Raw genomic sequence first — 72,089 nt, 5'->3', positions numbered from 1 at the left:
TATCACTTTAGTGTAAACATTCTCAGATGTTAGGGAGAATATCTAAGTAATTTGTGATCTACATACACTTCCTTAGAATATGTTTAGTTCTACTCTGGAGAGGGATGGGTAGGATGGGGAGGAGAAAGCCATATTTATCACTTACCACTCCAACTTACCTCATCATTACAAAACATTAATGCCAAGGTGAGCTACTATTACTGAATTATGCTGGAGGCATGCTCTCTGACATCTTGATGTAGGAAAAAGTTGAGAGTCAGCTTTAGTGGAATGATCTTACCATAAACAGATACCTTATTGGTGGCCAGTCATTTCAGTTAATGAGAGTAGCGCCCTACTTCCTTCTCAACCTAATCCAGTTATGTGTTTCTGGACACAGGAACTGTTCCATGGACAGCTCCCATGAATCCAGCCAATCATTTAAAAAGTTCATTCAAGATCAGAAGAACTGGATACAATAAAAAATTGGGGTAATTCCATGCCCTCCATTAGCACATTGGACCAGCAGGGTAGTGTCATGTCTGAATATAAAGGATAGGACATATATATCAATCATTTCATCTGGGCTGACTTCCTTTGAGAACATTATGTCTGTTCTTATTCTACATAGTAAAGATAGATAACTCAGTATTTAAAAATAGGATTCCAGAAGACCATTTCCTTGGGGACACTTAAATTAGAGATAATAATGAGAACCTGGGGAGGTGACAAGAAGTGGTGATACCCTGAGTTCCCCCACATCCTGCAAAAAAGATGCATCCATTGGTTTCCAGTGAATGGGCTTAGGAGAAAGAACAGCTTTGAAACAGGGAGAATCAAGAAGTTTGCTTGTAGCCATGCTGGGAAGATGGTAGGATGATGCAAATAAGTTTCAAGGACAGATAGAATCTACAATTAAGGTTTGGACAGCTTGGGAAGTATATTAGTTATCTATCGCCACCTAACAAATTAGCCCAGAATGTAATGGCTGAAAACAAGTTTATGTAAGTTAGGAATTAGGGAGCAGTTTAATTGGGTGGTTCTGACTCATGAGACTCATGAATTCCAGGAGGCAGGATTATTGGGGCTGTCTTAGATATGCCCATGGCCAGCCTAGAAGAGTGTAGAAAAAGCTGAGCTTCAATAAGCATCAAAACTGCCTTTATCAACTGGATAAAGAAATGGGTTGAAACAAGTATCAGACAAGTAGAGGCCCAGAGTCTTAGGGAACTTTCTGAAAGGAGGGAAGCATATGCAGAATAAGTGCAAGGTGGTTTAAAGCTCAGATGCAGACTATGTGAGAGAAGTTAGAAAACTGTCTTTCTCATCCAGAAGCCTAGAGTCTAAGGTGTGAACCAGGAGGACCAGGTTGGTTGCAGACTGCTATAAACACTTCCGCCAGAACATGAACTGGGAATGTCCATGCAGGTGACCCTGGATGCTCACTGCAGGAGGGAGTGCATCTCTTACTAGGCAGGGAAGCAGGTTTTGAGAGGGAGTGAACTAAATCTGGTGTCAGCACCAACCCAAATCAGCCAGTTGAGAGATCAAAAGGAAATATGGCTTTAAAACAGAATATATCATCTAAAAGGTTTGAGATTTAATTTTATAAAGCCCTTTAATGGCATCTATTCTACAGCACCTACGTTGGAGGGGGTATATGAGAGTAGAAGGAGGAGGAGTGGAGTATCCTGATGGCTTCACCAGCCATGTCGATATTTGGTTACAGTTCAGATCAAGTCAGACTTAGAAAAACATCCTTATATATTCCTGTATCATTTTGCTTTCCTATCTATCCATTGGTTGATCAATCCATGTATTCATCAATCCATGCATTCATCCAATGTTTATTGATCATTTGCTTTGTGCCTTGATTCTCTAAAGAAACAATAAAAACTGTTGGATTTTCAATTTATAAAATCGTGTGTTTTCCAAAAGTCATTAGCACAATATTCTGTTTCTGGAGTATATTATCACACTAATCAAGGAAAAGGGAACTAATATTTACTGAGGCTCAAAATCACACAATTAATAATTGGGCTGGGTGTGGTGGCTCACGCCTGTAGTCCCAGCACTTTGGAAAGCTGAGGTTGGTGAATCACTTGAGGTCTGGAGTTCGAGACCAGCCTGGCCAACATGGTGAAACCCCATCTCTACTAAAAATATAAAAATTAGCCAGGAGTGGTGGTGCACACTTGTAATCCCAGCTACTTGGGAGGCTGAGGAGGGAGGATCACTTGAACCCTGGGGGTGGAGTTTGCAGTGAGCTGAGATCACACCACTGCACTCCAGCCTGCACTCCAGAACATGACTCTGTCTTAAAACAAAACAAAAAACATACAAGCAAACAACAACAACAACAAAAATGATAAAACTGCAACTGAATTCAGGTTGGCCAGTCCTTTTGATTTACCTTTAAATAATTTATCTTTTCTTAATTCAGTAGCTTTCTCTCCTGACCTGCACTGGTTATTGCTTGTTTTGAGAATACTATCATTGTTCCCAAGCAGACCTAAAATAATCCAAGAAAATTACATTAAAATATCACCATATCTTTTTAAAAAGTTAGACATAAGCACCCTTTTATGAACATTTATATTTGGTCTCACAGTATAATCATAAGAATTCCTATTAGAAGCCAGGCAAGGTGGCTCATGTCCATAATCCCAGGAACTTTGGAGGCTAAAGCAGGAGGATCACTTGAGGCCAGGAGTTTGAGACCAGCCTGGGCATCATAGCGAGACCTCGTCTCTACAGAAAATTAAAAGAAAAAAAAGGACTCCTATTAGATTATGGGCACTTCAGCACAGTTTTTTGTGTGTGTACAAACAACAAACATTTTAAAACAACAGAAAATTGATTATCAGATGTAATTTTCAATACATAATACATACTATCATAGCATAAGCATAGAAGAAGTACAAGTAAGATTATCTACATGGTTATGAGCTGAATTTTGAATTCATATATCCAAAATATATAAATTTTGTCTCCCCAAAATTCATATGTTGAAGTCCTAACTCCCAGTACCTCAGAATGTGACTTTATTTGGAAACAGGGTTTTTAGAGGCAGTTAAAACGGTCATTAGGGTGGGCCCTGATCCAATGTGACTGCTGTCCTCATGAGAAGAGGAAACTAGCACACAGACACACACAAAAGAAGGACCCTGTGAAGACATGAGAAGAAGGTGGAGACAAGGACAGAGGCCTCAGGAGAAACCAGCCCTGCCGAAATACTGATCTCAGAATTCTGGAGTCCAAAACTGTGAGAAAATGAATTTCTGTGGTTTAAAAACCACCCAGTCTACAGTGCTTTGTTACAGTGGCCCCAGCAAACTAATTTTACAGATGAAGGGATTTGAGGTCAGATAAATAAAATGACTTGCACAGGCAGGTGGCACTACCACGATCACATGTAGGCTCCTCTGACCACGAAGTCATCTCCCACCCCGGCCCCGCACCCCTACCAGATGTTCCAGGGAAATAATAAATATTAACCAGCGCTTTCCTCTAAAGAAATCTCCACAGCCTTCCAAGGTTTGCACAGCAGTTGCCTCCCTGGTCATTTCTGGCCTCTGAACTCCCATTGTTGGCTTAGAATTTATCGCCTTGGGAGCAGCACTGTGGCTCACGCCTGTAATCCCAGCACTTTGGGAGGTCGAGGTGGGTGGACTTGAGGTCAGGAGTTTGAGGCCAGCCTGGCCAACATGGTGAAACCCCATCTCTACTAAAAATACAAAAATTAGCCCGGCATGGTAGCAGGTGCCTGTAATCCCAGCCACTCAGGAGGCTGAAGCAGGAGAATCACTTGAACCTGGGAGGCGAAGGTTGCAATGAGCTGAGATGGTGCCACTGCACTCCAGCCTGGGCAACACAGACTCCATCGCAAAAAAAATAAAAAATAGAATTCGTCGCCTTGTCTTTTGAAACAGTGACTAAAGAGCTTCACTCATGATTTAGAGGACTCAAGAGAATATTTTTCTTTCTAAAGCAGAAACAAGATATTTTAATACTTTTTAAAAGGAAATAGATGACTACAGTTTCATTATTAGTCAAAGCCAAGCCCTTGTCCCTTTTGTTCTAGTAAGCTTGGAACACACGTGCGCCTTATCAGGTAAAACTAACTCCAAGCAGGTCTGTTTACCGACACAACCAGATCCAGTGGGTGTGCTGGACAAAGAAAACCGGACTGTTTGGTTCAGAGCTGTGTCCTGAGGACACAACCCCATGACTACCCAGACTTTTGTTTTGTTTTGTTTTGTTTTGAGACGGAGTTTCGCTCTGGTTGCCCAAGCTGGAGGGCAGTGGCGGGATCTCGGCTCACTGCAACCTCCGCCACCCGGGTTCGAGAGATTCTCCTCCCTCAGCCTCCTAAGTAGCTGGGATTACAGGCATGCACTAATTTTGTATTTTGTATTTTTAGTAAAGATGGGGCTTCACCATGTTGGCCAGGCTGGCCTCGAACTCCTGACCTCAGGTGTTCCACCTGCCTCAGCCTCCCAAAGTGCTGGGATTACAGGCGTGAGCCACCACACCCGGCCTTTGTTTTCCACTGTAGTTGCGACTTCTTTCACTGAAATCCAACCCAGCACCAGAAACTAACGAAACAATTATTTGGCAAATAGGCAGAGCCTGGTGCCCTTACAATAGGGTGGCTACAGTGCCATGTCAGATTTTTTACTGGCCACACTGTAAACAAAGGAAACAAGAATTATTTCAAGTTCAGATGGGGTAAATGGCTAACTGCGGTAAGGTGCTAGGTACCTGTATAGATAAGCTCTTATTCCTATAGGCAGAGTTTTTGGCAGATAGCTTTTCTATTTCTTCCTTCCCAGTGTCTGATATTCGGCTTTACTTAATACTTTCTAGCTCTTAAAATGTCTGTTCTTTTCCTTTAACAAGGGAGTCCTAGAGCTCAGTCCTTAGGCCTCTTCTTTCCTTGGTCTTCACCCCCTCCTAGGCCCTCTCATCCTTCGTCCATATGCTGATGAAACTCTGAACTTACAACTCTCACCAGCACCTCCCTTGGAACTCCAGAGTTGTACGTTCAATTGCCGGCCCAATATTTCCTCTTGGACATCTCCTAGGCAGCTCAAACTTCGTACGTACAAACTGAATTCCTAATCTTTCTCCCCAAACCTGCCATTTGCTGGAATCTTCCTTTTCTGTCAATGATAAGTTCGGTTTGTCAGGCCGTCCATGGAGTTATCCTGACCTCCTTTTTTTTTTTTTTTTTTTGAGATGGAGTCTCGCTCTGTCAGCAGGCCAGAGTGCAGTGGCGTGATCTCAGCTCACTGCAACCTCTGCCTCCCAGGTTCAAGCGATTCTCCTGCCTCAGCCTCCCCAGTAGCTGAGACTACAGGCCCGTGCCACCACACCTGGCTAATTTTTCTATTTTTAGTAGAGACGGGGTTTCACCATGTTGGCCAGGATGGTCTCGATCTCCTGACTTCGTGATCTGCCCGCCTCAGCCTCCCAAAGTGCAGGGATTACAGGCATGAGCCACCATGCCCGGCCCTTGGCCTTCTCTTATACGTGTAAACTCAAGACCCAATGCTCCAGGTAGATCATGCTGCGTCTACCTTCAAGGCATGTTCAAAACCCAACCTCTTTGCACCACCGCCTCTGCTACTCCTGGTCCCAGCCCCTCTCCCCATTCCCGTTTCCCTAGTTATCTCTTTCTATCTGGCAGCCTGAGTTAGATGATGCTACTACTCAGCTCTATTTGATACCACTCCGATGAGTGGAAGAACACCAGTGTTCTTGGTCCTCATGCCAGTTTCGATAAAATGACACGGACACTTGAGTGGTTTTAAGGAGTGGAGGGTTTAATAGGCAAGAAAGAAGGAAAACAGAAGGAAGAAGTACAGAGACAGAGGGAGGGGGCTACAAAGCCGGGACAGGGGACCCCAAGTGGGGTGGAAACCAGCCAGGTATATATAGAGGCTGGAGGAAGCAGTGTCTGATTTGTATAGGGCTCATGGTTGGTTTGTCCTGGCATGTCATTCACGTAGCCCCTGAAGAAACTGGCCCTCCTCCCCCAGTCTTTTAATATGCAAATACAGGGCACCATGATGTTCTACACATGTGAGGATATGTGGGGGTGGCCATGTTGCCAGGCACATGTGGGCCAAGGGCAAGGAGGCTGTGAGAATCACCATGTTTGGGTGGACCCAGTTTCTAATGGCCTGCATTTGCATATCAAAGGTTGCCGTCCGGCTCTAAGAGCTGGGACTTTATGAGTGGGGCCTTTACAAGAAAGGTCTTTGGAGCTGCTTTAAAAGAAATGAAAACTTTTCCTCTCTTTCTGCCTGAAATAATTTCTTAACAACTCCTACCACATACTCCAATGGCTCCCAGGCTTCTGCAGAATTTACACCCTCTTGACCTTGACCTACATGCATTTTTGCCTTTTTTCCTTTCTTCTATGGCCTCACCTCCTGCCTTGTTAGGTTCACTAGGCTCCTTGCTGCTTCTCCAACACGCAGACAGTCAATTGCTGTTTTTGCCCTTGATGTTCCATTTGCCTGGAATGCTCTTTCTTAGACATCCATGGGACTTGCTCTCTTACATCTTTCAAAGTCTTTGCTCAAATATGGCCTGCATGAGGCCTTCCATGAGCACCTTCCTGCCTGTTTTTTTTTTTGTCTCTGTGACAGTCATCCTGGAACATGTTACATCATTTATTTATTTTGAATGTTGCACTGAAACATCAGCTTCATGGAGTGTCTGTGTGCTCATTGATGTATCCCCAACTACTCTCGGCCTCACATGTAGTGGGTGCTTAATAAATATTTGCGGAATGAGCAAATTAATGCAATTCCTGCTACACAATCTATCTTATTTAGATGGAAAAGTCCTACTGTCTGAGAAGAAAGGGTAAACCCATAGTGGCTTGAAAAAGTTCTTGTGTTCCCCACCAGGTTTATTAAGGTATAACTGATAAATAAAAAATCCTATCTATTTATAACATACAATGCAATGGTTTGATATATGTTTACAAATGACATGATTACCACAATAATTATTGTCAAGCTAATTAACGTATTCATCACCTCACATACTTATCTTTCTTTTTGGTTAGAATTTTTTTTTGTAGAGATGGAGTCTTGCTATGTTGCCTTGGCTAGTCCCCAACTCATGGGCTCAAGTGATCCTCCCACCTCAGCCTCCCAAAGTGCTGGAATTACAGGCCTGAGTCACCAGGCCCAGCAAGGTGAGAACATTTAAGAGCTACTCTTTTAGCCATTTTCAAGTATACAATACATGATGATTAACTATAGTCACCAAGCTGTATGATAGATCTCTAGAACTTATTCCTCCTGCCTAATTGAAATTTTGTACCCTGAAAACGTTCTATCCAGTAAGTGTTGCTTTTGAAGTTCTGGCCTAAAGTAAGGTGAAGGTTTTCCTTATGCTAAATAGGTGTGGCATGGGTGCTCTTTCATTATGCAGGTCTCCACACTTGTAGGTAGTAAAGACACCCGTTGATACACAGAAGGCCTTCAATACAAATTGATCTGCTTCATTTTCTTTCCCAGAACAGAACAAAGTCACTTATTTGTCCTTGACTTCTTTCTTGCCTGGCAGTCTTTCTCTGACATTTATTTATTTTATTTTATTTTTCTGTCAAGACTACAGTAATAGGAACAAAAGGAAAAGAAAATTGGTATTTTTTATTCAACAAAATCCTTCCTGTTATTCATACTCATCTTCTGAGTTATTTCAGATTAATTAATTTGAAGGTGTCTTCTTGGAATATGTGCAGGAATTCACTCTGCACCCTGGAGTCCCAAAGGGCAGAGTTTCAAAATTTACAGGAACTTGAGCCCAAGAACATTTGGGCTTCCTCTATATTCCTAGGAAGGAATAGCCCAGAGGAACTTTTTACTCAGCGGTTCCCAAAGCTCATTCCCTGCTGTCCTTTAGAGGTACAGAGGTCTGGGATTCAGTTCCAGAACACAGATGGCTGTGTGGATGCTGCAATCCTGGGGGCTGTGGCCACAGCACCCTCCCCCTGGGCTTCTGCAGCCTCTCAAAGGGACTAGTGATGAGCAACCCTGAGCATCTCCCTTGAGCCTCTGTGGCCCACAGAGCCCATTAGAGCAGCAACAAGGGACGCCATCCAAAGGCTGTGAGAGTGCCAAAGAACAGAGCACTTCCCCAGGGGCTGAGCACTGTGGGCAGAACGATGGCAGCATCTTCAGATCTAGACAGGCCTTTCCATGGTCTTTGCCTAATGAAATCCTAAGGATGCTGCCGTCCATGACTATAGACAGCCACAACTATAAAATATTTTTAATGCTTTCAATTTTAAGACTTTCAAATTTTGACCAGTTAGAAAGCCATCTGAATTAACAAAATTTTAGAATTAGAGAAAACAAATTTTAAACATAAAGTAGTTGATTGTTTAACAAGTCCTGGAGTTAATAAAGGGACTCAATCAATGTTCACAGAATTACTTTAGTGAGTAGATAAAAAAATGATTTCAAATCAGCAGGCACATGCATAAAAACGATGTTTCAATGGGGTATGATAAATGTTCTACTTCTTAACTACTTAAGGTCCCCTTTACAATCTTCTTACTATCTTAATAAATATAAATAATAGCTAATAGGAGGAGTTTTAAAAACTTTTAAAAACTTCCAAATTATCATGGGTTTCTTCTCTCTTTTTTTCTCCTTCCTCCTTATGTTTTATTATTTATGCACACTGTTATTTTTCTCCCCTCTCCTAATCTACACTGGAAAACCTTGGAGTGTTTCCTTTGTCTTTCACTACTGGTCCGTACGTACTCATGTGTACTGTGTACCTCAGACTGAATTAGTGATCATGGGTGCTACACTGTTGTTCTGTCCAGTGACCATGCTGCTAAAGGCTATCAGTACAAACTTATTAAAACAACATCATTGCTCTGTTGTCTTGTGTAAGTCTAATGGTTTGATGGAAAGGTTATAGGGTGTGGTAAAAATCTCTGCTCTAAGGCCAGGCACAGTGGCTCAAGCCCATAATCCCAGCACTTTGGGAGGCTGAGGCAAGTGGATCATGAGGTCAGGAGTTTGAGACAGCCTGATCAACATGGTGAAACCCCATCTGTACTAAAAATACAAAAATTAGCCAGGCGTGGTGGCATGTGCCTGTAATCGCAGCTACTTAGGAGGCTGAGGCAGGAGAATTGCCTGAACTTGGGAGCCAGAGTTTGCAGTGAGCTGAGATCGTGCCACTGCAATCCAGCCTGGCCAAGAGAGTGAGACTCCATCTCAAAAAAAAAAAAAAAACAAACAAAACAAAACAAAACAAAACAAAACTCTGCTCTAGAGATTGAGTCCTGATTCTGTTAGGAAACTCAATTTCTCTGAGCTGCCATCTTCTAATCTATAAAATTGGGGAAATAATAGCACATGTTTAGATTTTGTGAGGATTAAATATGGCAATGCATGTACAATCAATGTGGTTATAATTTGTTGTAGATTTGTGATCACCTGGAAGATGAGGGTGAGGAGGGTCTTTTTGAACCCAAGATTGTGCTAGTCTTCTCACCTGGGTCAGAGTAGGGTTGATTGCGTCCCCATCCAGAAGTCTGTGCTAAGGCATCTTCTGACTTTCTATTGCACTTTGCACATCCCCTTGCCCTCATCATACACTGTCTTGCATTACAGATATTTTACAGGTATCTTCTTTTTTACTAGAATTGTCAACTCCTTGACACTCTAAGCATGTCTGTGTTGATCACTATTGTTCACACTAAGTTCATGAGTCAGATGGGTCCATTAAATAATGTGGCTAACGACTACACCTCTGCTCTTCTAAAATCAAATACCTTTAATGATTTCAATGGTAGAATAAGTATCTACCTTTCAATACATTCTTCTGGGATGCATATGATAGAGAAAACAGTCCTCTTGATACAGTAGACACTCATTTCTTCTCTCTCTCTCTCTCGCTCTCTTTTTTTTTCTGGGACAGTGTTTCACTCTGTTGCCAAGGCTGAAGTACAGTGGCACGATCTCAGCTCACTGCAACCTCTCTGTCTCCTGGGTTGAGGTAATCCTCCCACCTCAGCCTCCTGAGTAGCTGGGACCACAGGCACATGACCCCATGCCCAGCTAATTTTTGTATTTTTTTGTAGAGACGACGTTTTACCATGTTGCCCAGGCTCGTTTCTTCTCAGACTGACAAGCAGATTTATATGGCATTTGGAAGTCCACACATTCATTCTGAGTCTTATATTGTTATTGCAAACCCAGCGATGAATTTTGACAACTACTAGAATATATGAAAATACCTTTCTTCTTCCCATTGTAGGACTGGGGGAGTGCTCATGTGCTCAGCTTGGAGGAGCTAGAAAAGGGAGAAGGCTGAAGTTTCTGGAGGGAAGTAGGACAGTCTCATGATTCTAGAATTGCTGGCCAGGGTGATTATGGTGGTTGAGAAATGATTACGTGGCTAGTTCTTATCTTCAGGGTGACTGAAAAATTAGGGGAGATCAGAGTTTTGCAATAGCTAAGAGGGGTTTCTAATGAGTTCTTATCATCTTTGAGAATTTGGGCAGCTGGGGAACATTTGGAAAGTTTCTGTGATGTGTGTTTGGGGAGGGAAGTTGGAAACATATCAGTTTCTCTGAAGGTCTGGGAAGGAGGCTTTTCTGTCCAAAGGGAGGGTCAGACAGCTGGGAAGACCAATTGGGATTGCCATAGCAGCTCCAGGTCCCAGGGAATGGAGATGGCCTTTCTCATCAAGGAGGAATGGCAGGGTTGCAACAGCTGAGAAGACCCAGAGAAGGGGATTTAACAGAGGAAAATAAACCAAGACTAATGCGGGAAAGGTGCCACCAGTGTAGGTCAGCCTGCCTAGAACAGCATCTGTTTTCCACGTTAGCAGCGAGTCTAGCCTTTTTCCTCTAGGCAAATTTACCTGCCATCCCTCTAAGGGCCCTCCCTGGTGCTTTCATTTTTCTTCCAGAACTGATGCATATAAATTGCCATTTATCTCTTGTGATAATTCTGCAGAACCAGTTCAGTTAGTTAAAAATATTAAAACACTTATAAATAGCCCTGGTGGAAGATGATACCCCCATTAAAAATAAATATTAGAGATGTAAATGATGTGCAGTACTTCATGTTCCTGGAAAAGCTTTGTATAAATAGGATTTTGGTACTCAAATCACATTTAAATTTTATTAGAGTGTTACTTAATTCAAAAAGTGTACAATATGTGATTAGCACTGTGCTAAGCTAAAGCAAACAATTCTTTGGAATGCAAATAACCATGAGTTCTATTTAATATGATTTATATGTTTGAATTTGTTTAATCTTTAAAATTTAAAAATATAACATGATTCACAAAAGTGAATGAAACAAATATATGGCCAATAATTACTATACAGTGCACACCTATAAAATCACCACTCAGATCAAGAAATTGCCTGAACATCAGAAGCTTCCCATGACCCCTTTCCTTCCCGAATGTAACAATTGCCCCCAATTACTCTGACATCTAGCACTGATGAGTTTTGTCAATTTCTTGTCTTTTCTTTTTTTTTTTTTTGGAGACTGAGTCTCACTCTGTCTCCCAGACTGGAGTGCAGTGGCGCTATCTTGCCTCACTGCAAACTCTGCCTCCTGGGTTCAAGCAATTCTTCTGCCTTAGTCTCCGAAGTAGCTGGGGCTACAGGTATGTGCCACCACGCTGGGCTAATTTTTATATTTTCAGTAGAGTCGGGTTTTCACCATATTGGCCAGGCTGTGCTCGAACTCCTGACCTCATGATCCACCTGCCTGGGCCTCTCAAAGTGCTGGGATTACAGGCGTGAGCCACCGTGCCTGGCCAAGTTTTGTCCATTTCTAAACTTTATATAAATCAAATAAGATAGTTTATACTCCTCTGTGTCTGGCTTCTTTCACTTCTCATTTAGTTGATGAGATTCATTCTTGTATGTTCACTCATTTTCTTGACTGAATAGTCGTATATCATGAATTTCCAAACTAACTCATCCATTTTACTGTTTTAGGCATTTGTATGGTTTTTAGTTTTGAGCTCTTATAAAATTGCCGTTATACGAATTTGTTCACCCACAGAAATCCATGTGTTCACTCATAGAAATGCATGGGTACATATACAGACAGGAATGCACATGTTCATGTATAGAAATGCAGGGTATGCACACACAGAAATAAGTGTCACAGGTGGCATAGTTACAAGATGCAAGAAGACTGCATCCCTGAGTCTCCACTTGAAAGGGAGCTGCCTTGGAGAGCTACTAAATCTGCTGTGAATTTTGCATGACCAAAAAATTAACTCCTATGTTTCTAGACATTGAAATTTTGAGTTCACTTATTATTGCAGCATAGTATAGCCTAATCTGACTAGTATAAAACAACATAAACAGTTTCAGAAATAATTTTTACAATCAAAATTAAGGATTGATTTTTACATCTTAAACTTTCACGATACCAGTGGGAGAGCTTAATTTATCCATTCTAGTTATCAACAAGGTGATGGCAGGTGATAAAAGGACTTCTGGAGGCAGGGAAACTAGTATCAGCACATCCAACCAACCATGTGGTCTGAGCCCTTACCATGACACTAGTTGATGTTTGTGATTCCTGAAAGGAGCCACTGGTGGCCCATTTGGTGGTTTGGTGACATTTATATGATTTCCCCATCTTCTCTAGTGAAACATGTCAAGACATTTTCCTTGTCGTTTTTTTTTTCCTAGGATGACATCCCCAGCGGTAAACAAGAAACTATTGGTCAGGGCCCAGTCAGGAAATCAAATCCACTCCAAGGTACAGGGTTAAGGAAGCAGAGCTTTCACAAGTTCGGGAATTGCTGGGGAAGTTCAGAGGGAAACAGTGCCTAACCTTGTCCAGCTGAAACCCTTGTGCAGGACACTGGTGGGAACTTGGAGAAAAGCCAATAGTAAGTGATGCAGATGTGGCCCTTGGAGGCTGTGGAAGGGAAGCTTGAGGCATGAGGTGTAGGGACTGCAGCCTCTTTGGGACCCAGGGGCTGGGTGAGGGCTGAAGGCTGCTCTGGGTCAGCAGAGCCAGCAGTGAGATGATATCACTGCAAAGCGGAGGCTAGTGAGGATGTGCTGGGCACCACTGTGTCCATCCACTGGCATGTTTGACCATATGACCCTCCTCCACTTCCCTTCAGTCTTCTCAATTCTGAGAATCATGTCTCTGGACAACTTTAGCCCAGAACCATACAAAGAAGGGAATTCTGGGAGCAGACAACCATGCTGGCAATAGACAACCCAGCTTAGAATCTCCAGTTTTAGAGAAGTATTCTTCTGATGTCCTCTTATAGGGTATTAAAAAACTAGGGCACTGCTGAAGGAAAGAAATCAGATTAATGTGTCCAAGGCAAAGGGTTACCGTTTAAAGAGTGAATGAACACATACAGTTATATGACCTGCTAAAATGAAAGATCCAAAAAAACCGTGCTGTTCTGATTTGGTACTCAGTAAATGGTGAAATGTTATCAATAGCAGGAAAAACAGCTTTATATTTAATATCATGATGACAATGACACCTGGCAAGGAATATGTTGAGCAGATAAAAATTTATTTATTTCTTAAATATATCAAAAGATACAAAAGTGACGTGTACACAGTGGAAAGTCTATTAGGACCTTTTTTTTAATACCATTTTAGTAAAAAACTACAAATTCACTATTAATTATTTGCTAGTGGAACAGTTAAAATAACTTGATGGAAAAAATCCTAGAAAATGTATTAGTACTGTGCTAGGGGAAGAGTTTTGTGAACCGGGGATCCTCCCTTTTAAGGGATTATGAGCAAGGGTAGGTGCTGTATAATCAGTAGATGATTTCACTAGATAAGGGCTGTGATAGGGACAAGCACAAATATATCCATATAAGGGGTCAGGGAACATTTCTGGACTTGGATGAAACACCCATTTGTTTGGTGTGGAGGTCTGCTTTCCTACGTTGCCTGTAGAAGATTCTTATGAATAGGGCAAGCGTTAGTTCCGAGCATTTTAGATAAGGCTGTAGGGGGCTGATTAAGTTGAGCCCAGAAAGATGGGCCCAAATGAGTGGGTGTGGGACAGTTCAACATAAAAAGGGGTAAAGCAAGAGAGGGAGGCTATGGAACACAAAAATGGCCAGACGGCCAGATGGAGAAGCAAAGCCAAGTTTTGTCAGGCCTGAAGCTTATCACATTTTGAGGACTTCATTAAGAAAAAGAACACAAAATTAAGTACAGAAAATTAGGCACAAAAATAAACATTCCTGGAGGAGGTGACACCTAAGCAGAGAAAGAGCAAGTTCATGGAAGAAGGAGGAAGGGGTTACAGACCTGTAGTTCGAGGAGAAGACACCTTCTCTGACATGTTGTTGGGGACCCAGGGGTGGGTTGCTGGAAGTCCTGGAGGAGGTGTTGGGGGTAGGTAGGGGGGATGAATGCTCACAGCTGGGCTGGAGGGCCTCAGAGAGACAAGATCTTAAGAACGGAAATCCTGCACCCAGTTTTCAGAATTTTCTAGGCCCACTGCACAATGAAGGCATTGTACTGTCTTGGTGAAAAACAAATGGGAATACATGAGGTGTAATGCATTTTTGTCTTAAAACTGAGCAAAGACATGGTTTTCTATTAATAGCTGCAAGAAGTGGTCAAATTTCCTTCATTCATTCTAAAAATATTTTATAAAAGCATAAAAATACAACTGTCCATGTTTTGAGAGTCCATGTTTTACATTCTTTTCCTTTTCTTTCTTTTTTTTTTTTTTGCAGAACCATCAAGTTCAAAATATGTTTTACTTTCACTTACACATTTACCACTGCTTAAGTATTTATTAATCACCTCCTACTTGCCCCACGTGCTTCTAAGTGTGGGCGATAGGAATGAGCAACATTAAGTTTCTGATTTCATGGAGCTTGTAAGAGGAGACAGACAATAAGCAAATAAACAAACAAATATATCATACAACTTGAATGCACACACCTTGGAGGGCTTCTTGTAGCATTAGTTCTGAGCATTTTAGATAAGGCTGTAGGGGGCTGATTAAGTCGAGCCCAGAAACATGGACCCAAATGAGTGGGTGTGGGACAGTTCAACATAAAAAGGGGTAAAGTAAAGGCATTCTGTAAAGGGGTAAAGTGGTAGGCATTCTGTCATCTCTCTGCTTTTGGACTTGGATGAAATACCGAACTATTTGGCGTGGGGCCTGATTTCCTATGTTGCCTACAGAAGAGTCTCATGAATAGGGCAAACATTAGTTCCCAGCATTTTAGATAAGGATGCAGGGAGCTGACTAAGTTGTGTCCAGAAAAACGGGCCCAAATGAGTGGGTGTGGGATGATATTCAGCATGAGAGGGGGAAAAGCAAGAGGGGGAGGCACAGGACACAAAAACTGACAGCTGGCCAGATGGAGGGGCAAAGCCAAGTTTTGTAGGGCCTGAGGCTTATCACATTTGTGAGACTTCATTAAGAAAAAAAAATACAAAATTAAGAATAGAAAATTAGATACAAAAACAAATGTTTAAAGTGAGAAATGCATCACAATAAGTTACAAATTTTAAAAGGCTAACAAACACCATAAACTTAAACAAAATACATAAGACATGACATTTTAATAAACTGCTTGACACACTTCTATGACACTATTTACATTTTTCAGTTGCATACCCTTTGATCACTTCTTCAGTTTTGTAAGATATTTTCTACAGGAACAATAGGAAGTTACTTCACACACAGGTGAACTTGCTTTTTGTTGTACTACTACAGCCTCATGTCCTTACAAACAAGGGAATTCAGATTATTCATTTCATGTGATTTTTCTCCAAAAATGTATGATGCATTTATAAGTGTATCTGCTGCATTTAGAGTACAGGTACATTTCTGACAAGAAAGAACTTCTGTTTTGATCAGGTATAGTAGAGAGAGCCAAACCTTCTCTAACAATGTTGTGTTTTTTTCTGTTTGTTTCTTTTTGAGACAGTGTCTCACTCTTGCCCAGGCTAGAGTACACTGGCTGATCAAGGGCTCACTGGAGCCTCGACTTCCCAGGCTCAAGTGATCCTCCTACCTCAGCCTCTGGAGTATCTGGATTACAGGTGTGAGCCACCACACCCGGCTAATTTTTTTTGTTTTTGGTAGAGACAGGGTTTTGCCATGTTGGCCAGGCTGGTCTCGAACTTGTGGCCTCAACCGGTCTGACTGCTTCAGCCCCCCATAGTGCTGGGATTACAGGCGTGAGCCATTGCACCAACCGATATTAGGTGCTTTATGATGGAAAGAATTGCCAGACTAGCTCCCAGCTCTGGCCATCTCAAGCTCTGCTACTCTTTTGCTACTGGAACCCTTCTAGTGTTGGGGAAAGACAGTTAAGGACACCAATGTGACTCTCACAGAGGGTCATAGGTATGTCAGTGGTAGCCATTCCTATACCTGGATGGCTAGCAACAACACATCTACATAGGAGAACTGTAAACCACATAAATATATCCTGTCATCACAGCCAGGGCGAGGGAGAGGCAAGCCAGGTACCTGAAGCTCAAAACTTAACATTGGCACTTGCCTGACCCTGAGAGTAAGGGCCCTCTAAATTTGTTGTTTTTTGATATTGCCTCTGAATGCTCAATTTGTCATAAATTTTGCATCCTTGACATCCCCCTTATCTCACCTTCATCCTGATTCTGTATCCCATTACACCCAAACAACCTGTTTGGGTCTCCCCAACTTCACTTTCTTTGGCTGATCCCCAAAATCTTCATGGCCTCTTCAAAGTCACTCAATATGAGGATAAGTTAGAGTTAAAAAAGACAGTGAACACAACTGGTGGTGATTAAAATACTTTTTTTTTCAAAATTTACAGAAACATATTACCACGTGTGCACATTGCACACATCTTCCAATGTGAAAGTGTCCTTTGCAAGTCAGGGGTCTTGGATTCAAGCTTCTAACTTCTTGATAAATCCATCTCTGCATTCTGACCATGGCCATACGTTCAAGATTACATTTATCATGCTGACTTATTTTTGCCTCCAGGATTTTGGTTAGAAGCTCAGGCTCTGGGGCTAGACTATTTGGGTTTGGATCCTGGCACTGCCACTTACTAGCTCGTGGAATCCCAAAACGTTACTTAATATCTCTGTGCCTCAGGTGTTCTCATCTGTAAGTAATGTTAAGATTAAAAGAATTAGTTCTTGAAGAGTGCTTACAACAGTATCTGACACATTATGAAAGCTCAGTATTTGCTATTGTTATTTTTACTACCACTAGTATCAATATGTGTATTAATAATATGTGGCCCTTCTCACACCACACTGTACACCCCCAGGACTGTTGGTATTCTGACTTGGCTCAGAAGAGGCGTCCTTTTTCTGAATGGACTGTTGACCACATGTAGAAGGAAGGCAGAGAGAGAAATGAATCAAAGGGAAACGGAATATTTTTTCAGACATATTAATGTCTCCGAATTACCTTTAAGTAAATGAAGGAATTGGTGCTATAAAAAATTTCTGGAGCATATATGTATAAAGGTTCACGGCATGCTGAAAGACAAAGTCAAAGGAGCATTCACAATGGAGCTGGCATCCTTTTGCTTTAAAATGAGAAAAATCACACGATCAGCTGCAGTTAGACTTAAGGAAAAAAGCTGTCTGTTAATTCAATCTCATTCGCAGGACAGGCCTCCAGGACACTTCATTTTTCACCCTGGGTGGAGCCGTGGCCAGCCGGGGGCTCCACGGAGGAATGGGAGGCGGCTCAAGCTTCCCGGCTCGCGTGGGCGCCAGAAAGCGGAACCTCCCGGGCCAGTGGCGCGGTGGTCACCCTCTCGGGAGCTGGGGAGGAGGCTGCCGAGGCTGGCCCGGCTCCTTCGGGCGCCGCTCCCCGGACCGGGTGTACGGGGTCCCCCGGAACGTGTGTTCCAGGTCCTCCCGCGCCAGTGTTCGCAGTCCCCGCCTGCCTGGTCGCGGCGCCGCCTCGGGCGCTGGTGCAGGCGCGCGGCGCGCAGGCGGGGGGCGCTGTGGCCTTGGCGCGGGGACTGAGCCGCTCGGCCAGACCCGCCTCTTTTCCCTCCCCGCCCGCCCGCCCCCCACGCGTAGTGTCGCCGGGAAGCCGGGCGGAGACAGAGCGCTTGGGATCCACGGCGCTCGGACCGCTGTCCTCCAATCGCGCAGGGCAGAGCGGCTGGCGCCGCCAGAGCGCGGAGCCACGACCCTCCCCGGCCGCCTTTGTCTACTAGCCGTGCGGCCCGGAACCGCCACTCTCCGGGGCCGGGGACGCGCCCGCAGCTGTCGGTGACAGCTCCTCCCTACCGCAACCCTCCGGGGCGGAGGGGCGGTCGGGCCGGGCCCTGCTAGCCCGCGACCGCAAGCCCGCGCTCGCGGATCGATGCCCCCGCAGCAGGGGGACCCCGCGTTCCCCGACCGCTGCGAGGCGCCTCCGGTGCCGCCGCGTCGGGAGCGCGGTGGACGCGGGGGACGCGGGCCTGGGGAGCCTGGGGGCCGGGGGCGCGCGGGGGGTGCAGAGGGGCGCGGCGTCAAGTGCGTGCTGGTCGGCGACGGCGCGGTGGGCAAGACGAGCCTGGTGGTGAGCTACACCACCAACGGCTACCCCACCGAGTACATCCCCACTGCCTTCGACAACTTCTCCGGTGAGCGGGCCGGGGGGCCGGGGCCGGGGGCGCGTGGCCGCGGGTCCGTCCAGGGGAAGGAGGGTGGCACGAGGGTCGCGGGGTTCCCAAAGGGGCTGCAGGGCCCCGGGCGCGGCTCCAGCTGGGAAGCCGGACAAATGAGGAGTGCAGGACGTTTCTTGAGTCTCAGGGACTGGGCAAGCACGGAGCTAACACGAAAGGACCACGGCGGAATGGGCTTGGAAAGAGGAGGGCGGAGCGGCAGTCAGAGCCGTTGCCAAAAAAAAAAAAATCTCACAATTCACAATTTAAGCAACAGATAAGCAGGAGTGAAACAGGTTGAGTTCAGGGTGCCCGGTCAGTTTGCTGCGTAGAGCAAAGTTTCCTGAGGGCGACGTCGCTGGCGCCGCTGCAGAGTTTCAATCGGAAGGTGACGCGCAGGTGCCTTTACCTGAGCGTCGCTCCTTTCCTTTTAGGCGGCTCAGCTCACAAGGGGCGTTTCCACTTTAAAGAGCCGCGGAGACGCCGGTAAAACACTTGATTTAGTGAAAAAGCGGCCCTCGTGAAGGCTTAGGTTTGGATGAAACCTGGAGAGTAAACACCATTTCTTTCTTCTGAGCCCCGCCACCTTCCCTGCCCACATGGGCTCGGATTCTGATTGTTGGTATTTTTTCAGGATCCCTTTAAGCTACTTAAAGCTCCTATGTACCGGGTGCGATGTCATTTCTCTTGGTAGATACAAAGAGAAAGGAATTCTCTATCTTGATATTCAGGTCTTTTTGAAATTTAAGAAAATGTTAAACTTCACAGAAGCTAGTATGAAACACTTAACTGTCTTGCTTCTTAAAAAAAAAGTTGCTTCTCTGACCTTCCTTTCATCCCAAAGGTACCCTAGAGAAATGGGTGCTGTACTGGTGGGTTCCCACTGCAGGGTGTTGTTTCTTCCCCTCCCCCCACCCCACCCTTGCAGCTGACTAGTATAAATATTTAGAAACAATTAGAAAGTTGTGTAGAAAGAGACGAAACTGACTACTTAATTAAAATAGAAACCTCCACAACATGTCCTGCAGGCCTCTTCACACTCCCGGAGTCCCCGGATCCCAGTGGAAAAGTGGGCATGGCTTTCTTTTTTCTTTTTTAATCCTCCTTTTGACCTGACATAGAGATAAGGAGTGCCCTCATTTTTTAAACAGGACAATGCGGGCAGCCTGTGTTTGCACATGTTCTCAAAACACACTAGAATTTTATGATAAACCCTGAAATTGGGGAACCTTTCTGAAGGGAAAACAGAATTATTTGTGAGGTTTTCCACTGATTTAAAACTGCAGGGTTGCTTCCCATTTACCCCCAGTGTTGTTTTTAGGTCCTTTGAAACAAGTGTGACGGGAAAATAAATCTTCCAGGACTGGGAGAAAAGCATAGGCCTTTCTAGGGGCACCATCAAAGGGTTCAGGGATTTGCTGCCTGGTTCACGGCAATGGAGTGACTTGCCAGCCCTGGGTTTGTATACAAAAATGCCTCCATAGGGCCTCCTTGTTTTCGGCTAGTCTTTAATTCATTAGAGGACCTAGAATAGGAGCAGAGGGGTTTGGAGTGAGAATGATAGTGAAAGCTAAAACTATTAGTATTCCGAAAGGGGTTAAAAGACACCTCCTGATTGTCATTTTGGTTTTGTTTTTAAGCGGTGGTGTCTGTGGATGGACGGCCGGTGAGACTCCAACTCTGTGACACTGCCGGACAGGTCAGTATCATGTTACAGCTCAGTGCTGGGAAAGGAAACAGCCTTTTAAAGATTTCCAAATAATCTTTGATTCCCTCAGTCAGTAACTGGGTCATTCTAAAGCCTCATGAAGTAGACCCACCCGTGCTGTTGGCCCTTCTCTGAGGGTGGGTAGGGGCCAGGTGTTGGCGGGCAGGAAGCAGAGGAAGATACCTCCAAACTAATAAAGCAGGGTTTGGCCCAGCTCTGCGTAGCCAGGCAAGGGAGGAAGCAGTGTCAAGAACAGCTCTTGTGGGAGTTTCTATTACTTACTCCCTGATTTTTATGAAAAAATTTCAGTGATGCTTTGTCGTCATTTCCCAAACTAAGTTAGTGATATCTTATAATCGTTCTGTTAAAGGCCAGTGAGTCAGATATTAAAGAAATTTGCTCAAGAAAAAGATGGAATTTACATCAGTAAGGGTTAATATTTCCCTTCCTGAGCTATGGTTTGACTCGCTAGGACCAGCCCCATCCCTTGAAGCACAGATACATTTGTCAGAGCAGTCCTAAGCTGGAGGGATGAACTAACTGGGCTTATTCTATCCAAATTGTGAACGCTGGTTCTTGTCTCGAGGGCCGGGCACTTGGAGGAAATAGCCAGGGAGTGTAGGGTTTCCTCTTTGTGTTCCCCAGAAGAAACCCCCTTGGTGGGTACTCGAGTCATTGAGGTCAGGCTGTGCCTTGTGAACACCCGGGGTACTTGATTTTGGCAAAGTGATAGTTAATGAACTTGTCTCTCTAGTATGTTCTAGAGTTCAGCAAAGTTCCAGGGGTACTTTGTAGGCAGGTGAAAGTGCCCCCTTCACTTTCTGAGGTGCCATCGCATGACTATCTATGTTTATGAAGGCATTGGCTTTCCACTGCCCCCCAGAGCCTCATCTACGCCAGAGCTTCCAAGTTGCTCACCTATTCTGGGACAGCAGATTCAGAGCTAAGGAGAGATCTTATTTTTTAAACCTGAAGATGACATAAGACCGGGGAGCCTTGATCGCCAAGGAACACTGGGCTGGTGCAGGCCACAGCTTGGGAGCACTTCAGCTTGGAAAAACCAAGCACTGTCCATATTGTATTGTCTGTAGAAAACAAAAATCAGGCTGGGTGTGGTGGCTCATGCTCTTTGGGAGGCTGAGGTGGGAGGATTGCATGAGGCCAGGAATTTGAGACCAGCCTGGGTAGCATAGCAAGACATCATCTCTACAAAATAAAAAAATTAGCCTGGTGTGGTGGCACTGCCTGTAATCCCAGCCACCAGCCACTCAGGAGGCTGAGGTGAGAGGATCGTTTGAACCCAGGTGTTTGAGGCTGTAGTGAGCTATGATGGTGCCACTGCAAGCCAGCCTGGGCGACAGAGCAAGATCCCGTCTCTTGGGGGTAAAAAAAAGAAAAATCAATACAGTCACTTCTAGCACTGAATCTTTCTGAATGCCATGGTGGTATTTATAATTCAAGCTTCATTTCCTTGTATGAAGTGAGAATGCTTTGCCTACCAGGGGGTCAGGTTTTCTGAGTTTTAAAACATGGGTGGCTGGGCGCGGTGGCTCACGCCTGTAATCCCAGCACTTTGGGAGGCTGAGACGGGTGGATCACGAGGTCAGGAGTTCAAGACCAGCCTGGCCAAGATGGTGAAACCCCGTCTCTACTAAAAATACAAAAATTAGCTGGGTGTGGTGGCAGGCGCCTGTAATCCCAGCTACTCAGGAGTCTGAGGCAGAGAGTTGCTTGAACCCCGGAGGCGGAGGTTGCAGTGAGCCGTGATCGCGTCACTGCCATGCAGCCTGGGTGACAGAGAGAGATTCCGTCTCAAAAAAAATAAAACATGGGCAGAGGAACATTTCAGTAAACATAGCCATCTGACCTGCTGAAGTCAGACCCTGAGGATAAGACAGAAGTCAGGAAAATACAGGAAGTCCAAAGGCACAGTTAGCAGGGAGCCTTATGGGGTGGAGCAGAAGCTCAGTGCACCTACCTGCCCCAGGATGTCACTCAAATATCACTGTCCACTGGGCTCCCCGTAAGTGTTGGCTCTTCAAGCAGGATGCAGCTTCTTGAGCTGGGGTTTTATGCCCAGTGCCCAGCATAGTGCCTGGTACATAGCAGGGCTTAATCTCGTGGTTTTAGAATGGATGAACCAGAGGAGGACCAGGTGGTGGGGGTACAAAAATAAGTTATGGGCCTGCCCCTTAATAGACTTACAGTGTGGAGGGAAGACAAATGGAAGCTTGTGAAGGAGCAAGCAAAGGGAAGAAAAGAGGCTCAGGCTTAGAGGTGCAGGCTGGTTGGGCCTGGCAGGAAAACCTCTGAGCAGAGTTTTGAAAGACAAATAGGAATTTTACCAGAAAAACTTTGCAAAAATGACTCTGAATCATCAAGGAAGAGTTAAATTGTTCCTGTTTAACAATCAGGGAAGCACAAGCATCACTTTAGAAGTATTTTTGCACAAAAAAGTTTATAATTAGAGAAAAACGAAGGTTTTAGTGCTACATTTGTAAGTTTCAGTGCTACATTTGTAAGTTTCAGTTTATTTGGAAATTATTCTTCTGGCCTCTCAGCAATATTTTCAATGAGATTTACTGTATTTCTTAACCTTTGTGTACTGGTTAGAAGAGTATACCCAATTAAATAATGAATAAGACCACTATCTAAAAATTTGTAGAAAACCAACTTCAAAAACTATGAAAAATACACTGCTGGTAAGATAAGTCAGTTGTTTTTGTTTTTGTTTTCCTGATCCCCCATTTATGAATTAGTCTTTGTTTAGACTACTAGCCAAGCTGGTCAAAGTGGTAGTTCTTTTCTACTCTCCCTAGTCCTGATCTGATAAAATACATTTTAGGGGACTTGCTGTGATACCTGCCAAGTTTCCTTATGGAGGAAGGAACACATACCTCTTCTAGGCAGTTGACATAAGAGCCTTGAGGGTTAAGTGACTCCACTGACTTCCACTTAAGATGGCTGGAAAATCAATGTGAGCACAGATAGGCTGGAACTTGGGGATGTGGAGCTGGAGTGTGGGTTTCCCACAGAAGTTGATGGGAGCAGAGTATGGATGGCTCTACATGCTGAAGAAATCACTTCTTGTACTTTTGGCTTTTCTTGTTAGGGAGGGTAGGTGGGTCTATAAGATGTCAAAAGGAGTTTTTAACACTGGTCTTACATCACTCAAGGGCAGATTGATCAGAGACAGACTGGAGACTTGAAGAAACATACCTTTGGCATAAGAGAAAAAAGTATTGCTGAAATAGGAGTAGTTCACTGGAGAATTGCCAGTAGAAGCTGAAAATTCTTCAGCCTTTTGACCCATAAAGTACTTGGAAAAATCTTACACTGAAAAAAAAAATCAAGTTGCAGCTAGACCAGAGGGATGTAGAATCCAGTCTCGTCTCTCTGCCCCGCCCACCCTGATCAGACTCCTGTGCAGTGTCTGTACCACAGACCTGGCAAGCACATGCAAATTGCTTGGCCTCAGAACACCTTTTCTTAAGGGTGCATTCCAGTTGTCCTCATTGCACGTGTGTATTGCATTATTTCTAAGGTTTCAGGTCAGGCACTGAGCAGGAGGGTCTAATTTCTGTTTTATTTCTCAAGCCCCTTAGCCAGAATCTCAAGAGATCTGGGGAGATAGCTTTCCAAAGCCCACTCAGAAGGCCCAGCCCTTGTGCTTGCCTTTATTTTTCTCAGTAATGCAACCCCAGATACCAGGGCATGGCCAGGGGTGCAGCTACCTGAGGGGGCTGCCTTAATACTGGTCTCAGTTTTATGCTTCTTTCTTTGAGGCCCTCTAAGAACAGAGGGAGCATTCCATTAAAAGATCTTCATGACTGAGCCATAGTCTACCTGGCTGTGTTTCTGTGTTTATTTATTCATCACAAAGTTGGCATGAAGAAACTTAGGTCATTATTTTTCTTTTTAAAAATTTTTTTTAGAGAGAGAGGACTTGCTATGTCACCCAGGCTGGTCTCAAACTCCAGGGCTCAAGTGATCCCCCTGCCTCAGCTTCCCAAGTAACTGTGACTATAGGCACGTGCCACCACATTTGGCTAAGTCATACTTTTTCGACTTTCGCTTACAGAAGCCTCACAAGTGACATTCTGAAATACCATATTGATTGCTGAGCTTTTTAGCTGGTTGACTTTAATGTGATTAGTTGGTTGGTTGTCGTCCCGTAATTGAAACATGGAGCCTCAAATGAATAAAGTACATTCAAATAAGTTACAGGTTTCTTTTATACCAAGAGAAAAAAGCCACAGATGGAGTATAATGTAGATGTAAATAGTACTTGGTAAATAATCGGAGTGTGTCAATTGAGTAATGAAAAACATGAATGGCATTGAACTTTTTCTTGTCACTGGGAAATTATTTACACCTAAGGATGGTTGGCATCAACAGATATACATTTTAAATAGGAAAGAGTAAATATTTTTCTACAAAAGAGTTGAGCAAAAGTTTTCAGTTAGCCGAATATGGTGCTACAGGGAACTATAGGATGTTTTCTATAAAGAAATGGTAATTTGGAGACCAACATCTGTCTGTTCACAACCAAATCCCCTCGCCTACCACTGTGCCTTGAGTGTAGGTGATGTTCAGTGTGTCTGTTAAATGGATGACCATGGGACAGCATTGGCAGCACAACCGTTGGTTTATTTGTAATCAACTCTAACTTATCCTATCCACTTCTCTATACTTTAAGGGTAGGGTGGGCGTGCCTACTCTCCAGTTCTTATCTGTCCAAAGCACTGTACATGGAGGCCATGGGTATTGGCAAGGATAAAGGAAGTAGGAGAAAATGAAGGAAGGAGGGAGGAAGAGAAGATACAGCCAGAATGAGGCTGTATTAACCAGTGTCTGTAAGTGGCATTGAGGAGCACAAGTTTTCTGAGTCACTGATGACAATGGACTGACAAAGGTCCTTAACTCCATTTCTGTTCTGGCCTTGAGTCTGATTAGCATTACTCTGCGTTGCTGTGCATAGTGTGGGCAGAGCGTGTGCACAGTGCAGATGGGATGAAATCGGCATCACTCAGAGCTGTTGTGGGGAAAGGCAGGGCTGGATTGGTAAAGCGAGGAGCTGTGTTCGTAGACTGGGGTTGAGTGGGAGTCTTGAGGATCAATATGGGTGTGGTCTGAATTTTAGAAGAGTAGCTAAGTACCAAGAGTTGAGAGTAAGTTTGGGTTACACTCAGCTGAAGGCTTAAGTCCATTTTATTTCTAGAACCCACCTACTTTGAGCACTTTTTCTATGTTAAGCTGTAAGTAGGTCTTGAGTGTCGATGAACACGTTGAACATGTTTGGCAGTGTTCCGACCATAGCTGGCCCTGAAAGCAGATGGCTGCCACACCTTCGCTGGTGCACTGGCCCCGTTTGGGTAAACAGTAGGATCGTTTCAAGGATGCTGGCTCTTCCTTCTAGAACCAGTGGGTCTTCTATCACCTGCCAGATCCTTTCATGAAAAATGTGAAAGTGATCCTTTTACTGATGAGAATTCATGAAAACATAACTTTTGGGTACTTTGCTTGGTTGCAGGATGAATTTGACAAGCTGAGGCCTCTCTGCTACACTAACACAGACATCTTCCTGCTCTGCTTCAGTGTCGTGAGCCCCTCATCCTTCCAGAACGTCAGTGAGAAATGGGTGCCAGAGATTCGATGCCACTGTCCCAAAGCCCCAATCATCCTAGTTGGAACGCAGTCGGATCTCAGAGAAGACGTCAAAGTCCTCATTGAGTTGGACAAATGCAAAGAAAAGCCAGTGCCTGAAGAGGCGGCTAAGCTGTGCGCCGAGGAAATCAAAGCCGCCTCCTACATCGAGTGTTCAGCCTTGACTCAAAAAAACCTCAAAGAGGTCTTTGATGCAGCCATCGTCGCTGGCATTCAATACTCGGACACTCAACAACAGCCAAAGAAGTCTAAAAGCAGGACTCCAGATAAAATGAAAAATCTCTCCAAGTCCTGGTGGAAGAAGTACTGCTGTTTCGTATGATGCTGGCAAGACACCCAGAAAGGCTATTTTCAGATGAAATCGATATTAGAAGCTATATTAGCTGAAACAACTCCTTTTACTGCATAGAACCTATATCGAGAGTGTGTGTATATGTATTATAGGAGGGGCTCTCAATTTTATGTATTTTTCTTGCCTTTAATTTTCTTGTTGTTTGTTTGAGCTTAGGGATGAGATACTTATGCAAGATATTTTTGAAGTAAATTAAACATTTTTCACATCTCTGGAAATTTAGAGTTCTAGACCTCTGGTTAATTTATATCTAATATGAAGAAGACACCTCTAATCTGGATGTCAAGAATGAAGTTCTGCTACATTATAATGTACAGAAGAGCAAAAGGGAGGAATGCTATGGTTAACCCTCTCTTGATTAAGGGCTACTTAATGCACAGTGCATTATGTACACAGGTCAACCATGGTAACAACAGTTCTTAGCTTTGAAACTCCATGCAAACCATGACTTTTTTTTTAAGGAGCAAAAATCTGAGAAAAAAATGAGAGATCTCTGCCTACAAAACCTCAAACCCGTCACTTTTGTCAATTGCTAATACCCAGTTGCTTATGATTTAAAAACAACCAACAAAAACATCCCACTGACTGTATGGCACTCTGTAGTCAAAAAAGGGAACTTGCTTATTGGGACTTTTCTTTCTTAGACCAGTTGTGTTGACACATATGAGCATAGACAAAGTGCTACGCGGAGGAAAGCAAGTGTTGGTCAGTAGTTCTCATGTTTTAGGGAGTGGTTCCTGTGGAGATCAGAAAGTGACGTTTGCCTTCGGTACTGTAATACGTGCACAAAGCTGCCTCAATCCTAGGTAATGAGGGCAACAGGGAGCACCTATCTGGATTGTTTTTAAACTTCCATACCCAAGCTGTCTCTTCGGCAGGGAGGTGAATACTCTTGAAAGGCCAACAGCAAGTGTTTGTGGGACACAACACAGATCATTTTTTCTTAAGTCGGCCAAGATGTACTTCTCTGTGTGCACACCCATGCACACTCATGCACACAGATACATAGGTCTGTATGGCTGTATTTGCTGTTGATTCAGACTTTCACACAGTAATGGAGAAAAGCATGGCCACAAAAACAGATGCTAGGAAGCTTGGCTTCCTCTTCTTGTTGACCCTTTTTTGAACCAACATCTTTTTTATTATATTCAGAGTATGTTTTTAAGTGTATCTTAATATATACATTTTTGAAGACATCTTAAATCTAAACAAAAAATAAAATGAACATCTCTTGAAACCTGTTAAAACAACCAGTTAAAGCCACAGATGGCTTTCAGGGCAGTAGCAGCAGAGGCCAGTGGACTCTGAGGACTCCTGAGGGGCGGGGCGTGTAGCCAGCCAGGTGCATGCCGGGACCATGGCCCCCATGCTTGGCTGCTTCCTGTGACAGTGAAATACATCCTTCAAGGTGGCAGCTGTTAGGGCTGAATCTTCTGGAGAAAAAAGTGCCATCTCAGGAGAATAGTTTTTACTCTGGTAGGAATGCTTCCGAGACACCACAAGGCAGCCTAAACACTCAGTTGCAGTGTCGGGCTTGCGGTGGGTGACCCAGAGCCACCAAAGTCACATTCACAACTAACGAGGGAAATCTGTAAAGCCAGTTAGATAGAAGAGTTTTATTTTTCTGTGGGTTTTGTGTTGTCTTTTTTATATTAAAAAGAAATCCAGTTTGTGTTTTTCTATAGAAAAAGTAAAAGATCAGGTTATACTTTAGGTTAGGGGTTCTATTTATTCCTGTTAGTAAATAAAATTAACAAATTTCTTTGTTTAACAAAAGATTAATCTTTAAACCACTAAAATACATAGACTGTTAACTATTGATTATTCAACACATTGGAATTGATGTCGGTCATAGTTTCCTGAAGCATTTAGTTACAACCTGAAGGAATAAAATGATTTGTGGAAATGCTTAAAATAGACCTAATTGAATACAGTCTCATCTTGCCGCGCCTGGCTTACCTATCTGTGGAAAGCTAGGCTTCCCAGGCTGGGCTCTGCCTGTCTGGTGTCTGGAGGTGTGGGAGGGAAGATGAGTTATTTAACTGGTAAGCGATTTGAAACACTATTTTTATATTAAAGTAAATGGCATGGAGTATAGTGCAAATTCATTTTTAAGATAGAACACAAAACTTGAAAGAAGTTTTATGCATGTGACAGTGTATGGGGCTGCAGTTGGTCTCCCTGGAGGGGACTTCCACACCTCCTGCCTTTAGGCCATGGGTGGAAAGTGCTTAGTGAAGTACACCTGTGTGGCCCAGTTCTGAAAGCTTTATACAGTTGAATTTTAACTGGGGTTGATAACACCTTGGACTGTTAGTGTTAAAAATCTAGTGGGTTGACCTTTAAATGCAACAGTTTTTAAAATATATTGCTGCATTTCATAGAATAGTAAAGGTACGATTATACTTGAGATTTTCCTCCATTTTTATTTCTTCGTGAACATAGAGTTTGGGGCCAAAAATGTTTTTAAAATATGTGTTTGAGTTAAATTTAAAGTTGGTTCACTTCAAAGCTAAAAAATTGTTAAACTTGCAGCTTGGTATTGCAGAGAAGATTTTATAAGAATTTTGCTTTAGAGAATGCCACTTTGGCTGAACTACAAGTGTAGGCCACCATTATAATTTAAAAATACAGCATACTTCAAAACTGTTTGTTATCTCTTGTTACCATGTATGTATAAATGGACCTTTTATAACCTTGTTCTTTGCTTGACAGACTCAAGAGAAACTACCCAGGTATTACACAAGCCAAAATGGGAGCAAGGCCTTCTCTCCAGACTATCGTAACCTGGTGCCTTACCAAGTTGTGCTTTTCTGTTTTCAAGTGTAAATGATGTTGAGCAGAATGTTGTACTTGAAAATGCTATAAATGAGATGGTATGAAATAAATTCTGACCTATGGATATAATGGCTCTTGCCTTTTCTATCAAAGAATTTTGTTGGAGGTGTTTAGCCACGTCTTGAAGCAGCACTAGTTGGGAAGCATCGTGGCTTACCCTGAGAGGTGTTTTGGGAATACATCTCCAACCAATTTGAAGTGCTTATTCATTCAGCATGGGGTTTTCTGAATTCTGGAGCTACAGTCTGACAATAAGCACCCGCTGACTACATGTTCCTCACAGATTATGTGCTAATGTCCCAGTGTGTTGGAGGGAGCACTATTCTTGGAGCCAAAAGTCCGGGCTCAGAGAAGCACTAGTGTGAGATGAAGCTGAGACAGCCAGCGATCTGAGTCTCAGTTTCCTCATCTGGAAACAGTACTGCCTTTCTCATCAGGCTATCTGAGTCCTGAACATGCAGAGGAGACATTCAAGATCTGTAAATCACCATGAAAGAGGTTAGAGTCCAAGGCACTGTGAGCCCTTACCAGCTGTAGAGCTGAGGACCAGGGTTCCCAGGTCCTGAGGGTGCCGAGAGGTGCTGCTGTGTTCTGTGTGATTTCTTCAGGTTCTTGAAGTCAGTCAGTCTTCCCATCATGCCGTGAGGATGCAGCCCTTTTACTGAGGGCTCCAGGAAATGGGACCCTGGGGAGACGACTATTCTGAGGGGCTGGAAGTCTTCTTGCTTTCACCCTCCAGCCTCAAGGTCATCCCGTGAAGGATGGAGCCATCCACTTTGCTCCACATGGCACTGCATAGGCCATGATATAACTTTTATGAGTACCCACCAGATGTTCAGCCACAATGAATGGGAAGACTGCATGGCATGCAACTGAAACTACTGTACCACCTAATTCCACACATGTCTGGGGAGTGCCAAAAGCACCCCAGGCGCTGGTTTCCTGGCCTCCGTAGGGCAGCTGACCCCAGCCCAGAGGGACTCAGAGGTTTCTCCACACCCAGTCCCAGTCTGTCTCCCATGTCCTGGCCTGGCCTTCCTGGGACACATGGAAAGAGCATCCAGCCACTGTAGGGGAGGTGACCATGTGCTTCACCGAGGCATTTATGGATTCAAAGAGTGAAGGAATGAGAAGCATCTGGGAGAAAAGTGTTCTAAAACGAAAGAAGGTTCAAAGGCCCCAAGGCAGAAGGGCAGCTAGTGTGTCCCAGAGGCCAGTCTGAACAAGATAAAAGGAGTGCAGAAAGAGATAGGGAGATGATGTCAGGATGGTGATAACGGGAGGTGATAGTGGCAACCAGGGACATGGGGAGGAGTCAGGCTGCTTGGGCTTGAATTCTGGCTCTGCCACTTACTGGTTCTGATTCCTTAAGCTACTTAACCTTTTAACCCTTCTGAGTCTAAACAACTTTCTAACCTCTCAAGTGGATAAGCATGGCACCTACCCAATCAGCTGATGCTTTCATCCTCTGATCAAATGAGGTTATGGATGTAAAGTGCTAGTACACAGTAAGCACTCAATAAATGCTCACTCTGCATGGTCTTCCTAGTAGACCCCTTTCAATGATTCCTTTAATTTCCTTCACAGCAGGACCCTCAGTCCATCAGCTCAGGTCCCTGTGGGCAGCCCACTGAAATGACAATTGACTCCTAAGGGTTTCCATCTTCATTTCTATTAAATTTTATGAGGCTTACAGTTTTAATGGATAACACCACATTCATTTTTTTCATTTCCACTGATTTTTATAAAATCAGAGCAACATTATATAGATCACACTCCTTGTTGCCCAGGCTGGCTCTGTGGAACAAAGCTGCCGCGGCTGCTGCTGCTGACCTGGTGGAACTGCCGGGGGTGGACCACCTCTCTGAAAACTGACAAGTGAATCCTGCAGAAGGTGAAGCAGAGAAGTCTGAATTTGGTGTACAAAGGTAGTTTAGGGAGTCAGTAGGCAAGGTTGCGACCCAGGCATCATGTGGAAGTCACGGATCTGCTGTGTTCCCCAGCCCTATGCTGGGCTGTCCCTCGACTCTTGTCATGCAAGAAGCTTTTGCTGCAGACTGGCACATTCTTACAGTTTTACAGTCATCATTTAACAACCCGAGTCACCCAACCACAGTTTCCCCTGTTATCTGGTACAATGTGCAATACTAAGTAAAACCAAGTCTTGAAGAGGCATAGCTTGCACATGAAAGATACATGTGGTTGGGAACCCAATATTTAACTTTAAAAAGGGAACATTCTGGAGCAGAAGATCCCATTGCCCTTTGCTACTTTCCTCCTAAATGTCCCACAGGTACTTCAAACTTAACTAATTGTATTAGCTTCCTTCAGCTGCTGTAAGTGGCTTAAAGCAACACAGATTTATTACATTATGGTCTGGAGGTGAGAAATCTGACATGGGTCTCATTGGGCTAAAACCAAGGGGTTGGCAGGGCTGTGTTGCTTTCTGGAGGCTCTAGAGGGGAATTGGCTTTCTTCCCTTGAATTTGGGTACCAAAAATGTTGATGTGAATATTTTACATTTTTACCTGGCTTTGCACAAGATGGAGAAACATTCCCCATATAACAGCTTCTAGCATTTCCTCTCAATCCAACAGCAAGAGGTATAACATCAATGTGGCATATGCTGATTGTCACTTTGGAAAACATTCCCATGAGGGCATGTATTCTTACAGTCCAAGCATGCTGTTTTGGGTGTATTCTTATAGTCCAAACTTAAAGCACAAACAGAACTTAGACATTCTAGTATATCCCTTAGTACACAAGCTTTTGGAAATATCACTTGCATTGATCACTTTTTGACAGTTGCTGGATAATAGCTGGTTCAGGGTTTCACTTTAAGACAAGTACCAGTATTTTAAGTGGCTGTTGCAAAAACAATTCATGTGCTTCAGGAGTAAATATAAGAACTGATTTTACCATGAAAATCAGAAAGATTGACCACTCTTTGCACTCCAGTTTGTTATGGACTTAGACTATACCAGACCCAGCTGGCTGAGTCAGAATTCTATTTTGAATCTGCTCAAGTATATCTACTAAGAGATACTCAACTGGAACTTAGAACTGATATATCTAAAGTGTCACCAACCACAGCAATATCAATTGAAATAGTTAGATTGGCTTAACTCATGTATTTATCAAAGGTTTTATTGGTTAAAAAACATACAGAAAAGTCATCTAGAATTCCCTAACTTCTCCCTACTCTGACTGTCTTCCCCCTGTGTCCCGTCTCTCTCCTGGCTCTTCCTGGGTTCCTATGTTTACTCTGAGATAAAATCTCAGAACAGACCATGAAGCCAGGAGGGCTGCACATAGGCTATTATTGTGCATTAATGATCTAAAACCAGACACAGTAACTGATGAGTGGATTTGCAATGCATTTAATTTATCTGCACAATTTACCTCCTTTGTTATTTTATTTCAGCCTAAGGGATGAGAATGAGGCGGAGTCGTTATATGAGTAATTATTGCCTTTGTGACAACAAAGCCTAATTATATGAGTAATTATTGCCTTTGTGACAACCTTAAATGATTTTTATGGTTGGCCCTTGTGTGGCTGAGAGCCTACCCAAAGTTAGACAGTCCTCCATGTCACCAGCCACATGGTTAATTGGCCCAGTTGTCCTACTCAGTGCCGCTTTCTTTACACTGGCTCCTTTTCTAAATCACTTCACCGTCAGTACCCCAAATCTGATCAGGTACTGCTGAAAGCCAAGTGTTTCTATTTCAAAATGGAAACAGTAGAAGGGGATCAATTATTAATCAAGCTAATAATTATTTAGGTAAAGCAATGAACATTTTTTCTTATAAAAATGTGATAGAGGAGACCAGGAAACAGTGAGGGTTTATAAGTTGAAGGAATGTTTCAATAAATATTATAATACCTGAAATGAACCACATTCATTTATGGGGCATGAAAATTATTTCACCAATTACCCTAGCCTGTCTAAATCTCCTCTTGACCAAGTTGTGATGTAAATGAATAAATAAATATATCATCTCTTCTAACCTCACACTATATGTGTGGACATACATAGGATTGGTTGCTATTATCCTTAATTATTAGAGAGAGAAACAAAAAGACTAATTTGCTGAGGGACTTTGCCTGAGGTAGGTAGAACTATTACTCCTGGAGGATATTTTAAACCTTAATTCCCCTTCTCTCTTTCTGCTCTTGTATAGAGAGGATATAGAAGGACTCTTTAAAACCTCCAGTAGAGATACACCAGTTTAGTTATCTATCGCTGTGTAACAAGCCACCCCAATACTTAGTGGCTTAGAGCAACAGCTACTTATTCTTTCTCATGATCCTGTGGGTGGACGGGGCTCAGCCAAGCACTTCTTTTGTCTCAGGTGTACCTGTGTGGGTGAGAGATAATGTGCAGCTCAACTGGGGTGGACCATCTAAAGGCTCCCACCTTCAGAGCTCCCTGCCTGTGCCCTCTCATCTTCAGTAGTCTACCTCAAGTTTCTTTATAGTGTGGAGACGAGACTGACTTCGCGACAGAGTGTACCACGAGAGGCAGTTCCAGTGCGCAAGGGTTTACCAAGCCTCTGTTTACATCCTGCTTGTTAATGTTCATGGGTCAAAGCAAGACCTAAAACCAAGCCCAGAGACAATGTGTGTGGAGGTGGGGGAAGAAGTTGCGCAGGTACATGAGCCCTAGGTGGTATGTTTGCTTTGGCCTGCCAAGTGGATTAATGTGGGAAAGGGAGGCAATGGCTGCTAGGGCTGGTGCACTCCATTGCTCATGTCTATCTTGGGTGAAGAGAGGTGGATCATATATATTATTATGCAGGTGGAGAATACAACTGGTTTAGAAATCAGGGCTTTTGGTGGTAAAAGGTGTATTGGTGACCTTTATTCTTTTAGTCAGTGTCTGACTATTCAAAGGGTGAGAAAACATGTTGTCTAAACTGCTGAATGTTGCTCCTTTAGGGGGAGAGTGCATGCTTACAGTGAAGGAAAATTGGCACCCTGCTGAATGAGCAGAGGCAGCTGGATGAGATAGAGGTTGGATGTTTCTTTAGATGGCAGACCTACATTGTAGCATGGACAGAATTCAGCTTTCATTTGGACTACTGGAACAACATAGCACCCAGGATATAGGAAGCCCTTTTTAAAAATGTGTATTAAAATTACTATGATTATCAGCATGATTCTCAGTAGTTGTGTTCCATACAGAACTGAAACTACTCTCTACCATCCATTACATAGTCATCTCCCAAAGTAGTAGAATTGGTTTACAGAAGGTGGTTTTATTCTCCGCACTGCCCCTCTCCCTGACCAAGGCATTTTCATGGGTAGTTGTGCAACAGGGTGCTATATGACACCATCTGTTTTTGACTGATACCGCTCTTCTGACATGCCCTGTCTGTCCACATTTTTGAGACATCAGTTTGCTTTTGTCTTGCATTCAATTTGTAATATGCCCACATTTGGGATTTAAATGAGAGTGACTGCTTTGGGGCAGCATGTGCGCAATGACACCAGGACAGGCTACATGGCACAGAGCTGAGAGGACCGTCCAGTATCACCAGGACCCCAGGAAGCCAGGATCCTCATCCTGTCCTTGTCACTGGCCAGCTCTATACATTTACAGGATAAGTTTAATTTCTTTGGCCTTTAATTTTTTCAACCTCACCAGGAGCTAAAGTCATGAAATCTCTACTGTTCCTTTTCTCCATTATTTTAAGATAATTAAAATTCTTTTCACCCTTGACCTCCACAGGTTTAGGATTTTTCATTTTAAGCAGTCAATATGACGTTAAGAAATTCATAGTTCTCACCAAACTCCAAGTAGAGAAAATTATGTCCTGAGATCCTTGGGCTAGGCATGGATCTGGAGACCTGGCCACGTGCTCGTGGTCAGAGGCATGTCAGGAGTGTCTGTGCCAAGACTGGGAAGGAAAAGGCAGCTTTGGAGCTTAAGAGGATGGCAGAGTCCTTCATAAATAAAGGGTTTTCCAGGAAGACAGAAAATCTCTCACTTTCTGATACACAAGGAGTTCAGTGAGTGGCATCTTCACTAATCAAAACCTGGTTAATATGAAAAAGAGAAAAAGAAAGTAAAAATTAGAAAAAGGATTCACATAGTACAAAATAGAGAAAATAATGAAGGTGATTAAAGAGGGTATGGGCCATGTGAGATTGTTTGTTGTTATCTCTATCAAGAAAAGCATTTGTGATGCACCTATCTGTGCCTGCCAATGTGATAATCAGTGCACAGAATCCTTGCCCTTCAAGTACTTACTCTGTCGCATATGGAAAGTCATCTAGAGATAAATGTGCTTCCCCTTGGAGTTGGGGTTCTCACTGGGATTTCTCAAGTTAATTAGTCTCTCTTGGGGAGCCAGAGTGATCACTTATTGACTCAAAAACAATGAACTTTTTAACAATTAAGCATAGCCTCCAACCACAAATATTCCACAATTTAGACAACAACATGATTATGGCAAAGATGTGCCAGTCCTTAAGTATTTGTTAATTAGGGACTTTTATCTTGCCAAGCCTCTGAAGAACTTGACAATTCGATACTTAACAAATATTGGAAAAATTATTACTGTACATATGGCTTTTGTGGATGGTGAATAAAGAATGAATCACAGGAATTTTAGGAAGAAGTTACATTTGGAAGCCACCATTAACTACTTATATTAATACTTTCTAATTATAAAATAAATATATTCTCATTTTAAGATTATTAGAAAAACAGAAAAACTTGAAAAAGAGAGAAAAGCAATCATAGTTTCATCACCTAATGGCAGATGCTATTATAGTTTGCATTTTTTAAAAAACTTGATTTCTTTTTAGAGACAGGTTCTCACTATGTTGCCCAGGCTGGAGTGCAGTGGTTATTCACAGGCATATGTCTAAAGTTCACTACAGCCTTGAGCTCCTGGCTTCAAGCAATCCTCCCACCTCAGCTTCCTGAGTAGCTGGGATTGCAGGCGCACACAACGACACTGGCACATTTTGGCATTTTTAGTCTAGTACTTTCTTTTGTGCAACTGTGCTTCCTCCTCACTGTTCCCCTTCCCCTTGCCTACTTATTGTTAGACAAATTTTGTAGGTGTTACCCAGATAAAGCTGGGTCAGTCTGTTCTGCCTTTATGACTTTGATAAAATCAGCTTCAACTCCCCTTCCTATATCCTATGGGAAGTTCAGAGACCTCCTCAGGGTTTCTGGTGTGGACTTCTCACTTCTGCTGTAATGTCCATTTTGACTTTTTTTGTCTTGTAAATGTTCTTCAGTCTTTCATTGTAATCCGATCCAAACGAAGGACTGAACCCCTCTCTTTAGCTCTCTCATGTGTGAACATCAGCTTCATCCTTCCTCTGCAGAGTAGGAACAATGTGGTTTTGGGCATTGACTCCAGATCCAGCCTGAGTCAGTTGTGATAATTCCATTCCTCTGCCAAGAATCATTTTAGGAAACAGGTTTAAGCCAATCAGTGCATGGCATTTCCCTGCTGACAGTTCTCGGTTCAGGAGAGAGTACATTCACTAAATTATTCCAATCAGACTGAAGGAGGGGGGAGTTTAATTCCACAGTTAGATAAGAGACTCTCTCTCCTACTTGTCAAGAATATTGTCCCAGTTGGCAGCCGCTTGCCTCTGTAAGAATAGAGCTCTCAAATGGAGGACAGAGTGAGGAAATAAAAAAGCCTGAACTTCTGAGTCTCCACTTACATGAGCCAACAATAATCTTTTATAGTTTAAGCTCTCTTGAGACAAACATCCTATTACTCGCTGCCAAAAGCATATTAACTTCTAAATAATCTTTCCTCCCTGTGTCTCACCCCCAATAATATTCACACAAATTAGCTGTGTGCTAGAAATTTGCTTGAGATAGGGGTTTATATCTCAGAAGCATAAAACATATAATTTAACATTGACTATTGAATATAACTTTTTCTTTAGTCACTTCTGTCTACATTTTTATTTCCTAAGACACAGAGTAATTTGATTTTAAGCAGATTTTTGCTTCAAAGGATCCACTGACCGCGGTGACAGAAGCAATAACAGGGGTGTTTCAGGAACACGATCAGGATGTGTAAAAGCTGCTTTTGGAAAAGCACTGTAAGGAAATTATCTTGGAGATGACATGCAAATGGAGCCATCAGCTTGTAGGTAAAGGTGCCTGGGCTCCGAGTCTTCAGAATCTGCAAACTCTGAGTGGGTGTGCCTGTCCTCGGGGGAAAGGGCTCAGGGAGGTGGCTTTATTTCATGCTGAGGCCTTACTATGTTCCAGATTCCACCGGGGGCTTGGAGATAAAGAATTAAATATTTATTATCGCCGCTGTTCACAGGAGGCTCAGAATGAACTGGGCAGATGTCAAGCAGAGCAAGGGCAGAGTGGAGAAAGTAAGGCTCCGTCTTTCTGGTTCAAATCTGTGCTTTGCGACCCCTCAGGCCCCTGATCCGTCGCAGCCGGGGTTCAGGAGCCAGCGCGTGTGTTGAAGTTTCTTGGCCCGCTCACCCGGCCCGCGGGGAGTCCTTCGTGGCTATGAGCTTTTCCGAGGCCCGGTCGCCCCGCCTGGTCTGCGTTTATTTTGGGTTAAAATTGCTCTGAGCCAGTCTGCTCCCCCAGCCTGTCTGAGGGAGGTCCAGGTAGACACCGCCTGCCGCGTCGTTTTCCTTTTGGGTGACTCCCGTCCGCCTCCATCACCTCACATAACTGCGTGGGGTAAAGTCGGTGGTGGGTTCAAGTGTTTTGCGCTCCCTCCGCCTCCCCCAACCCAGTGCAGCCCCGGATGCTGCGTCTTCATCCTGACCCTGGAATTCTGGGGACCGCGCCATCTCCTGAGACTCCCTGCTCCTCGTGACCTCCCAGGTCAACCCGTGCTCCTCCCCAGTTCTCCCCACAGCGCTCATTGCCTTGGGAGACCCCCCAACCCTCGTGCTGGAGGAGGTGACCTGCACCTGTTTCGTGACCTCGGTGTTTCTGTTGCACAGATCGCTTCCCCTGGCTGGGCTGGCTGCGGTGCGTTTGCCTTCCCAGCACCACTGGAACTGTTCTTCCAGGCAGGGGCCTCTTTTCCCCCATATCTGTGAATGTGCACGGGGCTGGGTTGGGGACAGAAACCGACAGACTGAGGGACAGCTAGAAAGTCTGGAGGGAGAAGAATGAGATACAAAAGAGAGGACAGGTTGGACTTAGAGACTAACAGTAGAGAAAAAGGGTGAACTAGCAGGAGATGCGGCAGAAGAGGACATGGATTGAAAAGGGCTCTCCAGAGACGACGGGGAGCAAAGCAGGGAGAGGGTACCTTGACCAGGGGTAGCAGAAGTGGTGTGGAAAAGGGAGAAACATCAGATAGAGTGAGGGGAATAAAAGAACTGGGACCACGAAAGGCAGAAAGACCTGGTGCCAGGAGGGAAAAAGAGCAATGTGATAGGGAAGGGACTTAGTAAGTGGAAGGAGCCATAGTTCAGGAAGGGGGTTGTGACAGGGAGAGTCAGTGGTGGGGGATGGGGGGACAGAGATGGGGAGAAAGATGCAGGAATACATGCAGTTAGGGGACTGTCAAAATTTGGGGAGAAAGAATGACAGGAAGTGAAACAGAGAGGTTGCAAATAGAATAGGGCCAAACACCCTGTAGGTGGAGGAAAAGAGAGATGTGAGAAACAAAATAATGAGCAGACATGGAGAGTGAGAAAATGCAGAAATGGATAAAAAAGAAAGCGAGAAGGAAAGAGATATCTAAGGAGAGAGAGAGAGAGAAATGACTTGGGCACTGTACACATGGACTCCAGGAAGATTAAGAGTGGTCAAGCCTTTGAGTCCAGATCCTCAGGGATGGGAGTTTATATTTCTGAAGGGCACACAATAAATGCTGTTGGACCTTGAAGCTCTGGGGGAGATGACTCTGGGGCTGACATGTGTGTCATTCAGTCCGTGGTCATGGGGATGGGAAGGACCCTCCACTGAGCTCTCACTCATCCCAGCTATGGAGAGGGGCTTGGGCTTGTCTCCTTGGTCTGGAGAGTGGCCGTCCTCAGCACTGGAACTGATTATCAATGATGCATGAAGATCACTCTAAGAATTCTTTGTGTAGGGAGGAGGAGGAGGGGAATAAACTGAGATTTGTTCAGTCCTGCTCTGTGTCCTGCTGGGGGCCCCCAGGACCTCTCACCTAAACTGCATCACACCTGACAAGAAAAATATTCCTGAACATGTTTAAGAGATCAGAAAACAGAGGCTGCATACTTTAAAAACTTTATCTGTAGTGACACAGATTATAAGTGAAAGAGCAGGACTTTAAAATGAGATCTATTTGACTCTAAAATGTATGCCTTTTCCTCTAGATTATTATGGCTGCAGTTATATGCTAAAGAGGGGTAAATAAAATGAGAAGCAGCATAAGAAGAGAACATCAAAAACAAGTCAAGAGGTAAAAATTAGAATAAGTGAGGAAAGATCAAATACATTATTAAACTCAGACTAGGCTGGGTACAGTGGTTCACACCTGTAATCCCAGCACTTTGGGAGGCTGAGATGGGCAGATCATCTGAGGTCAGGAGTTTGAGACCAGCCTGGCCAACATGGTGAAAACCCTATCTCTACTAAAAATACAAAAAACAAAAACAAACAAACAAAAAGAAACCTCAAACCAAATGGATCTCAGACAAAGGATTTATATCAGTCAGAGTTTGGTGCAGGGAAGGAAACCACTTTAGGTATCTTAAGCGGAAAGATATTTAATACAGGGAACTAGGTGCTCACACAATAATTAGGAGGGTTGGAGGAGTGAGTACTAGTCTGGACTTTCAGGACTTACTCTCAGAACTTTGTAGAATGGGTTCTTCTTTAGGGAGCCATTGGAGCCAGAATCTTGAAACTGTTTCTGCTTCAACTGCCTTTCAAATCCCAAGATCTCCTTAGAGAATCCTGGCTGCAAGGGAAATGCATCTTTTAGTCTTGCAGACTCTCCTGTACTTGAAGACCCTTCAGAGGAATGGAGCAGACCAATCATCAGCACCACCACAGACCTGTTGTTCCAGATATTTACATAAACAGATAAAGTCATTCATATTTATTCCAGAGGCAAAATGTACTTAATTTCTGCTATGTTATCTCTCAAATTCTCTGTTTTCTTGGCATTTAAAGTTATTCTGCTTATATACAGGGAAATCCTGTATAGAAGTGCTTTCTTTAGAAATTAAGAACTTTCTCTTAAAGAAAAAAAGGCTTTGTCTCAGGCTTGGGGTCCTAAGTAGGTAGCAAGAGCAGCCTATGAGGTCTTGGGGAGCAGGGAATGATCAGGGTTGGCATTACCCTGGAGAGCCGGACCCTGCTAAGCCCAATGGCAAGTGGGCAGTGGTTATAGGAGACCCCATTAATCCAAGGGGATGCTCCAGAATCTGCATTTAGGTCTCGGAGGCATTCCTGGGAGACCTTCAAGCAGGTGGCCTCTTCTTTTCACCCCACATTTTGCCAGGATCCGTGGAGAAAAAGACAGAACAGCTAGAGGTGGCTTCCCTTTCAATGTTCTGTGAAGTTATTTTGTCACGAACAGCTCCTGCTGACCCTCCTTCCCATCTCCAGTGCTCCCAGGGCCTGCAGGAAGTGGCTCCTCCACACAACTGAGGTCCCCACTGCCCTGTCCATCCATAGTAGGTGTCAACTATATTGTACAAACAATTCACAAACATCGGATATTTTATCAGACCCCATTTCCTTATTTCCAGTGTTATAAGAAATTCAAATAGAGGCTGGCTTCTGCATAGACATGGTGAATTTTGGGCGGGTGGATTTTGTGAGACTCTGTTTCATGAGGCTAAGCTTTCCCTGGGCACAGCTTCTCAGAAGCCCTGAGCAGGGGAGAAAGCACTCACTGGAGTGAAGGGAGCACAGATTTGCACACCCTTAAGGTTTGTGACCTGTTAAGCTGTGGTTAGGCTGAGAATAAAACACTGCTTCAATTCCATGTAGAGCTGGCAAAATATTCAGTAAACAATTTTCCAAGAGCTCAACTAATTATGCAAGAGCCACGTAGCTCTGCTGCCCAGATGGGAGCAGCAGTTCCAGCTCTCGGTCATTGTAGAGAAATGGACTGTCAGAAGCAGAAAATTTTGTGACAGTGTGGTGGTTGGCAGCAGAGTGGGCAGCTAGCAGGAGATGGGTCCTGACTCTTCAGCTTGATCTGCTGAGCAGCGGCAAAGAGCATCTCTGCTGGCCTGCCAAATCATGAGTTGATTCTGGCCTAACTTGTCTCTGCAGACAGTTTCAAGAGGGATATGAGAGTCAGGATACCTGTGACTCCACAAGTTCACCAGATCAAAAGGCCCTGTGCCTGTATGATGCCTGTACAGAGCATGCTGGATGTAGCTGATGATGGGCAGAGCTGTTGAAGCGAGGGGCAAGTGCAGTCCCGGAATGATAGGCTACAGTTTGTGACTTTATCAACATCAAGATCAGTAAGATGCAGCAGTTTTGCATTGCAGTTGCTCACTTCCACATTGGTTTTGGTTTCTTCCTACTGTTTTGTGCATCAGAGATTTAATTAGGGTCTAAATGCCTGTATAGGGAGATGATGTATGAGTGGTTAGAGGTCAGACAGACAAATCTCAAACCCATGGCTCTACCACTTAATTGCTGTAGGACTTGGACAGGATACTCAACTTTTCTATGCCTTAGCTTCCTCAATGAAAAAAAAAAATCCTTTCTTAAAGGACAACTGTAAGAATAAAACAGAGTAAAGAATCAGGAAGGAGTTCTAGATTAAAAAACAAAACAAAACAACAAAAAAAAAACTCTCATGTTTGTGAATAGTTGACGTGATTACCAGGTTTCTGAAAACTTGCCAGATACTGGAAATTCAGAGGCTTAAAGCTGGCTAGGGTGTGGAGTCATGGGCTTAGTTCAAATCAGTTTAGAATTCTAGCTAGGCATGGGGTGCGATCTACAGATGAAGCAATATTGCTTCAGCAGAGACTCTCTCAGGTTCTTTCATAGCCAGAGGACCTCCAGGGGCTGACCCTGGAGGAGGGCACCGCCTTTCTCCCGTGTTGTTGTCTTCTAAAATGTCTTTTCTTCTTTTCTCTCTCTTTCTTGGATAGGTAGGTAGGTCTTTCCTTTGTTAACAGTACAGTTGACCCTTGAACCATGCTGGGATTAGAGGCACTGCTTCCCCCGCAATAGTCACGTATAACTACTGACCCCTCAAAAAAGCTACTAATAGCCTACAGTTGACCAGAAGCCTTGCTGATAACATAAACAGTTGATTAACATATATTTGGTATGCTATATATATATCAGATATTATATTCTTGTAATAAAATAAGCTAGAGAAAAGAAAAAGTCATTGAGAAAATCATAAGGAAGAGAAAATATATTTACTATTCATTAAATGGAAGTGGATCACCATAAACGTCTTCATCTCATTGTCTTCATATTGAGTAGGATGAAGCAAGGAAGAAGAGAAGAGATTGTTCTTGCTGTCTCAGGGATGGCAAAGGTGGAGGAAGATTCAAGTATAAGTGAATCCTCGAAATTGGAAACTGTGTTGTTCCAAGTCCAACTGTAATCCAATCCAATTGTCTTTATTCCCTTCCCAGAAGTGCTGGGCACCATCACCAAGTGAACCTGTATTTGAGAGTGATATATATTGGGGAAACTTCCTCACTGTGGAGTTCTCTAGGGAGTGGGCAAAGAGATGGGGTAAGGGGTGTAAAAGGTTTATAGAGGGATGTGATGTCTGGGGAAGATAAAGGGAAGGAAGTAGGCTGGACAGGGCAACCTCTGGTGGTAACGCATGTGGGAGTCTCTTATCAGTCCAAGGAGAAGTCCAGAGCCAGGCTGCCATTCAGAGAAGTCCCACATTGGGCAGGGGTAACCAAGCCCTAGTACTTTGCACTGCTAGGTGACTGGCTGGGGGCTGCCAGGCTGGGAAGAGCATGGCCTCAGCTCAAATGGCTGCCTGGCAGCCATCTGCTCCTCTCACCTGGGCTGCAAGCTCTTCCCTAGAGGGAGATGGGGCTGCCATCCCAACTGAGTGAGCTCACAGCTCAGTGGTGACAACCATGATTGGGTATTAGCCTCCAGTATGTGCTTGACAGTGTTTAAAATAATTTTATTTAAGCCTTAATGCTACTCTAAGTTAATTTTTTTTCTACATTTGAAAATTGAGAAAACTCAAGAGGTTAAGTTACTTGTCCAAGTTCAACAAACGGCTAGAAAAATGGCAGAGCCAGGGGATTTGAATGGATGAAATGGATGAAATGAAATGATTGTCAATGGAGATTAGAAACTTGTCTTATATTCTTTAAAAAATAGAGGGCATGGGCCTGGCACGGTGGCTCACTGCTGTAATCCCAGCACTTTGGGAGGCTGAGGTGGGTGGATCACCTGAGGTCAGGAGTTCGAGATCAGCCTGACTAATATGGAGACACCCTGTCTCTACTAAAAATACAAAATTCACCAGGCATGGTGGTGCATGCTTGTAATCCCAGCTACTCGGGAGGCTGAGGCAGGAGAATCACTTGAACCCAGGAGGTAGAGGTTGCAGTGAGCCGAGATCGAGCCATTGCACTCTAGTCTGAGCAACAAGAGCGAAACTCCGTCTAAAAAAGAAAAAAAAAAAAGGCATAGAGGGTGTGCATTCAGCTTATCCAAAGAATGTAGGGATTTTGGCTCTGGTCACAGTGTTTGTGGGTAGGGCAGGGGGAGGGATGGGAGATGGACTTTTGGACTAATCACATTATTATGTGACAGAGGTCATAACAATGTCTGGTTGTAGAAGGACCAGTTATCTTCATGGCCACTGCAGTCGGAATATTGGCCTCAACAATCCAACTCCTATTAACATTCAGAAACTAAACACAGAGGAAGAGTCTGAACTGAGAGGGTCGGGGAGGAGGGAGTAAGGGATTACCCTTAAAAAAAAAGAAAAGGATGGACTACATTTTGAAATAAGATTGATAAAATTCTTCCTGCAGAGTTAACAGTGATACATAAGAATTAGAGCCCACAACTTCAAAAACAGCTTTGAGTGGCAGAAAGTATCTTCCCCAGATGCCTTATTGAATTTGAATTTGCTAACCAGCTCAATCGCCTTTATGCAGTCAATTAGGGCAGATTTCTATGGCTAATGAAGATGAAAACAGTGAGTTCCCATATGTCAGCCAGGAACCGTCCCACTGGATTTGTGGGGTGCACAGCAGCATCTACCTCCGTTCTCCTCCAAGTGGACAGACCCATTCTCCCTCAAAGGCACTTAGGCTTGTACTTGGATTTTAGAAAGCAATAACAATTTATAGTTAGCTTTGAATTTGATAAGATTCTAGGTAGTGTCTTCAGAATTCCATCTGATTAACCTGGCCAAGGCCTTTCAGATTTCAACAGTCCTTATCAGACCCGAAACTGGAAGACTGTCCCTTTTTTCGTACATTTACAAAGCAAACAGAGCCCATTTTTTTGACAAGAGATGGGAGAGGAAGCTTCTCTCTCAGGACATCGAAGATGGAATTCTGATAGATCCTCAGAGAGCAAAAGGTGACCATTGAACCTGAATCGCGCCACTGGTTTTCATACAGTTTATCCTGCTATTACTACACATCCAATATTGAGAACCAGGATATCTATGGTATTGTGATCATTTCCCCTCACTTGAGCCTTGGCATAGGTATCCTGGTGTTGTAGATCTATGCCAAGGCTCAAGTAAGGGGAAATGATCACTTACTTCCCAGGGGCAGTATTTACTTAAACATCCCTCCAAGAAGAGCTAAATTGTTGAATTTGTACTCAAGACTCAGGGCTGCTCTAGGGAAGCGTGAGAACGTGGCATGGGATAAGCTGAGAGGTGCTGAATCCTGAACTTAAGGGTGATTCGAGAGGTGCCCTCCAATCTAGGGTTGCCATGCAATATTTGGGATATAGGTATACCAAAAAATTATTGGTTGTCTCTCTGAAATTCAAAGTTTTTTACTTTGTGTTTTATCTATGTATTACCTGTCTTTATTTATATTTTAAAGTTCTGTATTCTATCTGGCATCCCTATTTTAATCACAATCTCCAAAACTAAAGAACAGAGCCAAAGTGTCAGTTCATGTAAGCTAGACAGAAATGTAGATTCTAGTAACCAGGCAAGGGGATCAATTAGAGAGAACCAACAACGACAGATTAAAACAAGATATTTTGAGTTGTTGGAAGCAATAGAAGTTATTGACTGATTGAAACATGCAGTGTGCTATATAATAACATTTGTTGAAGGCAGGACAGTTAATAGAAATGAATGTCTAAGAGACAGGTACTGTTATTACACCTATCTTTGCTGAAGAAATGGAGGCATGCAGAGTATAGGTAACCTACTCCAGGGAGCACAAGCAGTAGAATCAGAACTAGAACTGGAATTGGCCTCCTGTGGCCAAGCCTTGCAAACTTGATACTCCATTTAGGAGGGCTTTGCTCTTCTATTTGCTTATACAAATCTTAGGTGCTTAACATCAGAAACTCCCTTCTGAAGACAGTTTTTCTGTGTGCAGCTTAAGGACAGGTTGATGGAAAGAAAAATCAGAGTTATCAGATTCTCCTTTAATATTAGCTGATTAATAAAAGAAAGACATTGTTTTAGAAGAGTAAGTTTTAAATAATAGTAATATGTGGTTGTTTAAAAAAGCCAGAGTTCATGTGTACTCTCTTGTCAGTTACAATGCCTTCTATTTCAGGAACAACTGACTTCTAATCTGTTCGTGGATTCAGTAAGACCCTTGTTGAGAATGTCATGGGTGTCAAGCCCCGCACTAGACACTAGATACGGTCATGAAAAGATGCAGAGTGCACAGTGCCCGCTCTCTGAGAAATTATGGTTCCCTCATTGCATTTTGTGCAGACCTGGATTTTCTCTTTGCCCCTCCAGACCCCTGCTGACTCTGCTGTGTGGCCTGGAAGACTAACTTCTTCCCCCTTCATCTTTTAGATTTCTGTTTTTCACAGGGTTTGGTCCGCAGCAGGAACTGGGGAGATGGAAAAGGGTGGAGAGAGGCTGGGGGCTTCTTGCCTGCTCCTTCCCTAAGAGAAATCTGTTTCTCTTCTATAGTCTCAGATCCTGTGAGAAGCCCCTCTTCATAGCCAGAGCTCTGAGTTCTCATATTTGTCCCCTGCCTGCCACTTCCCAACAGGCTGAGGGGTGATAAAGGCCTCCCTTGTTGCTGATTCCTGAAGCTTTACCGTAGCTTGTCGGTCTCCTCAATCCTGTTCTGGTTTCTCTAGATAGTCTGTCAATTTAAGTCCGTTCAGTGACCCCTTTGAGTGCGTCATCTCTTTCCAGCTGGGATGCTGACCGATAGAAGCATTGTAATCCCTCCAAAGTTACTGCTTTGCAGATGGTCTATAAATTCTGATGAAAAAAGAAATTCAATCCAAAGACAAAAAACTGAAGCAATGAAATACACTTGGGAGAAAGTAAAACTATAAAGACATGCATGCCGACTGTACCCCAAGGAGAAAAGAGGCCAGCACTGCCAGTACAGTTGACCCCTAAACAATGTGGGGTTTGGAGACCAACGCCTCCACATAGTGGAAAATCCATGTATGACTGCCCCAAAACTTAACTACTAATAGCCTACTGTTGACCAGAAGCCTTACCAATTAACACATATTTTGTATGTTGTATGCATTATATATTGTATTCTTACAATAAAGTAAGCCAGAGAAAAGAAAATATTATTAAAAAAATCAAAAAGAAGAGAAAATATATTTATTATTTATTAAGTGGAAGTGGATCATCATAAAGGTCTTCCTTTTCTTCGCCTTGATGTTGAGTAGGCTGAGGAGGAGGAGGAAGAAGAGGGGTTGGTCTTGGTGTCTCAGGGGTGGCAGAAGCAGAAGAGGCGATGGAGGTGGAAGGGGAGTCAGGAGAGGCCAGTGCAGTCTGTGTAGTTCGTATCGAAAAAATCTGTGTGTAAGTGGACCTATGCAGTTCAAACCCCTGTTGTTCAAAGATCAGCTGCATAGTGTGTTCCCATTCCGCCTACCAGAGTCCATCCCAAAAGAACTTCTTGTGTATGAATTATCAATGCATCATGTACTTGTGTAACCATGCAAACAGTATCCACTGCTAAACTACACAGTACACATTTCTATAAATATATTTTATATAAACATATACTCTATATACATCTCACATAAATAAGAGTTAGAAGAATTGATTAGGTTTAGTAAAGAGGAAAGGCGCCACCCAGGGCAAATGACTGCTGCATTTGCTCAGAGATTTCTCAGAGGACCAAACATACTTTGAGCTGTCGAAAGAGATATAAAGAATAAAGAAGGATGTTATGGGAAGAAGCTTTTGTTTCTGTGTAAGGAAAAACTTTACAACAGTGTGAGGTCCCAAAAGAATTTTGTGGATTAACTATATGTTGTTTGCTCATAAGAATCACTTGACTTTGGCTTTTGGTTATATAACCTATTTGGTTCTTTAAAGAAAATTTTATGAGCTTAATTATGTGGCAAAAACAGCTTAAAAAAAAAAAAAAAAGACTTTCTGGGCAATCCCTAATAGCCCTCTTAATATAAGGCATGCCCGTTTCAGTCCCCTCATCTGCTGAAGGCTGGATTTAAGGGAGCCTTTTCTTTCTCTCTCTCTCTCTTTTTTTTTTTTTTTTTTTTTGAAACACTATCTTGCTTAGTCACCCAGGCTGGAGTGCAGTGGCACCATCATAGCTCAGTGCAGCCTTGACTTCTCGGGCTCAAGTGATCCTCCCACCTCAGTCTTCAGAGTAGCTGGCACTACAGGAGCCACCATGACCTGCTAATTTTTTGATTTTTTTGTAGAGACAGGATCTTGCTATGTTGCCTAGGCTGGTCTCTAACTCCTGAGCTCAAGTGATCTTCCTGCCTTAGCCTCCCAAAGTGCTGGGATTACAGATGTGAGCCACCACACCCAGCCTTATAGAGTCTTAATGGAAAATGACATCTTGCCAGAAAAATGTAGGCATTAGTAGTCTTTTGCAACCGATAAGTGTGTGCTATTAAACAAAAACATAGTTCATAATGTATTCATATATAAGTAAAGCTGCCAGAACACCGGCTCATAGTGCTATGTAAGTGCCTGCTAGTATTTTTATTGTTGTTGTTATTTTGCTTTGACAACATCTCATCACATTACAGTTTTAGTTCCAGTGGGTCCTGTGTCACTCTTCCAGAGTGCGAGGTGCTCCGCCTGGGGCCTCTTCACTTTCAGGGACAGTTCGTCTCAATTCTCACCACCCCCACCCCATGGGAAGTCATACCTGGTCTCTACTACAGAGAGGAGCAGAGTCTTCAGGGCGTGGCTGGCCCAGCTTCCTGGTTTCTGCCCCTCAGTGGGGCCTTGTTGCCTCTCCTGCAGCGCCCAGCTTCCGTTCCACCTCGCAGGCTACAGCAGGGCACAGACAGCCACAAGCAGTCACACACAGACCTTCTACAGAACCTCACTCCTAGACAGAAGTTAGAGATGAGGCTGGGGGAAAATTACCATTAGTCTCCAAAGAAAAAGGAAAGTGGGACTTTCTGTCTGCCAGTTATGGTAGATCATTGACGTGACCCAACAGCCAGTTACAAATACTGTCACCAGTAACCTTAAACTAGAACAGACCATTAACACTACTCATTAGTGGTTTAAACTTTATGTAATAATTAAGTTGAATGCTTCTAATTTTGCAGTTTTTATTTTCTCAAAATATTTTCAAGTCTTTGTAAGATTCTCCTTGCTTATCACCTTCACATAGTATGAGGCTTATTTTTATTTTTGGTTCACATCAAAATGCAACTAATATTAATTTGTTATTGCAGTTATAATTTTTAGATACACAACTTATTGCAGTGGGAAAGATCTGAGAGATTCCTAAATAGAAGGAAACTCAGAAATCATTTTCCCAAAAAAATTGTAGAAACATTACCTTTTCAAAGATATTAATTTATATTTTTATCAGTTTAAAAAGCGAATTATGGGTGGTTAATGCCTGTAATCTTAGCATTTTGGGAGGCTCAGGCAGGAGGATCACTTGAGCCCGGGAGTTCAAGACCAGCCCGGGGAACATAGCGAGACCCTGTCTCTATAAAAAAGAAAAAAAAAAAAAAAACTAGCTGGGCATGGTGGCACACACCTGTAGTCCCAGCTATTTTGGGGGACTGAGGCAGAAGGATCACTGAGTCCAGGAGGTCAAGGCTGCAGTGAGCCATGCACTCTAGCCTGGGCAACAGAGTGAGACTCTGTTTCTAAGAAAAAGAAAAAGAATGCAAAATAGCATTTAACTGATCACTTTCGAGCTGCTGACTTTAACAAAGAAACTTGTCCCTTGTTTAAGTCTGATGAAAAAGTTTATCCATCAGCAAAAAACCCTTCAGGAGTAAAAATATAATATCAATTTATTTGGGTTCAATTCAACCAATATTTGTTAATCATTTATTATGTACCAGGTACATTTCAAGGCACTCTAAATTCGGAGATGACTAAGGTGGCCCTGACCTCAGAAGCTCACAATTTCTCCCTGTGACAGGAAGCTATATAAGGCACTCTAGTACAATGTGAGGATCTGCACTGGAACCTGGGGTATGGGGCCCTGACAGAGCGCCACAGAGGCTGTTGGCTTCTTCTGAAGGGAGCTTGGGCTTATTCGGTCCCATGTCTGTCCCCTGTGAGAGACTAGATACTGCTTGAGGACAAGGGCCATGTCTTTATGGCTCTTTATTCCTGCTGAAAGTTCAGGGATCAATTTATCTTTTTTATATAAAAGAAAGAGAAAAAGAGGGAGAGAGAGAGAAGGAGAAAGAGAAGAAGGATAAGGAGGAGAAGGAGAAAAGGAAGGAAGGAAGATGTTTTGGGCTGAATTGTGCACCCTCAAAATTCATACATTGAAGTCCTAACCACCAGTACCTCAGAATATGACTCTATTTGGAAACAGGATTTTTAAAGAGGTAATTAAGGTAAAATGAGGTCATATGGCTAGCTCCTGATCTAGTAGGACTGGTAAGAAGGGGAGATTAGGACACAGACACACACGATGGGAAGACCATGTGAGGACACAGGAGAAGGTGACCATCTGCAAACCAAGGAGGGAGGTCTCAGAAAAAAACCAAACTTGCCAACACCTTGATCTCACACTTCTAGTCTTGAGGACTGTGAGGAATACATTTTTGTTGTTTAAGCCACCAAGTCATTGGTGTTTATTATGGCAGCCCTGGCAAACTAATACAGAAAGAAGGAACATAAGAGGTCTTTCACGAGTCAAACATTAAAGAATGAATGTGATTTTTCCTAAATTGAAAAAGGAAGAAGGAATGATTAATTCTGCCTGGAATAGGACAAGTTAGTAAAGATTTCATAGAGGAGATGACATTTGAGCCAGATCTTGAAGAGGTGCCAGAACTTGCCACTTGGAGAAGGAGACAAGAGGTTAAGGCAGAAAAGGAAGAGTAACCCTCTTACAAAGAATCGCAAGTATGTGGAAAACAGATCTAACAGGGATATCTGACGTGTGGATTTGAGATGAAAGACTCATGGGAAATAAGACTGGACAGATAGATGAGGAAGGACCAGACTATGGAAGACAAGTGGTAGAACAAGAAGGTAGTTTACATAGAAAAAAGAACTGATCTGGTCTTTAGTTTAGAAACAGATACCTGGAGGAGAAGAGAAGGGTGAAGAAAGAGCAGGAGATTAGTCAGGATCTGTCACCGCGGTGTAGACAGAAGGGGAGGAGGCTCTGTGCTCGTGAGAGGGGGGCATGGGAATGAAAAGGTGAGTGCCAGTGTCACATTGTGGGTGGAATCTCTAGAAATGATTGACCACAGCAGAAGCTGTGCTCAACAATCACACTAAGATTTTAAGCCAGGAAAGGGAAGATAACTGCACCAGGGGTAGAAATACAAAGTCAGGAGGAGGCCCTGGCTATGATTGAGGGGAGATGATTTTATTTTAGATTTGAAGTGTGAGAAAACTAATGTGTGTTGCAGTGATTAGGAGAGATCTGGAAGGAGAAGCTGCACTCTGGAAGAGGGTTAAGTGCCATCTGGACCCCAGTCTGTGGAGGCCATGTCATGTCAGAGCAGACCTCCCATGTATGGCTGTGTTCCAGCATTAGTCGTAAACCATTAATAGACACACTGGCCCTTTCACGGCCCCCACCCTCCTGACTACTGCCCTTCAGAATATAAACTTGCTTTACCCTTCCTTGGGGAAGGTAAGTTATGGTGCCATAAAAAATATCCCAAAGTCTCAACGGCTCAAACAATAAAGATTTATTTCTTGTTCACATTATACATCATGGTGTCATTGTCCTCCCTCTGGATCCAGGCCACGGAGCTGCTGTTTATAGTCATCATGGCATCAGGAAGAGAGAGCTTGGCAAAGCCTTCGTGTGCACTTAAAACTTTCATCCCAGAGAGGCCCAAGCGCTGAGAGACACACCTCCTGTGTGGAAGGATTCCGGACAGATACAAAGGCAGCATGGGTTAACTGTCCAGCTCTCAGAATGCGCTGTGCCGTACCGTACTCCCCTCATAAAGTGTGGGGCCTTCGCAATGCAGAAGCCAGGCAAACACCACATCAGCCCAGTGACCAAGGTCTACACGCATCTGTGATGAGACATGTTGGTAGCATGATCCTAATGGGATGTGATGAGAAGGGCGTCTCACCTCTGTGGTCTTCCCACCCCAACCCCATACCCTCAGTCTAATAATCATGGTGAAAACATCAGACAAACGCAAATTGAAGTATATTCTACAAAATACCTGCCCTGGAATCCTCAAAACTGTCAAAGTCATCGAAAATGAGGAAAGTCTGAGAAACTGCCACAGCCCAGAGGAGGCTAAAAAAAAGATGACAAACAAATGCGATGTGATGTCCTGGATGGGACCCCGGACAGAAAACGGACCTTAGGGGAAACCTAGTGAAATCTGAGTAACATGTGGACTTTAGTTAATGCACCAAAGTTGGTTCCTTAACTATGACAAAGGTAGCCAGAAAATGTAAGGTGTTACTAGTAGGAGGAACTGGGGGAGGGGCATGTGGAAACTCTGTATGCTGTCCTCGCAACTTTTCTTCAAATCAAAGTATTCTTAAGAAAAGTGTTTATATAAATTAAACAAAAAGAGGCGCATGCCATTTCCACTCACAAATTAACCCAAGAACTTGGAGCTCCTTGCTCACACCAGATTCTTCCTCTCAAGTACTGTCACTCAGTATCATGAGATTATGAAAATAAAGGAAGTCTATAGCTTGTGGCCAGGAGTGACCAAATACTAAATAAATTTTTCAACTGTAGTTAGACAGAGAAAGGAAATCAAGTGAAATGGTATGCACCAATATTCTGTAAAACAAAGCAAAACAGCAAAGAGGAAGAATATTTATTCAGGATTACCACTTCCAATTTCATTGACCTGTGGCCACACCTAACCCATGTGGCAGATGGTGGCAGTGTGCAGTCCCACCACGCATCTAGGAGATTTGTGGCTGTGCCCTCTTCCACCCTTTGGACCTGAAGCTTAGTGCCACTTCCCAGACTCCTGTGCCCTCGTGCGACTCGTTGGCTAGGATTTAGATTTTTTTTCTTTACTCATCCTGGGTGACTGTCTCCCTTGGTCCAATCTGATCCCTGGAACACCCTTAAACACAAAGTCCTTTTTTGTGTATCATGCTTCTACACTGCCTGCCTGGCCCCAGGAGCACCGTGGTCAGAGAGAATAACATCTGCATTACAACACAAAAGGTTATCAGAATGCAGTAGAATTGAGGCTAGTGAGGAGAGTGGAACGGAACAGACCTAGAACCATGCATGATCTGCAGGGGACACAGCAAGGGGCCTGGCTGGCTGGGCTAGAGGGTTTATGTTAGGGTGTACTAAGGAAACCGGAGGGAGATGTGGTGTTGGGTTGCGAACGGTCCCATAGAAGCTTGCGTTTCTCCGAGTGGAGAGATTCCACTGTGTCAGTGTTGGGTGCAGGTTGCCTTGTTCTCCACAGAGGAATCTGGTGACAGTGCTCAGGAGGGATGGTGGCAGACATCAGAAATCAAAATCTGAAAGCCAGAACCCATGTTCATTCAAATTACCATGAACATTCTGGAATGGAAAACAATAATAAAAAGAGGTCCAAAGGTGTGAGATGGAAGCTGTCAGTTTTAACTCCAATATGTACTTATCTCTTGTACACTATCTGTGGTTGAGATGCACAAGAAAGGGAGCTCCCAGAGGCATATGTTTAGATGTTTTGTTTACAAATAAACTGTCACAGCATAGAAGTTTTCCATCTCTCTCATCTGATTTTTTTTCTTGGAGCAGTTTATAGTCCATATTTCCACTTCTCCTCTCAAAGTAACATACACCTTTGAATGGCTCACAGGGTCACTTCTGCCTTTAACAAATTAGCAGCTGGGCCGGGAGCCAAGATCATGCAACTTTGTGTTTCCAAGTGGCCTTGTTGCATCTGCTGGGCTAAATTACCAGTTTGTGGGGCCAGCGGGCCCCAGTATGTGTTGCTATGCTCCTGGGAGAGAGTCTTGTATTTCTCTAGTGTCAGGTCTGTAGTCAGTATCGTTACATTCTCATTTCTTCAAATATTGCCACTGATTGGAATTGGTTTTATAAAATAGTCACTGAGTTGGATTCATTGCCACAAGAGTGCATTGACTTCTAGAGCAAATATAATAAAAGGTGAGTAGAAATTAGGTAATAAAGTAACAAGTGTTTGGGGAAAGTGCTGGCTGCCGGTGTCCTGCTCCTGGGTACCCAACACAGCATCTGTGAATTGCACTCATCCAAGCTGTCATCAATCTGCCTTCTCTCTGCTGAAAACCTGTCTGCTATTCTTATGAATTGCCAGCTAGGTAATAACTATATCTGTCCTAGGCACTTTACTCCTTTACAGAATTTTTTATACTGTCTGTGGGGTTCCTTTGCTAACACAGAACATGACAAGGTACAACAGTTAGGCACAGTGCATGATGTGAGGGTAAAGAGAAAGGCAGGCCGGGCGCGGTGGCTCTTGCCTGTAATCCCAGCACTTTGGGAGGCCGAGTCAGGTGGATCACGAGGTCAGGAGATCGAGACCATCCTAGCTAACACGGTGAAACCCCGTCTCTACTAAAAATACAAAAAATTTGCCGGGCGTGGTGGCAGGCGCCTATAGTCCCAGCTACTCAGGAGGCTGAGGCAGAGAATGGCGTGAACCCGGGAGGCGGAGCTTGCAGTGAGCCAAGATTGTGCCACTGCACTCCAGCCTGGGCAACAGAACAAGACTCCATCTCAAAAAAAAAAAAAAAAAAAGGGGGGGAAAGGCAATGTTGGCAGCCTACTGATAAGCTTCCAAATGTCTCATTTCTTTTTGCCGAGGCTTTTGATTTTGCTTTGTTTCAGAAAACATTAGCATGTAAAATTTGATTTGGCTCTCCTGCTCCCTAGATTAGAAGTTAATGAATTTCATTGGTATTTGATCTGGCCACAGGCTATTTCATTAGCTAAAGAAAAGTTTCATTAATTTTAGTGACCTCATAACTATACGGGATGGTAGACTCTGATGTGAGCAGGTAGTTACACTGTTCCTATTCAGTTTAATCTTTATATCTCCCTTGGAGATGGATGGCATGGCCCTGCTAATTTTCGCAGCTATATAAATATAGATTAAAAACAGCATCTAAGATTGGGTACTGTTATTGTTCTCCTGTCTGTTCTTAGGGTAATCAGGGGATGCTTCTTTGTGGGAGGGACTGCCTGGAGCAAAGGGGCCCTCCCCGGGACTTGTGGGAGGGAAGCAGGCAAGAGACATTCAGATAAAGGCCATTAGGCACCTGGAGAATTTGACAGGCTATGATGATACAGACAAATCATGCTTCCCTTGCCATTTCTTTTGCATAAAGGAAAGAATTTTAGATCTATTACATGAATATGTTTAAAACACAAACAATTCATTGCTCCTGCTGGTAGCTTTTAAGATAAGTGGAAGAAATTATTATCCTAAATGACATTTGAACTGTATAGTGAAAACCCAATTTTATCTATTGTTTTGTATTTAAAACATTCAGAATAATGACAGATATGCACAACAACATGGATGTACCTCACAAACATGAAGTAGAGCAAAAGAATCCAGGCCCAGGAGATTATATATTATTATTCTATTTATGTAATAGTTATCTAAACAAAACAAAACAAAACAAAAACAGACAAAACCAATCTGTGGCATTAGAAGACCAGAGTGGTTATAGTTGGGGGTAGTGATGGGGGTTGGTTATAGTGGTTATAATTGGAGGTAATGATGGGGGGTGGTTATAGCGGTTAGAGTTGGGGGTAGTGATGTGGGGGCAGGAAAGGGCCATCTGGGGTGCTGAAGATGTTCTATTTTTGTTACTGAGTTTATTCACTTTGAAATAGGTCATTGCAAGTTGTATACTTTTTTTGTAAATAGTTTGCATTTCATTAAAAAGTTAAACAAATAAAAAGAGAATTCACACACACACACACACACACACACACACACACACAAGACAGAGAGGGGGAGAGAGAGCAAGAGAGTGAGAAAGCTAGAGAGAGAGAATGTTTACATAAATGATCTCATTTAATTTCCTGACAACAACCTGTGAAGGAGGCTTGGGGGATGTGAGGGCCCCACCCCCTGAGATGCTGTGGGTCTTGGAGAACTAAGTGCTTTTGACCCACCTGTCTTCTAAAGAGGGTCCAGTGTGCTCCCTTCCCCTCCCCTGCACCTCACTGCCTGCTGGCGGGGCTCACCCATTGTAATGTGTGGGTAAAATCAGGGGAGATGGACGAAGCCAGAGCCCTCTTGATTCTGAGTCTAATATAGAGGAGAAGCGAAAGGCACATAGAATCCTGTACTCTGATTAGTAAGGAGAAAACCCAGATCAGAGGTCTGCAGTTTTTAAAAGCCAGTTAAACCCAGGAGGGTCCTCATAAGCCCTCATGTGCAAAGGGCTTCCAAACACACTTGGTTTATAAATTAACGGCTAAACAGGAACATGGATCCCCACTGATGGCTCCATGTGGGAGTCTGAGACCAGCAAGTACTAAGCGACCATCACGGATGCCTTGTGTATTTGTCTCCTATCACTTCTGTAACAAAATACCACAAATTTGGTGGCTTAAAACAACACAAATATATTATCTTTTGTGTGTGTTTTTTTTTCTTATTTTAGGGACAGGGTCTTTCTATGTTGCACAAGCTGGACTTAAACTCCTGGGCTCAAGCGATCCTCCTGCCTGCCTCAGCCCCTCTTCCCTAACCCCTGCCTCAGGAGCTGGGACTACAGGTACGAGCCACTGCGCCCAGCTACAGATGTGTTATCTGAAATGTGTTCTCATGGGTCTCACTGGACTACACTGAAGGTGTCAGCAGGACTGCATTCCTTTCTGGAGGCTCAAGAGGGGAGAATCTGTTTCCTTGAACATTCAGATCGTTGGTGGAATTCAGTTCTCTGTGATTGTAGGACTGAGGTCCCTATTTCCTTGCTGGCATCAGCGGGGTCATTCCCAGCTTCTAGAGGCCACTCCCATATTCCCTGACTCTAGCCTCTTCCTCCATCTTCAAAGCCAGCGGCAGTGAGTGGAGTCCCTCTCATGCTTTGAATCTCTCCCGTCTTCTCATCTCTCTGACATCAGCCAGTTCTCTCGTTTTAAGAGCTCATAGATTGTGCCCTCCTAGTTAATTCTGGATAACTGCCCCAACTTGAGATCTATAACCTTAACCACATCTGCAAAGCCCCCTTTGTTGTATAAAGTAAAGAGTTCCAGGGACCAGGGCATGGACATCTCTGGGGGCTGTTATTTGGCCTACCACATCTCAGAACACTATACGAAAGAGACTTTACCCGAAACATGAGCACACGCACATCTTGGGCCGGCCCTCCTGATTGTAGCTGTGGCGTTGAAGAATTTGCAGCAGGTAATGCAAAGCATTAGCAGACCTAGAGTGTGCTCTTTGTCTTACACCTTGGGTGTGAAACAATTCATTGCTGGTGTTAGAATGCAGATTCCACTGAGCCAGGAGAAACATGAGGAAGCCACCAAAGCAGTCCCATGTGTGTTTTTAAAAAGTTGCCATAGGGCCGGGCATGATGGCTCACGCCTGTAATCCCAGCGCTTTGGGAGGCCAAAGCAGGTGGATCACTTGAGGCTAGGAGTTCGAGACCAGCCTGGTCAACATGATAAAACCCTGTCTCTACTAAAAATACAAAAATTTGCTGGCATGATGGCACGCACCTGTAATCCCAGCTACTCAGGAGGCTGAGGCAAGAGAATTGCTTGAATCCAGGAGGTGGAGGTTGCAGTGAGCGAGATTGTGCCACTGCACTCCAGCCTGGGCAACAGAGTGAGACTCTGCCTCAAAAAAAAAAAAAAAAAAAAGTTACCATAACCCACACAGTAGCATTGGCATCACTTTCAGGTGACAAGATGCGGGAGCTGTGTGCTAACATCACCATGAGAATGCTGGTGCTGTGGGAGTGCACCACCGACTGCGTGAAACCGACAGGGCCTCTGTCCACTCCTCCAGGACAATTGGTGCTGTCCCCATGAGTCAAGTGGTGACTGGTACTCTAGGTGCAGATCTGGTGGTCACTTTTTCCAAGTCAAAACAACGACCGAGGCAACTTCTATTGAAATGCTTTGCTTATGGCAAAGTTCTGCCTCATGACAGCATAGGCTTCAGCATCAGAAACCTGTCCATCAGCGATGTTCATTGCAGAAGAAATGGCTTCTCCCTCCTGTGGAAGCTTCCAACTTTGCTGCATAGGTGAGAACCCTGGGCCATCCAGGCCTAATCAGAGTTGGCCAACCCCCAGGCTGAGTGGCCATACTGCTCTGTTGTTTGCAAGGAGAAGTTTGATGTGACAAGAAGCTGGAAAAGGCACAACATCTGGAAGTCTGGTGATGATATTGCAGTTGGTGTGGTTCCTGCCAGGGTCACATGTGTAAAGAGCTTCTCAGACCAGAGATAGTTTTGCTGTCCAAGATATGACAGAGTCTGCAGCTGTGGGTGTCATAAAGACAGTTAACAAGAAGGCTGATGGAGGCAGCAAGGCAAAATGTCCATCCAGAAATCTGAGGTTAAAAGAATATTCCATCCCACATCTGTGCCCTAGTCTCAATCTGACCCAGAATTGACTCGGCACCATTTGTCCTGATGGACAATTTGAGTCATTTGTGTTCAAGAATAAAACATCAGCTATTGGTACAATGGACCATAAAAGCTTCAAAAGGAAAAGAATGTTTTGTGGACTAGTTGTTTCACAGTAATATTAAATTTTTAGATTTTAAAATCGATGTTTTAAAATGGAAACAACGTGACCAAAAATTGGCCTCAGAATTTTCAGCCCATTAAAACAAAATTTAATGTGGAAAAAATTTAAAAAGAAATACCGTAGGATAAAGATGAGAAAATCTTCTAGGAAGTGGAACAAAAATACAAAGGCATTTTAAAAATAGGAGAAAAAGACAAAATTAAATGGTCTATCCACAAGGCCCAACATCCTACTAAAAGGAATTCCAAGTGAGAATGAGGGAAATGGAGGGAAGAGTTTGTCAAAGATGTCATTTAAGTAAAAATTTCAGAAATGAAAGACACAAGGCCTCAGGGTCTATCTACCACATGCCAGCACACGATGAGTGCAAAACACCAGCGGCAAGGTATGTCAGCATGTGTTCTCAGAGGCTGAGATAAAAAGATTTAAAAATGCTCCACAGAGGAAAACATAGCTCATATACAGAGAATGAAAATTCAAATGCTGTTGGACTTTTCAACAGTCCTGTTGGAAGCTTGGAAACTGAGCAGCAGGCCTTCAAATTTCTGAGGGAAAATGACATCTATCCTAGGATTCTATATGCAGTTAACTGGGTATAGTCAGATGGTATGACAAAGACAATTTCAGATAGGCAAGGTCTAAAAAACATGTATTTTCCATGCACACTTCTTAATAAACTTAATCAAAGGAAGAAGTAAATTGAGAAAAATGATTTGGGATTCAGGTCCCACACAGGAGAGAGTCACATGAAGTTCCCAGGTTGTGCTGGGTGGAGCCCCAGGTGTGTGGGGCAGGCCTGGGGAATAGCCTGTGCAGGTGGGTCAAGAAGATAGGAGGCTTCAGGAGGGATGTTTCCAAGAAAAAAAAAAAAAGGTGTATTATCTGATATCTTTGTCTGTATTTTATTCAGAGGAATTTTGTAGCTTTGTTTGAAGAATTTGATTAGGAATAAGTGATAGGTACATAGAAAACTACACAAACAAAAAGAACATACTATCTCTAGAAAAACAATGTTGTGCCGGTAACTAAATGTATTTATAGTATATTATATGGCTCAGCCTTGAGCCATATTCACATGGTAGTAAATAATGTAAACATTACATATTGATTGGGCCAAAATTTGTGACATAACTACGTTAAGAGGATGGGAGTGAGGAAGTAAGGTGGTGGGTGGGAAGGGGGATATGTTGACGTAAGAGCTAGATTCCAGTCTTATGTAATAGGAAGTCAGTAGATGATGCTTAAAATGTTAAAATGAAGAAAAAAACCCACAACCATATAAGTGTATCATTTAAAAATACAAAGGAAAAGTCCTAAGAAAATTCCTAAAAATTCCAAAGAAAAGCTAAAAGAGGCCAGATGTGGTGGCTTACAACTATAATCTCAGCACTTCTGGAGGCTGAGATGGGAGGATCACTTGAGGCCAGGAGTTCAAGATAGCAAGGGCAACATGGTGAGACACTCCCTCCCCACCCCCCCCTTCCCTGGTCTCTAAAAAAAAAAAATTAGCTGAGCATGGTGGCACATGCCAATAGTCATAGAGGCTGAAGCAAGAGGATTGCTTGAACCCAGGAAGTGAGCCGTTTTCACACCACTGCACTCCAACCTGGGCAACAGACTGAGACTCTGTCTCCAAAACAAAACAAAACAAAAGAGTCACCTCTGGGGGTTGGAATTCAGGGTAGAGGAACCGGTGTCAGGAAACTCCTTTTTTTAATTTCCAGGACTTGTGATATATTTGAGTGTAAAAACCTTTATGTAAAAGCTGGGCTTGGTGGAGTGTTCCTTTAGTCTCAGCTACTCAGGAGGCTGAGGCAAGAGGATTCCTTGATCCCAGGAGTTCCAGATCAATCTGGGCAACATAGCATGACCACTGCCCACCCCTGCCTTCTGGCCCCATCTCATTTTTTTTAAGAGAAAAAAATTTCAAAAAACCTTTATATATGTATTTCTCTGATAAAAATATAACTTAAAAAATTTCAAGGAACATTAAACTTTGCCTGCTATTATAGCAGTTATGTCTCAATACCATAATGTAAGTCAGACTTGCATAATGCATGGCTGGTGGTGGCATTACACAGCAGACGCATGACTCTCCCTGGGACAGCCAAGGGTAAGGCCAAACAAAGCTGGCTCATGCTTTCCTTCCAGGTTTCCCCATGGACTTCCTTGAGTCCACTTTTTTATTCTCTCAGAATCACAGGGTTACTGAGAAAGAGTTGCTTAGATATGTATTGAGAGCCAAAAGTGACATATACTGAGGTCATTAATAATGTAGGGTGATTATCTGGAAAATTCTGAATAATTCAGCTAAAAACATGCAATATTTTAATGGCAGGGGCAGTTATTTGAACTGAGTTTCCTGATTTTGGTCTCCACCCTAATCAAATTTACTGGACATCACTGGACATTGACTTCTCCCTGCCTGGTAGCCCAGTTTGAGAGCTTTGCGATAGAGTTAGCGCCCAGCCCAGCCGGAATCCCCACATAGATTGACTGGAGTCCCTTTTGCTGATCTTAGAACTCACACTATCCACATGAGCATCTTTCTGAGTCCATCCTTTCCCTCTCTGTCATTCCCTTGCTTTAAGCACTATGCTAAGGGGCTGTCTGTATGAAGTTAGGAATCAGAATTCTGTGTATTTGCAGACACTGGAGGCTGACCCAAGCCAGACTACCCACCTGATCCAGCTTTCCTACATTTGTATGTGGCAGAATCTAGTTGTGATTTTAACTCCGTGATGAACTGTGTGACCTTGGGCAAGCCATTCAACCTCTCTCAGCTTTAGTTTCTTATACTTATGTCATGGGGTTTTTGGAAAGATTAATTTGGGGTTTAACCTGGCATGTTAACTGCTCAAAATATATGAGCCATTTTTGAACAGAAATAACTAGAGAAAGCCCCTGCAGTGATGTTGAGGGGACAGTCTTATCTCAATCAAGGCTTTGCTGGGCTTCTGAAGCATTTAACACAAATCCTATCTGATATAAATTGGAGAAGTTGGTCCCTCTAAAATCTAGATTTTGTGGTTCTCAAACTTCAGGAGATGTAAGACACACTTGGGGAGGTTGTAAAAATGCAGATTCCTTGGCTCCACTCCTAAGGGATCCTAATTCTGGAAGTCTGGAGTGTGGCCCCAGAATCTGCATTTTCACAAGCACTCGAGAAAAACCTAGTGCTTCGTCCATCTTATGGTGTTTCAAAAGATCTCCCCCTCCAGCCCCATGGGTAGAGAATCAGGGTGGAGTCCAATTAGGGAGTGATTGGTGTCCAAGGAAATGCTGAGCCCCCAGGGGACTAAGGGCCAGGTTGGGTGGCCCACCTAAGGAATAAGACAAAAGTAGGAGCCAAAAGCACACAAAACCAAACAAACGGAATAATGAAGAATAGAAAATGAACAGAAACGAAGCAAGTCTTTAAAAAATAGAGACAGGATCTTGCTCTATCACTCGGACTGAAGTGCGATGGCATGATCATAGCTCACGGGTCTCAAACTCCTGGTCTCAAGCTATCCTCCTGAGTAGCTAAGACTACAGATGTGTGCCACCATGCCTGACTAATTTAAATTTTAAAAAATAAAAATGAGGTCTTGCTACGTTACCCAGGCTGGTCTCAAACTCCTGGCCTCAAGTGATCTTTGAGCCTCGGCCTCCCAAAGTGTTGGGTTTACAGGGATGAGCCACTGAGACTGGCCAGAAGCAAGTCTTTTTACATGGTTGCATGGGCATGTCAAATGCACATAAAGGAATCAAGACAGAGTAAGATAGTTAAAAAATGACATGGGAGACAGGACTGTGAATGTCTGGTGTCCATAGCTCAGAATGTCCTGGGAAGAGGAGGGAAGGTGGGAAGAAGGGGACAGTAGATGACCTGATTCTGGGCCTTGGTGTCCCTATCTCGTGATGCAGGACCCTGCCCTGAGGTGGGGGGGTCTCATGACAAGTGCCTCCTTAATTGAGGAAGGTCTTGGGCAGCAGCCTGGCAGACATAAGCCCTGAATCTCATGCTGTATTTCAAAATGGGAGGATTCTCCCAGGCAAATAAATAAGGGAGTTGTTAACATTGACAAGATGGCCCCATGCAGAGTCAGTTCCTCTCACAGGCTGCTTGTAGAATTAAACAAAAATAATAACCAAATTACAGAGACAAATTACAAAGAACAAAAAGGCTCTTTGCCTACTGGCTTCTGAAGTCTCCTTTCTCTTCTGTGTAAACTAATCTGATGAAATGAGCTGCTTTACTCTTTAAGTATGTCAACTCCCTGGGGATGTATCCCGCCAGGGGCAGGCTGTGTAAGATCCAGCCTCTTCGTACCACCACTTCAGCTGCGATAAGAAGGTGCTTAACTTGACGGGTGAAATAGAGCGAGAACAATGGTGATAGTCACCGCTTAGTTCTAAGTGTGCTTCTGTGCAATGATTTAAGCAGCACAGAAGAGGGGGAAGGGAGATTTAGATACATTTTATCTCTATCTTTAGTTCTGATAGGATATGGCTCACACATCCCAAACCCTAACCCTGCTTAATCTCCTTACTTGTGGGGAATTCAGCTACATCTAAATGCTTATGTGCTGCTGATGGTGGCAGGGGACATCTGTTTCAGAGGTACGTGCAGATCATCAGAAAATTATCTAATGACTCAGTGTCTCCCGGTAGAGGAAAACATTGGTCTAATTAGAAATCCTGGGCCAGAGCTTAAGTTTCAGATAGAAGACAGCATCCAGGGACAAGGAGGCTTTGTAATTACTCCCAGAATTCTTTTACGTAGGGGTGTGTGTGTGTGTGTGTGTGCGCACATGTGTGGTACGATGTGTGTGTGGACTGTGTGTGTGTATGGTTTGTGTGTTTGTGTGGTCTGTGTGTGTTTGTGTGTGTGGTCTGTGTGTGTGGTCTGTGTGTGGTGTGTGTGTGTGTCTGTGCGTATGTGTGGTCTGTATGGTCTGTATGTCTGTGTGTGGTCTGTGTGTGTGTGTGTGATCTGTGTGTTGTGTGTCTGTGTGCATGTGTGTGTATGTGTGGTCTGTGTGGTCTGTATGGTCTGTGCGTATGGTTGTGTGTCTGGTCTGTGTGCATGGTCTGTGTGTGTGTAGTCGGTGTGTATGTGGTTTGTGTGTGATCTGTGTGGTGTGTGTAGTGTGTGTGTGTGTAGTCTGTGTGTATGGTCTGAGTGTGTGTAGTCTGTGTGTATGTGGTCTGTGTGGTCTGTGTATAGTATGTGTGTGTGTATGTGGTCTGTGTGTATGGTCTGCGTGTGTGTAGTCTGTGTATGTGGTCTGTGTGTGTAGTGTGTGTCTGTGTGTGTGTGCAGTGTGTATGTGTCGTCTGTGTGTATGATCTGTGTGTGTACATGGTCTGTGTGTGTGTGGTCTGTGTGTAGTGTGTGTGTGTGGTCTGTGTGTATGGTCTGGGTGTGTGTGTGGTCTGTATGTATGGTCTTTGTGTGTGTGTGGTCTGTATGTATGGTCTTTGTGTGTGTGTGGTCTGTGTGTGTAGTGTAGTGTGTGTGGTCCGTGTGTGGTGTTTGTGGTGTGTGATGTGTGTGGGAGTATGTTTATGGAGTGTGGTATATGTTTGCATGATGTGACAATGTAGCATGTGGGGCATGTGTGTGGTGTGGTGTAGGTGTAGGTGTGTGTGATGCATGGTGTATGTGTGTTGTTTGGGATGTGTGTGTGGCATGTGTGTGTGGTGTGTAGAGTGTACTGTGTGGTGTGTGTGTGTGTGTGTGATGTGTATGTGTGGTGTGTGTGTGGGTGTGTGTGTGGGTGTGGTGTGTGGGAAGAGGAGAGGTGTTGGAAGGTCACCTCCATAGGGATGATGCTGTGTTGTGATTCCTTTCAGAGCTCAACACTGAGTTGGCATTCAGCACCCTGGACTTTTGACTGTTGTTAGAGTCCAGGTGAGTCATCCAGCTTCAGAACACGGTGACTGCTTCCAAGGTTCTGGGCCCCTTAAGGATCTATTTCCTAAGAGATGTGGTAGCTCAGTTCTGTCCTGCAGATAAAGGGTGGGAAGGAAGAAGGGAAAGGATTATACTTTTTCCCACTCCTTTTACCCCATAACAGGGAGGGGATGTGTGTGAGGGCCTCCTGCCTCTTGTTTTCCGCCTCTGTTGAGTGGGTGAGGTCTTGCCTCCCTTTCTCGTGCACTCTTTTAGTGGTTTACAACCTGCAGTCTCTCTGCTCCGTGTCCACAGAGCCCAGGAAGCCAACAGCCAGGAGCAGCCTCTGGCATCAGAGGGAGTGGGTTCAAAGTCCAATTCTGCTACTTTCTAGCTGATAAACTGCTTAGCTCCCCGTCCATAAGTGGGCTTGACAGTAAGTGCTTATTACTTCCCAATGAGGGGGAGATGCACACAAGCATCTAATGTGGTGGGTGGTACTAGATTGCCATGATTACCTCTGCAGCCGCTTTTGGACGCTCAATGCAGCCACATTAGACACTGACCGAGGCCACCGCACACAGACCAGGTGCCGGGTATTGCGGGAACCAAGGAGCAAGCCAGCCAGTCCTGGGGCTCTGTCAGCATCTTGTCCACTGGAGAAGCAGGTACATCTCTGGGCCTCATTATGGTCCATCTCTGCTTGGACTTTACATCCTCCACCACCTCACACTCAGCACATTCCAAGCTGAGGATGTTGTAACCTCCCCAAGCCCGCTTCGCCCAGGCTTCCTGCTGTGTCATCAATATCTTCACTTTCCTAGGAACCCAGGCTCCACATGTGGCCTCAGTAACCCCTCCTCTACTTAACACTTTCTGTACCATCGGGAGACCCCAGGGATTCAGCCTTTCATGGAGTGTCTCCCTGCTTGTTGCAGTCCTCTTGCAACCCATCCTGCTGCAGATGTGATTTGTTTTAGCCTGGGGAAGAGCAGAGCTGCCTCCTATGCCAAATAACCCTTGCTAACACATGGCTTTTAACATGCTCCTCACCTGCCCCAACCGAATGGTCCACAGAAAGTTGTGGTTATCTCTCCTCCCTCCAGTCCCAGCACACTTTCCCTGCCTCATCCCTACTATTCCATGAACGAACCCCACATTTAAGGTAGGATTTTCTCCCTTGCTGTATCCAAGTCAGTCTAGACCTAGTGGCCCAGTTCTATTCACGGGCTGTCCCTGAATTTCCAAGGCCAATTCTTGCACTCTGTGACGAAACTGGTTGTAATCTCTCATACCCCAGGACACCAGCCTCTACCTTTATGATCTTCTAGACTCTGGAATTCAGGAATGACTTAAGGCCACTTAAAACCACACCCTCCCTTGCCCTCACCTTCCATCTCCTCCCAGGGCACCATATGGCAATTGTTCTACATTCCCTCCAAGATTCCTCCTCCAAAGCCTAGGCCCATATGAATTTTCACTTAGCTCCAGAATCCCCCTTCAGCCATGCATCCCCCAACCAGGTAAGTGCTCAGTGGCTAACTTCTGCTGAGTCCTGTGGCGGTGGCATCAACCCTGTTCCCCAGGCCTTCCTTGGTCATGCACCAACCTCCCATCTGAGGCACTCTGGTGCACAGCTCATATTTTGCATTCCCTTCCCTGTGGGCTAGGGCAGTGTTTCTCCCAGTTTACAAACTCAGGCTCCCTTTTAATAAGCCTAAGGCCCTCCCCTGCCGCACCATGGAAATGAGCGACGTAGTCTGTACAGGACTGTGTTGTAACCTCCTCTGCCTCCCTTGCAGGCACTCCTGTTGCTCCTTCCCAAGCCCCTGCTTCCCACCACACCAGTCAAGTCTGCACTCCCCTGGGGCTCTGTAGTTTTTTTTGTAGCATGTACCATAGTCGTGCTTAAATAATTATTGAACTACTTGTGATGAGTTGTTTAATGTGTCTGCTGCATCATAACATCAGCTCTGTGAAGTCAGGGGTTCAGTTTTGTTTGCCTTTGTATCCCTAGCACCTGGCCTACCTACTCCAAGGAAAATCCAGCTCCCTAAAAATACCCTCCTACAACCTGTCAATAAGCTGAAGTTATTCATTGCTTACTGTGGTCTGGGAGAGCCCTGCCCTGATAGTCTGAATAGCAGCATCTCAGATGGGGCATCCAAGTTGGGGTACTTATGAGGCTTTGGGGTTGGGTTTTAGAGGTTGTTCAGTGCAGCAGGGGAGGGGTTTGTAGTATGAGGATTGGTGGATGCAGTAATGTGAGGGTTTTGAGGCAAGGGATTCAAAGAACCTTGAGGTATAAATAGTCACTGATGCTATCTATTGAAAAGTCTCATCGTTTAATGATCACTTGAATGAATTCTTCCAGAAAGTTCCTGAAACAAACAAAGTTATTTGCAGCTTTTATTTTCCTGGGCAAGTGTTTCATGTAAGAGCAAAGTCATGTTAATGTAGACAGTAAGCTTCAAGGGTGCAGATGATTTGCGTTCTCAGAGTGAATAGTTCCAGATGTTGCCCAGTCTCCCAAACTCCTAGAACTGCATGTGAAGTTTCAGGACAGCCAACGCCTGCCAGGTCGTGCATTATTTCTGAGCAGCCCCAAGGAAGGCTTGCATTTGAGTGTGAACCTCTGCTTCTCGCGCCCCTCCTGTCCTGTCCTGTCCCATCCCATAAGAGGGCCCTTTCTCTCAGCTGCAGTGTAGACAGTACTCTGGTACTGACGTCCCTGAAATGCTACAAAGCCAGTAAGGAAAGCTGGGTGGGTGTGGAGATGGAGAGTGCAACTTGGAGCTGAGTGTGTGGGGGACGTGGCTGCTCTGAGGCTTCCCCGTCAAGAGCCTCTGCCATGATGTAGCCACACCACGCATCACTGTTCAGCCTCCTCCTTAGCACCAGGGCCTACACTTTCTCGCAGCCTAGGCTGATAAAATAATAACCTTAGACAAATTTAACAGAGTTTAACTGAGCAAAGAACGATTCACAAGTTGGGAAGCCCCTGAACCAGGAGGAGTTCAGAGAGGCCCTGACACTGCCCTGTGATCAAAGATTATTCATAGACAGAAAAAGGAAAGTGATGTACAGAAAACAGAAGTGACGTATAGGAACAGCCAGATTGGTTACAGCCTGGTGTTTGCCTTATTTGATCCTGGTTTGAACAGTTGGTTGCCTTTGATTGACCAACACTCAGTGATTGGCACAAGAGTAGGTTACAGTTCATTTACATATCCAGTTAGGTTGCAGTTCATATGTACGGAGAAACCTTTAGGCCAAACCTAAAATATGTTGGGAGGTAGATTTAGGTGAAGCTTAACAAGGCCTCCCTATCTCACTCTCCCCATCACAAAAGCAAAACAAGAACTCCTGAGATCTTCAGATAGAGCAGAGTGATTTTGCTCCCTTTAGTCTTCTCTCATCTGTAATCTTCTGCAAAAACGAAATACCCGTTGACGTATTTCCCCAAAGAAAAAATAGTTCCCTCTGTAAAAGGAATTTTATTGTTATCTTAGACAGCAAACAATTCATTTTCCCCACCCCGCCCGCATAAATAGAAATTCCATCAGTGGTTGAAAATATTAGGTTGAATCATATGAAATACTCATTTTGTCAGTCAGAAATAGTCAAATAGCAACAATCTCATATCCCCCAGAGTAAAAAATATGTAAAATACTAAGATAATGAATTAATTTGATTATTCTAGGGAATTGTATTTCTATGACTGAACCCAAAGAATTCTAGCAATAAGACTGAAAATAATTTTTTATTGCCGTCGGTAAAAACCATAAGGACAAGGAATAATTTCATTACCCAGAAAGATGGTGTAATAATTGAAACTAATTATGGAGGAACCTGGTTATATTTCACCCACGGGCATCTCAGTGGGGAACTGTCTGTACTGGGAAATCAAACTGGAGTTGAAAACTGGTATCTGATTTCTACTTTAACCAGGGTTCATGGTGTTGGTTTGGAAGGCAGGCAGGGACTGAATCAGATTTGCAGATCCCCCGGTCAGAGGCAGAATGACAGCCTAACACAGACAGAGGACTTCCTATGAGCCCCAGTCCTGGACAGTGTTCTAAGTGCCTTGCCGGTAGTATTTATACTCCCTGAGGACACAGGCACAGAGCAGTAAAATGATTTGCTTGGGGTCCCACAGCAATAGACAGTGGAGCCTTCTAGCTGCAGGTCCCAGGCTCTTAGACACCATGCTCAACTGCTCTGTTCTTTCAGGGCACCCCACAAAGACACTTGCCCTGAAGGCCAGGGGGAGAGGGGAATGGTAGTGAGAAAAAAAGGTATTCAGTATTAAGAAAAGAAACCATTTTCACAGTTACCTTTGAAATGGTAATTGGAAAATTATTTGGTCAGGTCAACATCCTTGCAGATGGAGCAGGCAGGAGGTTGCATGCTAGCAAGCATGGGGTAGGGTCAGGGAGTTCTTGATCACGCCATGAGAAACTGGCATGGCACTCAGCCGCCGTCTGGGGTAGACATGCCCCACTCCTTGGGAACCCAGATCTAGACAACTGCCAACTTTTCCAGAGAATTATGCAGCCTCCTTTTTACGTAGGATGTGTTTTACTGAAATGTACAATCCTATTTCCTCTTTGAGATGATCTGCCTGCTTCAGTCCCATTCTCCTCCTAGTATTCTTTTTCATTCTGGAATATGAATAAGAAATTGGATTTAGGAGCCAAAGTTCTCACTTGTAGCCCTAACCCTACCACCTATTCCTTGCGCTAGCTTTGAAGCATTCTTTTGGAGCATCAACAGAGGCTCAAATTTCTCCAATCCTAAGTACAACAGCACAGAAATGTCCGCTGTTGCTACTGTTTTATTTGTGGTCTTACCTTCTCTACCAGCATTAAGAACAATGAATCTGTCCTTGCTCTCCCCTCTTCATCACCTCCAGCTCAAGACCATCTACCCACAGTGCACTCAGTCATGGCACTCAACCTTGCTTGTCCAACGTCACCAGTGAGCTCCCTTTGGCCAGTCCAGGGGACGCCTCTCAGTCCTCTCTTCCACATTTGGCCTTGTCATTCACTCCTCTCCCCTGGCTTCTGACATGGCTTCCATCTCTGCTTCTACATTTCTGGCCATTTCTCCCTGGCCTTGAGTGTGGCATGAGCTCTCCTCACTGTACTGTCTTGTGGGACAATGGTGCCCATTCTCAGTTTAAGTTTCCATCTCGGATGTATCTTCCCTGAGTTTCATACTCACATTTCTAGCTGTGTCCTGAACCTCTTAAATGTCTCGTAGACCTGTCAAATGCAACATGTTCAAAACCCAAGTCACCATTTTCCCAAGACCCGCTCCTCCTTCGACATTACCTGCCTCCGTCAAAAGTGGCCCCAGACCATAAACTCAGGTCATCTAGAACCATTTCTTTTTTTTTTTTTAATTCTCACATTCACTCTTTACCTCCTAAATATTTTTCAGTCCAATTCCATCCCTTTCTCCCACCCTCCTGCTCCTGCCATCTCTCTCCTGTCTAGGGTATTTAGCCTCTTGACTGGTCTATCTCTTGTTTTACTCTGTTCAACTCCATTTTCCCAATAGTTAATCTGAGTGATGATGGCTGTATCTTAAATAAAATCTGCCAAGTTACACCCTTGCTGAAGCCTTAATGTTGTTCCTGAGCAAACTTTTTACTGTGGCAGCCCTGCCTGGTGCCGACTTGCCTGCTCAGCTGCCTTCTGTCCTCTGTGCTCCGCTGTGCTGCAGGCTGTTACCGCCATTTCCACAGCGCTCCAATGGGGCCCGCTCTGATCCTTTTGCTCTGGACTTTGTGTCTTGGGCGCCACGTGTTCTCAGGCCATCCTTGTCAAGTCATCTCCCCGGTCTTTTAGGTTGTGTCCTGGAGCCTCCTTGTCCAGGGCAGATTCTCCACTGCTCCCCCATCCTCCATCCACTCTTCAGCCCCACTGCCCAGCACAGCCTTTCTCACAGCCCCTGTTGCTCAGTGGCCAAATGACCTATTTATGAGTGTGTCTTTTTCAGACTGGACTACAAATACCAGCCAGACAGGGGATCTTGTCCTATTTATCCTTGCATTCTCAGTACTTTGAGTACAGTTGACCCTTGAACAACATGCGGGTTATGGCGGCCGACCCTCAGCACAGTCCCAGTATAACTTTTGATTCCCCAGAATTTTCATGACTAATAGCCTACTGCTGACCAAAGCCCTACCAATAACATAAACAGTTGACCAATTCATATATTTATGCATTCATGACATGCCTAACTTTTTCTTACTTTTTGCAATGCTTCTCTTTTTTGTTTTTAAAAAAACTTCCTAAATTATTTTTTATTTTTAAATTTTTTTCCCCTTGTCTATTTTTGCAATGTTTCTTTCTTTCTTTTTTGAGATGGCGTCTCACTCTGTCATCCAGGCTGGAGTGCAGTGGTGCGATCTCAGCTCACAGCAACCTCTACCTCCTGAGTTCAAACAATTCTTGTGCCCCAGCCTCTCGAGTAGCTGGGATTACAGGCGCGTGCCACCACGCCCAGCTAGTTTTTGTATTTCTAGTAGAGACAGCGTTTCACCATGTTGGCTGTGCTGCTCTCGAACTCCTGACTTCAAGTGATTTGCCCGCCTCAACCTCCCAAAGTGCCAGGATTACAGGCCTGAGCCACCACAGCCAGCCATATTTTTGCAGTGTTTCTAGGCTGCATGTTTTGTCTGCAAGTTCTTCCAAATTGTCAAAAATCTCCAAATAATTTTCCAATTACTTATTGGAAAAAATCCTCATGTAAGTGAACCCACACAGTTCAAACCCGTGTTGTTCAAGGGTCACCTGTACTTAGTAGACCTTCACTGTACCTTTATCGAGCTGTTGCTGAAGTGGACGATGTCCTTGGCAAGTCACCTACTTCTGAGCTTTGGCATATTACATATCAGGTGGGGATAACAGGACCGGCCCAGCTTATTCACAGGTTAGTGGGAAGATCATGTTAAATGACATGTGCAAAAGCCCTCTGTAAGCTATTTAACTTTATGCAATTATAAGATGAAATCGCCACTTTTAGCCTCTGAGGCAGTGTTTCCCTCCTCAGTTCTTCAATTCTTTCAAAATACAGTAAGGTGAGGTTCCCCTCCTGCTGGGGCGAAGGTAGACTGGAATGGTAAAGGAGGGGCACACTCCATTTGGCCCCTGGGATTCTTCTTCAGCCCCACTAGGCAGGTATACATCTCACAGAGTGAGTACCTGTGAGTCTTGGTTGCTGACAAAGAAAATCTGCACAATCCAGGGAGAGGTCTTTGACTTTTTTCCCTCCAAAGGGAAGCTGAAGAGGCCTGCTGAGAGGAGCTGAGCAGCTCCAGCTGGGTGTCCACACAAAGTCCTTAGTGCTGGCCATGTGGTATCATTCTCACTCTGGAAACTTAACCTGCATGATGGAGATTCTGGACACATTCGCATAGTGTTGCATTGGCAGGGTGTGGTTTGCTGCTGTGGTCACACTCTGGGGAGGTTGTCGCTGTCTGTGTCTCTATGCTTTAGAGTTTGGGAGAGAAAGGACATCTGTGTCCATGTGGTCCAGAGGCCGGGGGCTGAATGGCTGGAGAAAGCTGGGGTGGTTTCTGAGGCTGTGCACTGGCCTGTGCCGTGCCTTTTATCCCATCAGTGAGCCATGAAATAGCTGATTATGGCTCTTGACATCTTCCAAGAAGGCTTAGTGCCCAAGTTATGCCAAGACCTCTGTGGGCAGAAAAACACACACAACTCTGGAGACCTGCTCAACTCCCTGCGAGACAGAGCTGGCAGGAGGAA

General features: G+C 44.1%; 1 protein-coding gene across 1 annotated transcript; it reads left to right on the top strand.

Annotated features, from left to right (window-relative positions):
* The first annotated feature begins 18,052 nt into the window (after positions 1–18,052).
* On the top strand, positions 18,053–29,264 carry RHOU (ras homolog family member U). Its single transcript, XM_002809331.5, has 3 exons — positions 18,053–18,609; positions 20,271–20,329; positions 25,872–29,264. Exons 1-3 carry the CDS (start codon positions 18,348–18,350, stop codon positions 26,325–26,327), a joined length of 777 nt encoding a protein of 258 aa, XP_002809377.1. The 5' UTR covers positions 18,053–18,347; the 3' UTR covers positions 26,328–29,264.
* The last annotated feature ends 42,825 nt before the right edge of the window (positions 29,265–72,089 follow it).

This window comes from Pongo abelii, chromosome 1 (genome assembly GCF_028885655.2).
Source record: "Pongo abelii isolate AG06213 chromosome 1, NHGRI_mPonAbe1-v2.0_pri, whole genome shotgun sequence".
Taxonomy (NCBI): Eukaryota; Metazoa; Chordata; class Mammalia; order Primates; family Hominidae; genus Pongo; species Pongo abelii.
Note: the sequence above shows the minus strand (reverse complement) of the source record. Positions and strands in the feature narration are given on the sequence as shown.

Excerpts from the sequence above, each read along its gene's own strand:
- RHOU (XM_002809331.5), top strand. The coding sequence starts at position 18,348 with ATGCCCCCGCAGCAGGGGGACCCCGCGTTCCCCGACCGCTGCGAGGCG. Across the intron at positions 18,610-20,270 it reads TGCCTTCGACAACTTCTCCG|CGGTGGTGTCTGTGGATGGA; the intron begins GTGAGCGGGCCG and ends TTTGTTTTTAAG. Across the intron at positions 20,330-25,871 it reads TCTGTGACACTGCCGGACAG|GATGAATTTGACAAGCTGAG; the intron begins GTCAGTATCATG and ends GCTTGGTTGCAG.